The sequence below is a fragment of the Microtus oregoni genome, unplaced genomic scaffold (assembly GCF_018167655.1).
Source record: "Microtus oregoni isolate MIOR12 unplaced genomic scaffold, Mior012 000043F_ref0000047, whole genome shotgun sequence".
NCBI classification, from domain to species: domain Eukaryota; kingdom Metazoa; phylum Chordata; class Mammalia; order Rodentia; family Cricetidae; genus Microtus; species Microtus oregoni.
The window spans coordinates 5,527,012-5,599,100 of NW_024543210.1; positions in this window are offsets into that span (position 1 = coordinate 5,527,012).

Genomic DNA, 72,089 nt, shown 5'->3' on the forward strand with positions numbered 1-72,089 from the left:
TGGAGAAAGGAAGGATGGGGAGAAAGAGAGAGCAACTCAGACTGGAGTGGGAAACCCTCCCTCGGGCTGAGCTACCGTTAGGGCAGGGCTCAGCTGATTAGAGATGCTCATACTCTAACCTGACTCTAATGGTGAATCCCAATTCTAGTTTTTTGTTTTTAACTGGCTTGAGATTTAGATGCACTGGGGGCTTTATAGTTACTAATCAGTTTTTCTGACTGTAAAATTCTGATGACTCTTCCTGTGCCAGACTGTGTGTGGTGTGTGTGTGTGTGTGTGTGTGTGTGTGTGTGTGTGTGTGTGTGTATGTCTTTGTCTGTTGCTGGAGTCAGTCATAGTCATGTATCTGATATGTTAGCTAAGTTGCCCAGCAATGGCCATAGATACTTGGACTGAAGGATGAACTGATGAGTGTAAGTACAGAAATTTGACCTTGCTTGACCTTGAATTATAGAACATAAGGACTAAGAGACCCTCCTGTTGGAGGGTATGGCTACAATACGGAGTTTCAGAGCACTTGAGTTCGTGTGGGTATTTGTGCATGCATGTGTGTGTGCCTGCACACATGAGGCTTTATGCACATGTATGTACATGTGACTGTGTTCATACATGTGCACATATGTGTATGCACAGGAATGTGTGCCCATGCACATATACATATGAGGGTGTATAACTTCATGCATTTATGCATATACCTGAATGCATGCATTCACCCATGTGAGACCTGTTGGACACTGGGAGCACCTGGGCACAGCTGGTGAGGCTAGGCTGTGTTGAAAATGTGATTTCCCTTTGAGTGCAGGGTGACATGGGCCTGGGAATCTCCAGCCTTCAGATTCAGAATCTTGCCTCGCTGTGGTCAGGTTGGCCAGCTGCAGGGGATAGGCTGCCTGCTGCTGTCCAGCTTTCTCTGCTGCTACCCTTTCTCTCTGCACAGAAATGCTTTATGAGCAAGAGGGACTAGACTTGTGTCTCACAGGCTTGACTTCCAATTTCACTCCTGTTTCCCCATAATCCCGGGCTGGCTACTACAGTGTTCCCAGTATGGCTGTGCTGTTTTGAAACTAGAAATACATGAATGGGGGCTGGGGCTCTCTTAGGGAGAGTGAGAGACGGGGGCTTTCTTGGCTTTGGAGTCCTGGCTTCACAAGCCTTGCACTGGCTGCATAGTGGGCCCTAGCTTCTCGTACTCTCAACCTCTAGGGACCTATAATCCAGGTGTCCTCCAGCAGGGCCCCCATCTGCCTTTGCCCTCTTCACAGAGAGAGCATTTATTGGATGGATCTTTGTGTCCCTGGCACCTACCAAAGGGCCAGGAGCTGAGAATAGCTCAAATTGGAGCCTTCTGCAAGGGAAGGAAGCCATCAGAGACAAGGCAGAAGACGAGGCTTCTGTTCCAAGCATTGCCATTTACAGAGGGAAAAAATGCATTCACCAGTTAGCCTCATTTCATATTGCAAAAGCAGAGCCCGTGTGACCCCAGGGTAACTTGTAGGTGGGCTGGGGACCTAACTGCGAGGAGGCTCACACATGGCTACTGTTTGGGCACATTGCAGTGGGATTTTCTGTTTTAAAGATGCTGCCGGGAAAGAAGCTGGGACACTGCAAACAGAGAGGAGGAACATGCAGGTTCTGTGGCAGTTGAAAGGTGTGTATCCAGAAGAGATGAAGAGCCATGGCTTCCTACCTCAGCCTAATGTCCCTCTATTTATGGCTGAGACACGTGGGTTGTCCAGATGTGGACATGTTGGTGACACATTCTCAGTATTACACCCTCCTGTGCTGGCATTGGTTTCACCAGAGATCTTTGAAATGCCAGGGGTGGCATAAACTCCTGATGGCCAAGATAGATTTTCTAAAAATCCTAAATTTTATTGCAATCTCATACACTGCAAGTAATATTTTCTGTCTTATTTTGTTGCTTAAAGAAATATTTGGTCTGCACATTTTTTCTCTTTTTTAACTTTTATTGATTTTTTTCCACGTCATGTGGCTCCCTGTCCCTTCACATCCACCCTCTGACTTTGCAACCTTCCCCCCAAGAAAAAAACAAAACAAAGCCAAACAAAAGAAATTTCTTATCATGGAAGCCTTAGTGTGACCCGATGAGTCACAAAGACCACCCTTTAATCAGTACATCTTTCCTTTCTGCCCATTTTCTTAAGTGCATCTAAATATCTCCATTTGAACAGACATAGGTCACTTAGCAATGGTTCTTTCCAGTAAGAACAGTGGTGGATGATGAGGTACCTAGTTCACAGTCTCGAGGATCAGCCATTTTATTTTAGGATGGGGTGACCGTGCTTGGTGGCTATGTCCATCACATCACACAGAACATCCGGCAACCCCTGGTCCAGGGAGAAGATTAAATATAAATCAATTCTCCTGTCCTGTTTCACTGAGGAGAGTCAAGTGAAACAGCCTCCTTCAAGTTCTTCCATGCAAGTTTGCATGACTAGCAAAGAGGCTTCTTTCCATGGCTGGGATTCGAACTCAGGCACCAGCAGAGTGAGTTTTGCAGTTAGCCAAAATGTCAACAGAGGAAAAGAGCCATATAACACCTTACAGGGCCTATACAAAAAGTTTTGCTCCCAGATGCTCCAAATTTTCATAACTTCTTACAAGATTTTCTTATTTTGTTAAAAATTATCATTATTGTAACACTTGTGTGCATGTGTATATGTGTGTGCATGCATATATGTGTGTGTGTGCACATGTGTGCAACATGGCACATATGTGAAGGCAGAGGACAACTTTGTGGAGTTATTTCTCTTAGTCCTCCTTTAAATGGGTTCTGGGATTCGAACTCAGGTCTCCATCCTTGCACAACAAACACCTTTACATGCTGAACCTTCTTACTGGCCTCTGATTTTCTTTCTTCTTTTTTTCAAATCTTAGATTGTCTGCAGGGCTTGGGGTATTTTTCTTACCCTTGGTTCTTGACCTAGCTGTTTTATGATTTCCATGCTCTGTGTGCCTTTGCTGTGGTCTGTGTGGCATCAGTCAACATCACTGTTTACATCCGGCATTCATACGTGCTGACCCTCATGCCCGCCCTCAGTCTACTTGAGTGCCTTGGCACATTGTTTCCAAGCACATCCCTGGTGGGCATCCTCCTGCTCCATCTCCTCAACAGTGGACTTGCCACCGGGAAGCCTCCCAGGCCGAAATGTCTTCACTCCACCTTCTGGGTTGCAGGGTATTCTTTGCTGAGGACTTCAGGTTGGCAAATTTTCCTTAAGTGCCTTTAGCTCATATATCCTATTGTCCTGCCTTTGAGAAGTCAGATGTCAGCGTTATTCTTGCTCTGTTGAAGACTGTCTGTTTTTTTTTTCTTTTCTCTCAGAATTTAATGCTTTTTTTTTGTCTCTGGTTTCAGTTGTTTCAGTTTAATGTGTCTGGAGGCTTTTTGTATTCATGAACTATTTCTTAAAACTTCCTTGATATAGGTATTCATTTTTGAACACTCTCAGCCATTGTCTCCTTAGGCCTCATCTCTTTCTCACTGCTTATCCTGTTTCCCAAGACTCCAGTTTCATAGACATCAGACTTTTTCACAGTCCCTAGGTATTTCTTACAATTACCCCCTCTCCTCATCCTCAGGACTCTGCCCATAACACCTGAGCCATGTCTTCTGCTATATCTCTCACTTTAACGATTATTTCTCCAGCTACATGTACATAGTAAACCTACCCACTGGAATTTTAATTTCAGTTACTCAGTTTTACAGTCCGGATCTGCTGGCCTCCATCCGGAAGTGGGGGAGTTTCCAGTATGTTTTCGTGCCTTTGTTTTCTATCATCTTATTTTATTTTCTTGTTTGCTTGGTTTTGATTAAAAGCTGGAAAAACCCTGGAGATCATGCAAGGGCCAGGATGGTTACAACTCGTTCAGACAGATTTAATGTTTTTCTCCTGACAATAGCAATAACAACAAAAACTAATTTTAATCCACCCAGACATGGCAATGTCTTGAATTGGGGTTCAGTCATTTTGAAGGATGGTGTACTTCCATTTTGCCTTTATTTCTAGGCTGTATCCCCTCAAGTCAGTTAAGCCAATAGCTTAGAGGAAGAGTGAGTCTTGGAAGAAAACAAGAGAAGGCCATACCATTTCACAGGGTACGTGATGGCCAGCTAGCATCAACCAGAAAGCAACAAAACAAATGCTTCAATGGTTCTCTTCTTACCATTTGCCTGGTGGGGAGAGAGAAGCATCTATGTACACTGGAAATCCATGATGTAAAAGTCTTCTGTGTACCAGGGCAAAGAGACAAAGCTCCCATGCTAATGAAGCTCACACAGCAGTGGGGGAGACAGGCAGTAGACCACAAGTAGGGGTTTGTGTGTATACAAGCACTTGTGCATCGCGTACACATTTGTATGCATCTGTGCATGGCTCACACGTGTGCATGTGTGTTAGGTACTCCTGGGGAGAGTGGGGCTAAGGATCCTGGGTCCTCTAACTTTCTTAGAGCTCTCTGTACAGAAGGAAGTACACTGCTTCCTAGCTGTTGCTCATCTAGAATCTTCTATTACTCTACATTGTGCTAGCTCTTCTAGAGGTCTTTCGGGTGCTGTGACGCTACCCACCCATCCCCGGGCCCTGAGCCTGAGCATATTACTCCACTGGACCTTTATTCTCTTTAGGTCCCTAGGTCTGGGAAGAAAACACCTACGTCTGGTGCTGTTTTAGTATGTTGGGGAGGTCTGCTTTGTGTGGTGTGGGCTCTTCAGCTTGGAAGACCACTTCTACTCTGGCTTCCCATTGAGAACCATGAACGTTCTCAGACAGGATTAGCCTCGTCTCATGCATTCATTGAAGAAGATGGGTCAGGGGAGAGGGAAGAGGCGGGGGAGGATGAGAGTGAACATCATTTTATCCTCTTTACTCAGCAAGCCCGAGTTACTTGAGCACAGACTTTTTACAGTTGCTCAGAGTCCGGGAGAGGATTCAGACCTGGGCCTGTCTCTATGCTGTGGCCCATGTGGTCGCCACCTGAGCTAATGCCCACCTAGGGGAATTAGGAAGAGGCCAGACATACCACGCAGTGGGACCAAGTGGGCGCCTGGCATTTAAGAACTCAGTGTGGTCTGGTGATGTCTTTCTATGAACAAAAAGAAATCTTAAAAGGAAGTGAAAAATCTGTTGCCTTGGAGAAGTTTGAGAAAAATCAGATAGTATGTGGGCAGGAGTTCACTTATCTTGGGTTGCCACACAGTTCCTGGTGGACTCCGGGTCCCTTGTTCCCCAATTATGGGGCATTGGCCCATGCCATGCAGGCCCATTTCCCACCCTTCCCCTGAGTGAATGGGCAGTTGTGCTGGGCAGACGGCAGTGGGTTGGTGTCCTTTCCTGGCGAATGCTGTGGCCCTGAGCCTTATCTCCTACTTACTGTGACTTCGCTCCCAGGAAGGACTGAATACCCAACAGATTGCACACCAGCCTGGAGGCTGTGCTCACCCTGTGCTTGTGGTTTGGATTAGTTTGGGAGAGAAGAGAAGGGAGGGGGATCCTTTGTGAAGAGAACATGTTTCTCTGCCTCGTCATTTACAGAACACCATCACGTTGTATTCAGCCCACCACACCACACAGAATCCAAGCTAGCAGCATCCTTAGCAACATCTCCCTCACTTCTGCTGGCTATGGCAGCCCTCTTGGTGAACTCCCTGGAGGACACACGTGCCACAGAACAGAGAAGGGTGGGGAGGCAACTTCCATCTCTTCCCCCATTGCAGGAGCATCCTGTGGTCAAGTCTGTCTCCCCAAAAATGTGATAAGTCCCTTTGCAGCTCTGAACACCCCTAATGGGAGCCTCTAAACTAGTAGTCCCTAACCTTTCTATTTCTGCCACCCCATAACACAGTTCCTCATGTTGTGGTGACCCCCAACCATAAAATTATTTTGTTGCTACTTCATGACTATAATTTTGCTACTCTGATGGATTGTAATGTAAATATCTGATCTGTAGGATATATGATATAAGACCCCAGAGGGATGATGACCCACGGGTTGAGAAAACGCTCTGCTACGCTCCCCTGTATGCCTAAGCTGGGCTCAGACAAGCCCTTCTGTGTGGTGGTGGGCAGCCGGGCTGGCCCAAAGCCCTCTCGGTGTTTCTTCTCTTGTGTGAATTACTCGCAGAGGTTGCTGGCTATTGGCTGGGGTTCCAGGATGGCTGGTCCATCAGCATGTGGCTTCCTCACATGTCCTGGGTGCACTTGCAGTGGTCTCATGACAAAGACTCAGAAGTCACATGGCTGGGCACCTGCTGTTCCCGACTGTTCGCCTTCCTGGGTTGTAGGTGCTGCTTCTGCTATGGCACAGTGAGTCAGCCACCCCTAGGATAGTGAAAGTCTCTGTCGGGGCCCCTGTGAGAATTAATGAAGTGATCTTGATAGGGAGTGGGCTCTTGGGGAGAATCCAAAGTCTTTGCTTCTCTTTCTGATTTTAGAGCCTTCCACCTTTAAGGTAAGCAGGACAGGTTCTGGTGGGTTCCGTATCCCAAGGCCTGATTGACGAGAGTGTTGGAGCCCTCTGAGGTTTGGGAACGTGCACAGAAAGCTGCGTTGGTGGGCACCTGTCAAAGACGGCATTCTGTCAGCAAGCTTGGCCTTCTACACGGATGCTCAGGTTAGGTGAAGGGCTGTGTATACTAGACCAGAGATGGCAGGTGAGCCTTCATAGTCCCTTGCTTCCTGTAGACTGGAGGGTTTGCTCATGTATGGTTCTCATTAGCCTAGGCAAGAGAAATAATGCATGTGAGAATGTAGATCACATGAAACATGGGATTGCATGGACTCGGGGCTCAGAAGATGTGGTCCTAGGTGGTGCCTTTGCCATTCATTAACTGGGAACCCAAGGAAAGTCAGGGCCTGACTGCGAGCATCATTTTCTTATTTGTAGGGGGATGGTGTTGGATGTTCTATGACGATGGAGACTTCTCCCTGCCAGGCCATACAGACAGTGAGCTGGAGGTATGCCTGACCCAGTCCGCATGGCCTTGATGGCCCTTACTTGACAAAACTGTTCCGAGAAAGGGGCTAGAGAAAGGGGGGTCAATATGTGGCTGGAATGGGGAGATCTTCGGCAAAATGTGTGTTTCTTCCCAACTTCTGGGAGCTTTCTGGAGTGCCGTGAGGGTTCCCTACCCACTTAACCACTTCTTAGAGAAGGTCCCATTTCACATGCTAGAGGGTCCCCACCAGAGCCACTGGGATCATCCTGGGAGTACAGGGTGGGTTTCTCCTACCAAACATGGCAGCCCTAGCAGTCAAAGTCCATTCGCTGCTGGCCAGGCAGTGTGGGCCTGTCCTGAGGCAGGGTAGGTGGCTGATGCGGCTTCCTCAGTTCTAGTCAGTTATTGGTCCCTCAGCATCCTTTCCCTGCACGTGGCCTTGCAGGCCATGGGGCCTCAGGTCCAGCTGAAGCTGCCATCCCTGTCACTTGGGCTGGCTGGGAGACTTTGATTGGCAGTCCATTTTCTCTCAGCCTCATTTTGTTTATCTGTGAGATGGGAACCCTGACCCCTGCCTCTCAGCCCGACGATGTGGAAGGAGTGAGCTGGAACCCGTGTCGTTGAGTACTGGCTTACATAGTACTGGCTGAGTACTGTGTCCTTAGGAGCAGTTCCTGGTGCCAGGATGGGCTGAATCAGAACAAGGGCTGGGGAGGGTGCTGATCGCTACGTGGAGAAGCCAGTAGCATTCTGACGGGTACTCGCGGACTATGAAGGCTCTCACTGGGAGTGAGGGCATGCTCTGGGGCGGAGCTCATGCTATGGGTTGGGGCATGATGAGACTGTTTGCTGTACACGGTTAGGGGAAGGAGTGAGCAATCTTGGGACTGCCGGTGGAAGCATGCTAGGCATTGGGGGAGCCAGGGGAAACTCCCACATGAAATGTATTTCAGTTCCAAGAAGACGAAGCAGACAAGAAGGGACTGGAGGGGCCACAGAGTTAAGTGGAAGAATGGGAGGGACCAGGCAGAGGGGACTTGCAGACTGTCACAGGTAAGTTAACTTGAAATATCTGAGGGTCAGGGCGCCAAGAGTGTGGGGGAGTCAGGATATGCCTTGCAATCACCTTCCCTTAGGATCTCCCCACTTTTCAAGAACCATAAAGGAAAGAATTCATTGAAATAAACTGCTTTTCAGTTTTCCACTTACTTCCTCTTGTCTCAAGAACAAAATGTAATGACTTTGTTCTTATCCAGTGTGTTTCGAAGCAGCCCAGGCTTCTAGCTTCCTTCTTGACCATCGCTTCGGGGACCTTCACGATAGCCCATGGTCCAGCGCTCACTGCGCATGGCTTCACGCGGTTTGCAACAAAGGTAGGAAGGATTCAAACCTGGGCTGGCCTGAGTCCAGGCATTCTCTCGATGCCAGCTGGGGAGGTCCAGTCCTGGAATCTTGTCACCTGAGAGTCACCCTCTCCTTTTCTGTCCCCTCTGGCATCAGCTGCGTGGGGGAGGGTGGATGGGGTGAGAGACACGAGCGTTTCCATCACCTGCCAGCCTTGACGGGGCTAAGTGAATTTCTTTTAGCAATGATGGACATAATTAATTTAGGAGAGAAGTTGCCTTATTGCTGCTGGTGTCAAGTGAAACTGAGAAGGGAAGACTGGCTGCACACCTGGCAAGGGATGCTTGGAAGAATGCTGACGAGCACGGGGAGCCCGCTGCCTTTAGCAATGTCTCAAGTGGGTATCATCCACATCAGTACGCCAAGTGCCAGCAATGAGGGTAACAGATATGAAGCGCTGGACTATGGAGGCTGAATGCTCAATGCCAGGCAGCTGTGGAAATTTCCAGAACTCGGCATTAGGTGCTTTGTCCTTAGGGGGTACCCAGACTTCAGAGGTCATGCACACCACTGAGAAGTTTCGCCGCAGAAGTCCAGATTCCTCAGCCACGCTTCCACAGGCTGTTTCCCTCCAAGGTAACTAGTATTGTTCAAAAAGAAATGCCCCCCCCCCCTTAGGCTCATGCATTTGAATACTTGGGTCCCAGTTGGTGATGCTCTTGGGGAAGGCTGTGGGACCTTGAAGAGGTAGATCCTGGCTGGGGAAAGTATGTCCCTGAGGGGTGTGCTTTGAAGACTTATAGCCACATGTCACGTCTGGCTCCCTCACTCTGATTCCTCTATGGATGAAAGGAAATATGATCAGCCAGCTTCTTTCTCCTGCCTGCTGCCTTGTCTTCACTGCCACGAGGATTCTGTTCCCCTGGAACCACACACCAAAATCAAGTCTTTCTTCCTGATGTTGCTTTTGTTTGTGGTGTCTTATCACAGCCTCAGAAAAGAGACTTATATGGTAGTTTTTTTTTCTCACAATCATTCCAGATGTTTCTGGTCCAGGAAGATTGAGGGATGTGAGCATAGGACTTCTGAGCATAGCTTTTAGGAATTATGGGTTTGACCTTGAGACAACCATACCCAAGCTAGAACCTCTTTGGCGTTTGCTCACTCAGTGTGATATGGGCCTTACCAGCATCTCAGAGGAGGAGGATGGCGGAGGAACACTCAGGATGTTGCACCTAAAACTGTCTGGATTCTGCATGTACAGTTGCATCATAGGCTCGACCCCTTGGGGGAGGGCCAGCTGGCGAAATGAAAAGACTCCACCCATTTACCAGTTCAGCAAAGAAATCTAATTGTTCTTCTAGGAGCTGCTGAGATCCCCTCTGTGAGAACATCGCTTGCTGCACCGAAGCAGTCTGTCTGTTGTCCTCTCTTTCAGGGAAGGGGTAGTCTTGCTCATTCTTGATGCTCCAGGGCCCAGGACCAATACGTTTTACATGGTGAGAACATTAGAACAATTTCACACACCATTCCTTTGGCTTCCCATCACACAATAGAAATTGCTCCAAAGTGCAAAGTCTCTGTTGTCATCATCTTATGACCGTCTAACATTCTACAGAGCTGCGGCACTACGAAGTTTATTGTGCCACCTTTTCGTCTTTGTAAAGATTGCTGGGGTGAACATCTTCACGTTCCTGGGTGGTGTAATGAGTTGCTGTAGGGGAACAGGAAAGCTAGGAGACTCTGATATTTGAATTGACTCATTTCAGTGAGACGACACACACTGTAAGTCCACAGCCATGGAATGCAGACTAAAATAACTCCTTAGCTTTACCTGTTAACTTTGCAAGACAACATAAAAATAGTGCTCATTTTGGGCACCAGTGCCGACATAAGGAATCAGATGTACTTGTTCAGTCATTTACTTTGGCAGTGGAAATGTGAACAATTGGACAGTGAGTTAAAAAGAGTAGCCCTCCCTTTTGGAGGATTGCTGTTGTTAGCTTGTTATTTTGAGACGGCATCTCACTATGTAGCTCAGGCTGGTCTCAAACTCATAATCTTACTGCTTTGACCTCCAGAGCGTAGGTGTGTGCCTCCACAGACAGCTGTGGACACGGTTCCGAAGCCAGGATTTCTCACAGATGTTGGAAGAATTCACAGTCTGTCCACGGCTACCCCTTAAGGAAACAAAGTTCGCCTACGTGCAGAAGTTGGCTTCTACAGGATTCTAGTGCAGCGTGGTGCCTGCTCCAGACTGGAGGGCTGGAAGTGGGGCTGTCAATCTTGGACTTGTAGAGCCAGTAGCTGCTTGTTTAGTAGGAGAGCAGGGAGTAGTAGGGACAGGTTTCCTACCTTGCGCACGTGTGTCTGTCTGCTTGATTTTTGTATGCTTATGACTGAAGGGTAGGTAGGCACCTGGAATGTCAAAGCAAGAGCTGGAAAGACTTCAGATCGTGATGGGCTTTCTTGGCTGGCCATGTCTTCCCCTGTAGATGCTGGAGTAACTGGAGAAGTAGTCAGAGGCTTTGGACTTTAGAAGCTCCTCGCCAGCTTCTGGGTGGAGGCGAGAGGCAGAGAAGCCAGCCAGCTATGAGGCTATGACAGAACTCTCCTGGGGAGAAACATAGATGTGGGCCTTTGGGAAGCGAATGGAATGGAGAGGAGGTGAACTCCATCATTTTAGAACTTCTTCTTAACTTTTCTCCACAGCCTTCCACTAGGCCCCTTCCTCGGGGCAGTAAGCAGCCTTCTGTGCCCCCTAATGGTACTCAGAGTCTCCTAGAAGCCCGAGGTGCCTCCATCAGCTTGACACATTACAAAGCTCACTAATTGCACGCTGGCTAATTGCATAATGCGGTTATCTGCCTAGTGGATTGCGGCCCAAACGTGGCTCCACGCGGGATAATTATTCTGGATAAGTGAATGACTGGAATGGGTACAAGATTCTGTCCCTTGGTTGCTCTCCTTTCTCAGAAGACAGCCGCTGTGTGGGGTAAAACATAAGACTGAAAAATATCTCTGGGGCCTGTGCACCACGGCGACAGGCAAGCGTGTGGTGTTTCAAAGAGGAACATGCAAAATATTAAGTTTGGATCAAAAAGAGCATACAACTGTTCCATCCTTGACATGCATATGTTCCGCCTGATGATTGGCAGGACTCAGTTTGCTCTTGCCCGCTTCCAGCCGAGCAGCGCTTCTCATTCTCAGCTCAGGCCTGTGCATGCTGTGCACCCCCCTGTGAGCCCGGGCCGTGGTCCACACATGGCTCCAGGGGGTGTGACTGGGTCTCGGCATCTACTGTCCTACTATGGGATGTTTCAGAGGTAGAACAGGTGAAGTAAGGGCCTGAGATGGTGCCCCCTTCCCATTCTCTCTGACAGGCCCAGTGGAAGCTCAGGGCCCAGTGTAGAAAGCTTCTCAGGGAATGGAAGACACCCCTCTTTGGCATTGATTTTCTGTCCTAGCCAGCATCATCTGTCGGCTGGACACAACCTCGCGCCACCTGGAAAGAGTCTCAGTTGAGTAATGTCTTTATCTAGTGGGTTTGTGCCCATGTCTGTGAGGGATCATCTTGATTATTAGTGCAGGAGTGTCCATCCCACCATGGTGGCACCCTCCCCTTAGTCTGTTAGCGAGTAGCTGACATGGGCCTGCGTGAAGCAGGCAGCTGCGTTCCTGCATGGCTTTTGCGTTAAGTTCCTGCCTTGAGTTCCTGCCCTGACTTCTCTCAACTATGGATGGCAACCTGAAAGCACAAACAGAAACAAATCATTCCCTCCCTAAGTTGCTTTCGGTCATAGAGTTCCACCACAGCAACGGAATGAAACCAGGACACCTGGAGAGATCCGGTGACCGGGACCTGGGCCCCCGAAGGCAGAGCTGACAGGTGCCGAGAGACAAGGGTTTTTAGGCGGCACATCAGTTTTAATGATGCTTTCATTTCCATGCTTCTTAGAAGGTATTTGAGGCTCAGGGAGGCAATACATGTTCTGTGGGGCCCACAGCTCACTCCCCTGGGGCACAGGGGGTATATTTGGTGAGGTGGGAGGTGTAAACTGCAGCTGTGTGGGGGGGGAGTCACAAGCAAACCACTGGCTGTCTCTTTTGGACAGGCTCTGGGCTCTGCCCCTTGCTGGAATTTTCCTGCCATGGGTCTGGTTTCTCGCTAGGGTATCAGCACCGCCAGCTGCCTTCACCTGGCTCCCCACAATGGACACTTCCCATCCCAATACCTGTCTTGCCTTGGGGGGGGGGGTCCCTGTTCTCTCATGGGTGAGTCTATTATTATGATGCTCACCAGGCTTTGGCAGGGCAGAACTTTCTGGATTCTATAGCACTGATATGAATGATTGCTGAGAGGTCTGCAGACCAAGCCAGAGTCTTGGGCAGGGATCCTGGCCTGCTTTGACTTCCTTTTGCCATTGTGTATGTAGTTAAGTTCTGGCTCCTTGGTCCTCAGTGTTCCCACCTGTCCAACGAGCACACAGTGTATCCTTGCTCTGGTAGTTGGTAAGGCTGAAACAGGGTAACAAACACATCCTGTGTGGCCCGTGCCTGTTTTCTAGGATGTGGTCTGTCTCAGGCATGGTTTGTCTTCTTGTCAGGGTCCCTGCCATCATCATGTCGCATGGCAGGGAACTTGGTGCTATGAGAGTCCAGTGGAGTTAGAAGCATGGTCTCCATTCATCTTACGTGTGTGTGTGTGTGTGTGTGTGTGTGTGTGTGTGTATCTGGCAACTGCTCAATCTCCTAGGGGACCATGAGTGGAGGAAAAAGAAGTCCCCAAATCTCAGGGCAAGTCTGAGTGCCCGCTCCACTGCAGCAGCATGCCCAGGGCTCTCTGAAGGTCGAGTTCACCTCGTGTGCTTGACCTAATGTCTTCGAGCTCCCTTGAGGCTGTGCCAGCTGGTGTGGAGGGCCCAGTGGGTACAGGTACAGACCACAGCTACCTGTCCTCCGCTCAGTCCTTGCTCAGGCAGGGCACACAGTGAACTTGGGGCATTTTTACTGAGCCACATCCTTGTCTTGGGGTCCTGTTGTACTTGTTCTCAGCCCTGGACACAGAGGGCAAGGCTGTAATCAACACCTCTGCAGGGACCAATCAAGCCTGCTTTCTGATACTGGCAGGTGTCTTCCTCTGTGCCCAGGGGCTGGCTTCATGCCTGCCCTTATAGTCTTTGCCTTGGGCATCTGGAGCCTCAGAGAGGCCAAGGTCTCTGCTTGGGGGGCTGATCTTGGGGAGGAGAAAAGAGACAAGATAGCTGACAGATGTTGAAGAATTTTGGGGAACGTTCTCTGTGTTCTGAAAAACTCTGGGGACACAACAGGCTGAAGGAGGCTGAGGCAGCTGGGGCTAGTGGGCTGGGTGTTACTGTAGGTCCATTGTCAGTTCCATCCAGCTGAGTCTGCTTCTACAAAGGCATGCAGCAAGGGGTGGCTTGAGACAGGGCTTGGGAGGGGGTCCATGTAGGGGATGACATCAGCCTTTGAGGCACACGCTGGGGCAAGCCACTGTGCTGCTCAGAGCCTGGCTAACTGTGAAGGGTGTGTGGCTGTGCGCTGTGGGCTTCGGGAAGGGAAGGGCTATAGAGGAAGTATTCAGAGGGTGATAGTTCTGGCTTCCTTTGTGTTGCTGTACGGTAATGATTCAGTGGAACACAATAAGCTCCCAGTAAGTGATGATCTTCATCCTCTCCTGGGGAATAAGAAGGGGGAGTACTCAGCAGGTGATGGTTTTGACCCCTTTCATGCCTCTCTCTGTAAACAGCGACTGCCCTGTGACATTCATTCTGGGTGCTCTGGTAGCCCCAGGGAGAGGTGCTGGCAGGAGCCCTTGGCCAGCTCCTCCTGGGAAGACTGAGTGTGTTCCCAGCTGAGGATGGAACTGCCTCCCCAGCAAGCCTGAAAGCCTTGCCATGAACGTGGGCCGTGGCCTTGGCTGCCTAGGGCTCTGCAGACTCTGGCTCCCAGCAGCCAGGACAAAGCCCCAGTGTGCAGGAGCTCAACTCCCTGTCTGCTGTGTGAACCTGCCGACCCGGCCCGCCCCAGCCCACGGAGGGCTGGAGTCACTGTTCTGCCTGCCATTGTTCCCACAGTGCCAAGGAGGTCACCTAGGGTGATGCTACCCAGAGGTGGCCTTTGTGGGTGGAGGTGGCGAGTGAGTGCTGGTTGTGGGCACTGGCTGATCTTTAACACAGGCAGGGTTCTGGTGGGCTCTTTGAGGGTCGTGGGGTGGGGGAGGAGGATTTCAGACTAGCAGGAGGCCACCAGGGCTGTGGGGAGCTGCAGGCTGGGAACCAGGTCCCAGGATTTATTCCAAAGTTGGTGGTAGGTGTGTCACCTCGTCAGGCAGCAAGGGTGGACAACGTTCATGTGCCCTGAGTAAATATTTGTTGAGAGCCCACGATGGGCTCCAGCAAGGCAATCCCAGGCTTGGGTGGTGCTTGTCTCCCAAGGCCTTTTCCAAGACCGTGCTGCTTTTTGCTGGCTTCCCAGCTCTACAGACGATTCAGCCTCCTGTCTGAGAGCCAACACAGACTGGGCCCCGGGGTCTCTCTTGCTCACCCTCCCCTCTCCTTATCTTTCCCTCCCTTCTTTCCTCCCACTTTCCCGCTGTCCCTTTTTTTATTCACCCCCACCTCCTTCTGTCCCTCCTCCTTTCCTCCCTCCCTCTGTTCTTCCTCCCTTCCCCCCATCATTCCCATTCACCAAACAAGACCTATAGTGAATCATCCCGGTCTACAGCCATCAGAGCAGCTAATATAGTTACCAGCCCACAGCCGACCTGAAGGCTAGGGCTCAGGCATCTGCTGGTGTGTTGAGGAGGCACCACCAGGCACCGTGAGGCAAAGTGGTTGCTGGTGGGCATTATAGTTTCAAAGAAGCACCGCAGCCTCCACTGGGTCCCCAGAGGCCTTCAGAGTCCACTCAGTTCTTCCTAGTTCTTTATGGCTTTGAGTAAGGAAGGTTCTCCCAGAAACACAATTCGGAGGGGCCCCAAAGTGGCTACTACTGCCCTCATATTCAGGATGTGCCACAAGCTGGAATTTGAATCCAGCCCCGCTGATTTTCAAACCCATTTCTCCCCCCGCCCCCATTACCACTTTACCACCCAAGGTCAAAATCCTCTTCCATGCAGAACTCCTGTAGGGAGGAAGGAATTTTGGCGGTCACTGCAGGCAGCTCTTTTACTTCCGTGCACAGAAGAGTGAGCAGAGGCTCAGAAAGAAACAGTGGCTTCTGGGTTGTTGCACAGTTTCTTGCTAACCATAGAACGATGGCATTTATTGTGGCCTCAGAGGTCCAGCTGTACTCTTGTTGAAGCTCAATGCCTACAACTTGAATCAGTGGAACTGGGGGTTTCATGGGCTTGCAGCCTGGCCCGTGTCCTCCCTGCCAAGGGCTCCGTAGTTCCTTGGACTTTAGGGTGTATGGAAGGGTGGCGGGCTAGAGTGACATTGCCTGTCTGTTTCCTGTTGGGGGATACACCAAGGTGGAGACAGGTCATCTCATTTGGGGAACCTGCCAAGTGTACCTTGTCAGTTTCATTGGTAAAATGGTTTGATGGTGACAGCTTGTGCAGCTTGTCTGCCAGACCCAAACACCTGCCTACAAGGCGAGGACATCCTCTCCTGCACCTAAGTTCACAGGGTTGGGGAGGAAAGGTCCCTGGGAAGCAGCCATGGGTAGAGCCTCAGTCTGTGCCTAGCCTTGGAGCATTTATCTTCAACAGAACTTTCACAGTCCACCTTTGTATCCATTGCATCAACAAGTTGGGGAAAGCTAAGCTCTCTTAAAGGAGAAGTCTCCACTTCCTGTAGTGCGTTGGGCAGGATGCACCTAAACTGAGGACCCGAGCAAGCTTTTCAAGCATCACTCACTGTCCATCTCACCCTCTGGGCCACCTATGAACAATTAAACCGAGACTGTGTCCCCTCATCTAGACCAAGCCTCAAAGGCTTCAAAGGAAACATGGCTTTGGGGTCGTATGGAAAGGCAAGATGCAACCTTCTGTTGAGAAAACAGTCTACGGCATACATGGCTTTGGTGACGACTGCTGGTCAGCCACCTTGGGACAGGTGGTCACAGAGTGGGCTGAGCACGTTTGCTGGTAGGATCCTTAGCTAGGTCGTTATAGGTCGAGGCGCTGGTGTGTCCCCAACCTCATGATACGTGCAGTTTTACAGATGTCTCTCTTTGCCCCTTATGAGATAGGTGGGATATTTTCTGACTCTCTGAGCTAATAGAGACGGTCCCCTTAATCAAGGGTGGATGAGCCTTGAAGCTTGTACTTCGAGGGATGTCCTTGACACCGTCTTAACGGACTCATTATCTTAACGGACTCATTAGTGACAGCTGGACATTCGTTTCTCTATCTCTGGGCTTATATATAGAAAACAAAGGCTCAGGGAAGTGAAACAGTTGTCTTGAGGCCACAGGACTGGTTACTCTGTGATGGAGTGGGGAGATGAACAAGACTCTAAGTCCCCTGCCACACCCAGAAGGTCCATCACAAACGGCGATCCTTTCTCCAACCCACTTCTTGTCCCCATGTCCTTCTGCAACAGTCTGAGTAAGTCTTAACAACAACAAATGGCCTTGCTCTTCTCTCTTGTCTGAAGACGTCTGGAGCCGTGAATCAGAGACAGCAGCGTAGTGAGGTAAGTGTTTTCTTTTTCTTTTTTCTTTTTTTGAAGGGGGAGAAGGTGTTGGGGGACATGGAAACTTTGAAACTTCTGGTTTGCTCCCTGGAAGGCAATAAACAGTCTCTCCCCAGACTAGGGCTGAACGCTTCTTTAGTGCCTTGCATTTTTGGTGACAGTTTTGCAAATTGCGGGTAAAGAACCTAAATGTCTAATTAAACCCTGAAGATGTACAGGAGTTTGAAGCGGATGATTGATGTTCACGGAGGTGCGGCTGTGTGACGGAGGCCGCCTGACAGGGACTGCGAAACCCGCGCGGTGGTAATGTCTTGTTGTGATCCGTGTTGTCATTTTTTCATTACTGATTAAAATTAAAAATCTGCTTGGCAAATCCATTGTAAAAATTCCCTTCATGAGCATCGACGGGTACAAATTATTTTGTCAATCGTCTGGCAATCAAAACGGGGCTGTAGACGATTTCTAGCCCACACTTTCTATCCCCCTCTTCCCTCACGCCGTTGACTTTTCATAACAAAGTTTTAAAAGGCGTAGGTAGCAGTCTTGGCAGCACTTGAAAAAAAAATCAAAAGATTCATCTGTATCTTTTTTAATGAAATGTTCTGTTTGTGTGTGCCCCCTTCTGCCCCCCGCCGAGAGCGGAGGGGAAGGTTCTCGGAGGGAGAGCCCGTCTGTGCTCTGTAATTGTCTAATGCTGTGTAATGACAGGTCTATAACAGTAATAAAGCCTTTATTAGGATAAAAATCTGTTTTGAGAATGGAAGCATAAATTGTCTAAAACTGCAAGGCAGAAAGGAAGCCTTGCTAGCCCACAAACCGAGGGGAAGCTCTTTGCAACCTCTTTGCTGAGATGGTTTTCAGTTTAGTACCCACACATCATGAGAAAGATGGGGGAGCAAGGTGAAGGAGACCTTGTGTGTGACTGGGGACTCCGCGTGAGGCCCTGGGAGCTAGAGGTCATAGGCTCTAATCTTAACTCCCTGCTGTGTGGCTGTGAACCAGTCACATGCCCTCTCTGGTGCTAATCTCCTCTTTAACAAGTGAAGTGATTGATGGCTCAGCCAGTCTGTTCCACCTTCCCAATACCCTTGGCACCGTGTCCATTTCCCAAAGCTTGAGAGTGAGCTAGGGGGCCCCTAAATCATATTCTAATGTATGACGCGGCATAGACAAGAGACCAACCCTGGGATCGAAGCTCAAGGCACTTGGGTAGGTCCTGGGCAGGCTGAATGAGCCAAGTATTTTAAGAAATATGGCCACATCTCTGAGCCTCTGTCCCCTGAATCTATGCCCAAGGTTCCGTGAGCTATCCTTTTAAGATCGCATGACAAAGTACCTTCCCAATGATCCTGCACTGTGTACAGGAAAAAAAAAATAAGTCCCAGCCAGGGGTCCAAGAAATCTTTGCTGGCCTTTGAGTGAAAAGATTCCTAGTTAGGCTGGGTGGTGCTGTCTATAACCCTGGTTCCCAGGAGCCTGAGGCAGGAGGGTCTCAAATCGAAGGCCCAGCTGAGCTACAGAGCAGGATCCCATCTCAAACAGCACAAACAAACCCAGAACCAAAGATGAGTATTTTTAAATGGAAGAAAGGAAGAAGGTTCCTTGTCCACATGTTGCTGCCCAGACCCCTGAACCGCAAAGTACTTCAGAGGATCAGCATGCTCCCAGGCCCCTCGTCACCAACAATGCGTTGTCCTAAAGAAGCAGACCTGAGACAGTGCAGTGGTACTCAGATCTGATGTTACAAGCTCCACACTGAGCATTCAGGAAGACCCCTGTCTCCTAGGAGGTCCTCATGGTTCTGGATCACAGGGGCAGAGGAAGCTGCAAAAGTAACTTCCCATTACTTCTTTGAACTCTAATGTAGACCTGAACGATATTTCTCTCTGTTTTTAGATGTTTGTCTATAATGTGTATACTTTATTTCTGTCCCACCCCTTCCCTCTGAAGAAGCATAAAGGCTTCCAGTATTCTGAAGGACAAATGTGAGGTATAATGTTTAGGGACAGAGTGGCAGGGTCAACCTACTGAGAGGGAGTCCATCCTTTCCGTCCAGAGATTTACCTACTTGTTCAATCTTGAGCAGCACAGAGAAAAATCCATGAAACCTCTGTAATCAGAAGGGTGATGGTCCTGCCTACTTCCCTTTCTGACCAAGCTGAAATCTCTCTCTTCATACACAGTTGGCATGGGAGCCTCGGATCAAGACTAGGGCTGTCAAATACATCTGCATTCCCCTTTGTCTGTCCCTGCTTCAGCAGGAGCAGGGCTTCTGAGGATCAGGACCATGAAAATGTGAATGTCAAAAAAAGAACCTTTCTGTGATTGGGCAATTTTCTTTTGGAAAGGGGTCCAGTCAATCCTATTTTGCAGGGTGGTTTTCCCAAACCTATGTTTTGTGGCTGTTCTGTTAATGTGCCAATCCATAGCTGGAAAAGATGGGCATGGCGCTCTCCCCACCCATCAGTGTGAGCCCCGCCCACAGTGCTGAAGGAGTCTCCATCTTGCCTGGCTCTCTCACTGTCACTTGGGGACAGGTGGAAGAGTGCTTTCTGAGACTTGTGTCCGTTTGCATGCCCGCCCACTCACCTTATGGACCCATTGCTGCACCACGCTTAGTTAAATCAGTTTCCCCCACAAGCACTCCCAAGGACCTTAGGTTGTGAGCTGGTGGGAGTCTGGGAAGAACCCTGAAGTCATCCTTTCCCGAGAGGCACCTCTCACCTAGCTGGAGGGGAAACAAAGATGGCCAAGAAGGGCTGGGCAGGGAGAAGTATTGACAGCAGCATGTGGAATAGGTCACCTTTGAATCCCATCTTTGTAGAATTTTTCAGTTAAGAACTCAGCAGCTCCAGCAGACGTGGATGTAGAATGACCTAAGGCCAGGGCAAGTTGACAATTGCCTTTCCTTGTCACAGGTCAGTGGCAGACAAGGTCAATCAGTCATAGTTAGTATTCTTTCTGCTTGAGCCAGGGGCCACGATCACCATCAGCCGGAGCTGGCAAAGGGCACCAAACCCAGAGGTTAGTTGCAGCATGGTCCTGAGGGAGTGCCCCAGTATGGAAGCAGGAGATAAACTTGCTGGGAACTCTCTGGGTAAGGCTAATCACTGGGGAAGGTTGACATGTAGGTCACATGTGGCTTCAAGTCAACACACACTGGCTGAGGCCCTACTTCATGCTGGGCCAGCAAGGGTGTCTGTGTGGCTGGTTCTCAGAGCAGCTGGAGTGTGGGAGAAACAGTATGGTTCTAGTGAAGGGCTCCGAGAGACAAGGGGAGGAAAAGATCAGCCATGACAAGGACTCAGAAGGCTTCCCTAAGGGACTAGCCTGCAATCTGGGTCTCCATGGAGAAAAAGGGAATGTGAAGAAGGCTGGCTGACTGTGAAGGTCACCTGAGTGCTGAGTTTTTCTCTCTTCCAGCCTCCACTTCTTCAACTGCAAGGCGGGGATTGTGCCAAGGACCCTTCACAAGATCAGTCAAGACAGATGTTGGAATCCTGCCTGGAAACGAGAGTTTTATACAAACGCCCATTATCGTTATTCTTTCATTCATTAGCTCATTCAAGGAATTTTCGTCAAGTGCCCGGTGTATAGCAAGCTCCAGTGAAACCCTGGAGCTAAGGAAGCCGATGGAGATGTAACCTTGTTCCTTCCGAGAAGACTGCATTGTGAGGTTTGTTGACATCCTAGGTCGGAAGCGTGCGAGCACAGGTCACTTCAGACTGTATTTGGATGCCAAATAAAGGACACAACGCAGTGATTCTGTCTTTGGGGAGGCTACCCTGCTTTCCTGGAGCCCCCAGTTCCCACTACCGCGAACCAGTTTGTTCTTTGTGAATGAGGCTACAAGAATGATAAATCAGCAGGGAGCGTCCCAGACCCCTGCGTAGAACGGACTTGGTGCAGGAGGCTGAAGTCCCAGGGTCCCCACTGGCTGCACAGTTTCCCAGCACAGGAGTCCATTGGAGCCTCTCCAGAGAGTTGGTGAGAGTCTAGAGTGCGGGTTGCCAGTATGTCTGCTCTAGGGTCCCATAGCGGACTTGCGACAAGACTGCCCCAGCTCCAGAGAATCGGATGGAAAAGATCCCACCAAATCCTACCACACTGAAACCATTCCCTGCGGATTGCAGGGTACTTAGTACTTGATACATGTGAAGGGGGAGGGCATGGGCTTCGAATTGGAAAGAGCTCACTAGTATTTTTGATTCACCACATAGGAAAGGTGTGGCTACTGTCATGGAAACCTACTAGCCCTCAGGTTGTCATCTTCAGGGTGCTTTTAGATCAGCCACAACAGCTGGAAAGAGCAGGTGAAGAGGCTGGGTGTGAGCACGGGGTGGCAGGAGGCCATCATTGATATGACCACGTTATAAGCAACCTTCCAGTGGGTGCCTCAGCCTACAGGGAGCGGCCCTGGACCATTTTGTAATCCACCCCCGAGCTGCCACACCAGACCCTGATCACACATTGTCCTGAAACGCTCTCTGCCTCTGTTGACGCCGATGCATACTTGTCGTGGGCGATGTTCCCACTATCAGGCATTTGGCGGAATCATAAAAACCCATTCCCACCCTGCCTAATACATTTTCATGCCTCTTCCTTGACAGGCCTGGCTGTGCTTGATCTGGGAATGGGGAGGGGGGGTCTCACAGTCTCTGAGTCCATAATTCCCGGTTACTTGAGAATGGAGGGGGTTTAAAGACTGCCCAGGCAGGAAGCTGGGGCCTCTGAGGTGATCTTTGCTGCAATAAACAAATCTCAAGGGAAGGGCAGGGAAGGGGCTGCCGCCCAGGCTATACCCACTCTTCTTCCTGCAGCCTTTGGAACCCCTGAGGCTCTTGCACAGGTGAGTGCTCAGGCTTGTCATGATTGTAACCATGTGCTTATGGCGAATATCTCTGAGCCTTGTTTTATAGAAAGCAGAAATAATAAAAACACTCACCCATGCAGTTATATGATTGAATGGTACTGTGCAGGCAAACAGCTGTGCCCAAAGCCTGCTCATGGTGAGAAGCTGACTGGGGATGCCCAGGTGCCAGCAGACACATGTTGAGCCCTCCTATGGTCAGAGACTCGCTTTCTTGTGCCGTACCATCTAAGAAGATCATGGTACCTCCTGGCTGGGGTATCATTACCTTATGTTTTGCATAGAGAAACCAAGGCTTTGGGAGATGATGCGCAGCCAGGGGAAGCTGAGGAAGTCTGCTCAATTCACCTACTTGAGTCAGGTTCAAGGCTTCTGGGAGCATCCCAGGGCAGGTAGATGTTAAAATTGGGTGGGAGGAAGAAAGGGCTCTCCCCGAGAGGTTGGACCTGTGACAACAGTTCAGCTGGGGAGTCTGAACCTGTGTGTCAGTCATCGGTATCGTGGGTTTGCTAGAGGCACCTCCCTCCCTTTGATGGTGCAAGCATCTTGGTTCTCAGTGACTGGACACATCAAACACACGTGGTGTGGAAACCGCCATTTGGGCATGTCAGCTGTGGCTTTTCTGGCAGGGAAAAGTATTAATTTTTTTTCCAAGTCGAGTGGCGGGTTGAGTATACCAACTACAACCTGCCATTAGCCACTTCTGCTATTGGGAGCTGTGGTCTGTGAGGAGGTTCTGGAGGCAGGGTTCAGTGGAGGCTAGCATCATGTGATCTGTTTTCTTTTAGCTCTGAGCTCTTGCCTTCCTTTGGATGCTGCCCCCACCTCTTCCGCACACGACAGGGCAGAGAATGTCCCAGAAGTTTGGGGATGCAACTCTCTCACTCAGTGAACCATGTAGAACCATGCAGGTTCCCTGGAAACCCATCCAAGGCTTCCATAGTGGACCACACTGGACACTTACTTAGAGATTCATCTTCTCCTTAGGGAGGGTGGCCAGGTCTCCTCATTCTCTAGCTGGTACTAGTTCAAGTGTTTCTAAGCACTGTCTTGGAAACACAAGCCCATCTACTTTCTGCAGTGATAGTTGTGCCTGCGTATGGAGGTGGGAGCAGAGCTCTTCCATGAGTCTCACTGGCTGTCTCCAAGAATGCTTCAGTCCATCTCTAGAATTGATGCTCTGGACAGGACCATAGAGGGCACTTCTGTGTCTAGTGAACAGATGAATGGATGAATGGTTGGGTGGGTGTATAGGTGAACGAATGGATAGATGGTTTGATGGGTTAGTGGCTAATGGAGGAATGGAAGGGCGGTGTCTTAGGGGTTGCTATTTGCTGTGATGAAACACCATGACCAAAAGCATCTTGTGGAGGAAAGGCTTCATCTGGCTTACACTTCTACATTGTTGCTAATGACTGAAGGAAGTTAGTTACAGGAACACAAACATGGCAGGAACCTGGAGGCAGAGGTCATGGAGGAGTGCTACTCACTGGCTTGCTTTTTATGGCTTGCTAAGCCTGATTCCTAATGAACCAAGGGCCGCTAGCCCAGGGATGGTACCAGTCACAATGGGGGCTGGGCCTGTTCCCATAAATCAAAAATTAAGAAAATGCCTTATAGTCTTGCCTACAGTCTGATCTTATGGAGGAATTTTCTTAAGTGAGGCTCCCTCCTCTCAGATGACCCAGCTGGTGTCAAGTTGACACAAACCGAGCCAGCACAGGTAGATAAGGAGATGGGTAGAGGGATGATGGGTGGATGCATGGATACATGGACTCATGAGTAGATGGATGGGGAGGTGAATGGCTGAGAGGATGGGTGGGTTGGAAAATAGAGGAATAGTGAGTGGGTGAGTGAAGTGGGTGGAAGGATGAGTGAGTGGATGAATGGATGGATGGTGATGGAAAGGTGGGCGGATGAATGGATGTGTGCATGGGTGGAGGAATGGATCGGTAAATGAATGAATGGGTGGGTAGGTGAACGGGTGGATGAGGGTGATTGATGTCTGAGTAGATGGATACATGGATGGGTAGACGGGTAGTTGGGTAAGTGGACTGGTGGGTTACTGGGTGGGAGATGGATGGGTAAGTGCACAGGTTGATATGGGTCTATTAATGCTTGGCAGATTTAGCCCCAGTTGGGATATATTTTTAGAGAAACACTACCCATTATCTGAGTCCTGGTGAAGGATATACCTTCCTGTGCTAAGTACCTGCCTTATCAAGGGTTTGGACCTGCTTAGACTCCATATATAGATTCTACATGGCAGTGTCCTGTTTTTCCACACTTGCTGCTTGACATAAGGTCTAGAATAGCAGGCGTGTGTTCACATTCATTGAAAGGAGTAACTGGTGTAGATTCTGCCATTAAGTGAGGGATTCTGCCATTCTCATTTCAGCCCGTTACCCATCTCAGAAGGCCCTGGGTTTAATGACCATAGAATCCTTGTGTGAAGGAACGATGCCCTAGATGTTTGCTATCCAAAGTATTTGATTTGATACACGTTCCAATAAATATCAGCGTATGGCTGATCAAATAAACACAGAGATAAGCCTTCCTGCTCCTGTTCGAGGCTGCAGGCAAAGCCAGAGCGCGTGGATAGGTGCAGGCATGTGAATCAGTTAGGGCAGGGCAGTAACAGAGTACAAACTTCCCCTGCCTAGACACGACACGGCTTTGTCTCCTACTCAAACAACATATTCAAAAGGTAGCTCGGCTCTCTGTTGTGGCTCAGACCCACAGAGCAGCCACCCGCTGAAATGCTACATAGATTCACAGGACAAATGCCACACTGACTCTTCACGTTTCTACCATCAAGTGACCCATGTTGTTTTTCCTACTTTACTGGCCAAGGTTGTTACCTGGCAACACCCAACTGCACAGACCCCCAGGGTGAATCCTACTCTGTTGTCAGGAGAATTTAGAATATGGGCACACTCCTAAGTGACAGCTACACCATCTTTCGGAAATCTAGTTTGCAACCTCAGGGGGAGTTGCTTCTCCCCTCTATGTCTTAAGTATTCCCAAGAGCTGATGAAGGAGCATAATGACCATCTATTCATCAGGTGATGATTAAATGGGACAACAGACTTAAAATACTTAGGCACTGCTCGCTTCTTTGTGGGTCCTTTGTAGATTCATGAATGGATGAATTCTGGGGAGAGGGTGATAAAAATAAGCCAGAACCTTGTTTCCGCCTTCCTAGGGTTACTGTAGAGTGGGTGAGATGACAGTCACATGAAACACAGAGAGGTGATGGTTGTGATATGCACATCAAAGGAGAGTGTGGTCCATCGATTGTATAGATGGTTCCTGGTGTCTGCTCTTTCCTGTCCCCGAGTATTTCATAATGTGCCCCTGCGTTCCTCCCACACAGAGCTGATGATGTTCCTCCCTTTTCTGCTTGGAGGATGGCTCATGCTTTGGTTGACAGTGTACAGAGTCTGAAGTCTAGGCTGCTGCTGTGAATGGTCACATGTGAATGGTCCCATGTGCCTACTGTGTCATACAGAGCACAGCAGAGCCACACTGACTGACCCACCAAACACCAGTCAGTCCCCAGGCAGCCTCGCTGGTGCGATTGAACTGAGTCTGGTTCTAATTGGCAGAGCAAATATGATCATACATGACTTCATGTTACCTTTGGGGATGCATTATGTACTTTTGCTTGATGAAACATCATGGCCAAGGCAACTTAAAGAAGAATGGTTTTGTTTGTTTTTTTTAGATTAGAGATCCAGAAGGATAGGTTCATCATGGAAGGGTATTAGCAGGCATGGCAGCAGTAACAGATGAGAGCTCACACCTTGAACAGCAAGCAGGAGGCAGAGATAAAGAACTCAAAATGACAAGAGCCTTTTAAATCTGAAGCCTGGCTCCAGCGACATGCCTCTTCCAACAAGGTCACATCTTCCAAGCCTCCCCAAACAGCACCACCAAGTAGAAATCAAGTATTCAAATGCCTAAGACAATGGGGGCGTCTCTTTCAAACTAGCACTGGGGCTGTTTGTTATGTAGCATTATCACGGCATTCTGTGACTGATACAGGAGATGTGTACTCTCAGGACAAGTTAGAAATAGAGAAACTGATGTGGCAGCCAGACAGGTTTTTGGGAAAATGAAGAATGACTGTGACCCAGTAGAGGAGTGGAGCAGTTAACTGGATGAAGGGTGACAGAAGAGGGACAGTGTGTGTACAACTGAACCGTAGTGGTAGGAACACAGTCCTTTAGAAACAGTGGGAATTCAGGGCGCTGGGTGACTGTAGGGTTTCTTCTTGGTTCTATAGAGAAATCTTCTTAACCCTTGAGAACTCTACATCGTATTTCACACGAGGCATAAAAAGTGATGCTATGGCCAGGTGGTGGTGGCACACGCCTTTAATCCCAGCACTCGGGAGGCAGAGACAGGTAGATCTTTGTGAGTTTGAGGCCAGCCTGGTCTACAAGAGCTAGTTCCAGGACAGGCTCCAAAGCTACAGAGAAACCTTGTCTCAAAAAACCAAAAAAAAAAGTGTTCTGTAACACGTTTGTGTTAGAAGGGCCTCAAGGAAGCCTGCTTTTATGGAGGTCCCATGGGGGAAATAAGTTGGTGATCCTGGGAAGAAGAACTGGAAGACCTCTTGAGGGTTGTCTGGTTCAGTCTGTCCCTTCATGATTGGAAAGAGAGGACTGGAGAAGAGCTGTGGCTGACTGGCCCAAGGGGCTCGAGGAGGCTGTGTATGTGCAATGCCTCGTGATGCTTTCTTCTGACGCGCTCCCTGAAAGGATCCAGGGAATTCCTGAGGCCTCTTCGACTAGACGAGCAGTTTCAAAGATGTAGCCCCCCACAGCCCCAGACAATACTGGCATAGATGGAGGGATGAAGCCATTTAGACACCCAGGTGTGCTGGAGGCCGTGGGAGGAGTTTGGCACTCATCCGTCTCCTTAATCGTCTCAGCAACTCTGTGAAGGGAATGGTTTTTATTTTTATTTAATGTATTCATATGGTACACAAGGAAATGAGTTCAGAGAGATGGGCAGCAAAGTCAGTACAAATGACAAGTTCCAAGGCTGCTAATAGCTTCAAAGTTCAAGTTGGTTCCACCCCACATGGTGCATCTCCAAACCTGATCCTTCTGGAGGAACTGTCTGAGGTTTTGCTGATGGCAAGAGGTGAAACATGACAGATCTTCATTGTCGTTACCGAGCAACCTTCACCTTCTCTTTGCGGGAGCTTGCTAGTATGAACAGACTGTCCCCTTCTTCCCTTCTGAGGCTCTATTTATTACACACACACACACACACACACACACACACACACACACACACACACGAGCACACAGTTGAGACTTGACAACAATGTGGTTCCATCCCACTAAGCTGGTCCTCTGTTGTTAGGACCTGACTAGCTCAGCTCAGCTCAGCTCAACCGAGTCCAGCTCAACCCCGCCCCAGGTCAGCTCAACATACTTTAGTTCTGCCCAGACTGGCCCAATTCAGCACAACTCAGCTATCGCTCCCTCAGTCTGGCTGAGCTCAACAGACACGAAGCCTTTCTGCAGTTACAGAGGCATTTGCTGAGCCCCCTAGGGTAGGGTCTCTATAGTTGGCTTCCTTTAGGAAGTCACAGCTAGTTCCTAAATTGCACTGTTTGCTGGAAAGTCAGACTTAGATACCAGTGGGTGATACACCATGGATGTGAACCCCCTTGAAAGCAGGCACCTCTCACTCCCCATTGGGGATTTTCAGGTAAATTTTAATTAGTATTAGTAATAGTGGGTTGAGGCAAGAAGATCACCTGGGAAGAGGGTGATGCCTTGCAGACTGGAGTAAGTGGGACAATCAGGATGGGTGTATATGGTGGGGCAGAAGGGACCCGGGGTAGAGCTAGAAGGCAGGAAGTTTGAGACAGCTGACTTTAAGGCAGCTCAGGAGTTTAGATTTTTTTTCCTCTGGAAGAGCAGGAACCTGCCAGGAACCTTGTGATTTTATTTTATCCTGGGAAACACCGAGAGTAGGCTTGGCAATTCCCATTTTACAGGTGAGGAAGCAGAGATGGGCAGCATCACAGTTAACCTGTGTTAGGACAGTTAAATGAGACCTAGGAGATGTCAGAACTTTCTCTTACTTGTGGCTCTGTCCTGAGCCATCCATCTGCTCCGGTGTGATTGAGAATGTCTTTCCACTCCCTGAACATCCCGAGACAGAGGCTGGAGGGGGTAAGAATAGGGCAAGTGCTTAGAAGGAAAAAAGAGCCTCACAGTTTAAAGAGTGAAAAGATGCTAGCTGAGGTCTTTAAGTTTGCAGGGGTGCCATGCCACACAGAAGGTGCATTTCACTGAACTGGAAACTGAGGGTCCCTTAAAAGTTCATTCATTCATTCATTTATTCGTTCATATGTTCATGTGTGTGCATAAGTGTGTGTAGGTCAGAAGACCCTCTACCGAATGTATTCTGAGCTCAGTCCAATGGTACATGGCATAATTTTTACAGGTCTCTCACTTAGGACCTCAAGGTCCTTATCTTGGGTAACAGAGTTCTTAAAATTCGTTCCTCTAATGAGAAATAAAATTCAAATAAGAGATAAGTGCTTAAGAGAAATTAGCTGGGAAAGTTGGAAAAATATGGGAGACTATGGTAACATTCATGGACCCATAACCTGGAATGAATGAATGAATAAATAAATAAATAACGTTTGATCAAAGTGACTTTAGTAGTTTACTTTGAAAACAAACTCTTTGATAGTTATATCAGTGTCCCACTGAAACCCTCTCCGACTTGTTCCTCTCACTCCCTGCCTGAAGCTCTGTGCCTGGAATTGTATTGTTCCCTTCGACACTTTTACTAAGTATGAACAATGTCTATGAACATATTCTAAACTCAAATATAGTTATAATACCTTGATGCATATTATTTAGCAACATAGATAGCCTAATGAGCTTAATCCATTTATGTTTATTGTCATTCGTAGGATTTAATTTTATTTTTTCTTTTTGAAAATTACATTTAACTTATTTTATTTGTGTGTGTGTGTGTGTGTGTGTGTGTGGTGTGTGTTTTGGGCACTTACATGCTACAATGTGTGTGGTGGTCAAAAGACAACTTTAGGGAGTCAGTTCTCCCCTTCCACCCTCTGGCTCGAGTCATCAGTTTTTATAACAAGCTATCTTGTAGTCCCTTTTGTTTTGTTTTTGATATGAAGTCATCATTTGGTAGCTATAGGAGAGAGATTATGTGAATTCCTAGATGTCAAAATCCAAGGATGTGCATGTTCCTCATACAAATTGACACCATGTTTGGTGGAGATGGTTTATTTTCTCCAATGTCCTTTGCTCATGCTGTTTAACTCTGTGGATGCAGAGCCTTTGCATGTGGAGGTAACCATATGTGTTTTGTGAAAATGTCTATACTGAATTTTGGTCATTTCTACACCTCATTACTCGTGTCGTCTCCCTCTCCTGACGACCCCTTCATCCTGCCAGCAAGTCAAGACTGCCTATTGTTTGCAGGACTTAAAAAATTGTTCATTTACTTTTTAAATGCAAATAATTCTAATTAAACATTGCATTAGGAAAGAAGAAAAAGAATCCACCCTTCTTTTTATACTTTCATATGTGTCTTGTTGCAAAGGGTGACCTGGGTGCCAAATCCAGACAGTTGCCTGATCCTGGGAGCCTCGTGTCACAAGAATGGGTCACCGAGTTATTTACACATTCCTCTGGTGACATCCACACCAGGGAGGTCACAGCAAGTAGTTTTGAAAGAGATGGTGGCTTCCCAAACTGAAAATACTGGCTCTTTGTCTTACATGGAAAACATTTGTCAATCTTTATTTATAGGATTGATTTTATATCTGATAACAACTGGTTCAGTGTTAATGTTCTCTGTATTTTTAAAAGCAATTGCCCTCAAATTGTTGACTGACTATGAAAACCTAAAGTAATTTCTAGTCCTTTCCTGATCAATTTATCCCAGAATTATTTATTTATAAATTATTCTCTTTAAAGAATAGTGTTTAATATCTTAAGATGTACCTCAGCTAACCTTTGCATTGACCATTTTTATTTTTGTATCAATACTTTGTCTGTTTTTTATATTCACATTGCATCTCCAGTTTCACCTCTTGTCTGACCCTTTCTTCTTTAAATTAAGTCTCAAATTGATTAATGGAGATCATGTCTTATAGGTACAGGGTGGGATGATTTGATACACATATGCACTGTTTAACGATCGCTGTTCTCATACAGATTATCATAGCCCTCTCCACACGCCCAAACATCAGCTCTTCAGAACTTGTGCTTGTACCCTTGACGGGCACCTCCCTGCTGACTTCCAGACCTGTGCCATGGCGCTCTGCTCCACTGAGTGTGGCTGTTTCACAGTGAAGTCACATAGATTTGTCATCTCTCTACCTTGCATCCATCACATAAATGGCAGGATCCCCCATTTTCATGGCTGAGTAGCATTCTCTTGCATGTATTGTATTTCTTTCTTTGCCTGTTCATTTGTCAGCGAGTACTTGGTGGGTTCTTGATGATTGTGAACAATTCTGTAAGACATGGGGGTGCTTATATCACTTTGAGATATCAGCTTCATTCTCTTTAAGTATTTAGCCAGTAGAGGTATTGGTGATGTCAGTTCTATTTTAAATCTGTTCTAAGAATCCCCATGCTGTTTTCCACAGTGTCTCTACCCATTTTTGTTTCAACCAAAAGTTCTTTGCTTTCTACCTCTTCTCCTACACTTTTTCCCCCAGAATCCATGTTAGCAGTGTTACTTTTCCTAGGGAGATATCATACACCCCTCCCCACATACACACGGACACACACACCTCAGATAGGGAACCAATAAAAGACAAAGGTAATGATTATACCAAAGTCCAATGTAGTGAACCAGTGATTTCTCTGCAGTTAGTTATAGGTGTATGAGTGAGGGGCTCCTCAGATCACTCATAGCAGCAGGTGTGACTCAAAGGCAGCCGTAACACCAAAAGTTGATGCTTCCAGAGGTCTCAGCTCATGGTAACCATCTCACTTGTTCCTTGATTGTGGTAAAGAAGACCATTGTGGGAGTATATGACCCCACGACACAGGTGGCTGCTCACCTTATGGTAGCCATGATGCCCATGCTTATGGGAATCCCTCTGCTTCCCCCTTTTATTCTTTCTGCATTCTCTTTACCCTGAATTGTCTCCAGGGCTTTTACAGCTCCACTCTGCTTACCCATTTTGTGGCTAATACTGCAGGAAAACCTGAACCCTGATATTCCTTGCAAGACTTGTAGGCAGCTGGAAAAAAAGTCCTCTGCTTAGCAGCCCATACCATTTATGTAGAGTGTGAGTCTTGTTGGCTTTATGGACTTCCTGAGACTTCTGAGTAGCTGATGCTGCAGGTATTTGATGCCCAGCAGCACCAAGCACTTCTTTCTGGCATTTTGTACCTTCCTGATATCATGTCTTTATCTAGTAAGAATTCCTGTTGACGCAATAGATTCTTTCTATGTCTGAAAATATCTGTTTCTTCAAGTTTTTTTTTCTTTCCCGGCAACAGTGAGTTGGTAGGACCTTCAGGGAGACTGTGTCTTTCTCTTAGACTTGAAGCATGTCAGTCAGAGCTTATCACTGCCAGTGCTTCCTGTCTTCCTTGTCTTCCTGGTGAATTTTAAGCTTCGCTCTTCACTGTGAAGATTTGATCATCTCACTATACGTTATTTTGAGTTGCTAGGACATTTTGTTTTCAATTTGGAAAAGTTGTCAACTCTTACCTCTCCAAATATCTCTCATTCACTCTTTCTTGTTTTCTCGTCGTCACTTAGATACCTTGAGTCAAACTGGAGGGAACGGCTGAGCGCCGACTGTGTTTGATCTACAGTAACGCCACCTAGCACACTGGAGTGGAGTTTTCATCTCGCACATCTCAAATTACCCTCTCATTTTCTCCTTCTTTCCAGCGTTCCTTGCCATTTGCCATGTCTCTTCCAGCGTTTGTTTGCTGGGCTTCAGTGTGAGCCCTTCTGTTCCAATCACCTAGCAACATCCTCTGCTCTGATTATCATGGTGTCTCTTTCTGGAGTCTCTCTGGCACATTTTAGATGTGCTTTCCTTCGAATCCTCCCTGCGTCCATACATTTCCTGTCTTTCTTCAAAGATCTGAAGTATGTGAATCCCAAAGTTTCTCTCATCTCTTCCTTTAACTTCATTTCCTATACTTAAGGTGATTGTATCACGTTTTTCTGCGTCATTGGTTTTTGATCTACAAGCTACCTCTGCCTTGGGTTTTCTTCCCACTCATGTGAACTGTCATTTTTCACTCTCATTATCTGCCCCAGAGCCTGGTTTTCCTGACTCAGGCAGTGGCCAGTCTAAGAGGGTTCATATTTTGCCTCTATTGGGATGCCACATGGTTCTGTTAGATAGGCATCAATTTCCTTTCTTTTAATAACCATTGTTATTATTATTATCATTGTTGTTACTGTTGTTGTTGATGCTGCTGCTGTCATTGTTGTTGTTTTGTGTGTGTGCCCACACATGCACATATGATGTGTGCCTGTATGGAGTTCAGGGGACAACTTCTAAGAGTGGAATCTTTCCTTCCACCTTCTTGATGCAGAATTTCTTCTCTCTCCAAACTGCCTTACTCAAGGCTGGCTAGCAAGTGAGATGTTGGGTAAATGTCCTGTCTCAATCTCCCATCTAATCATAGGCATCTGGGATTGCAGACATGGACCCTGCATGTAGCTTTATGTGAGTCCTGGGGGTTGAATGCAGATGGTCAGGGTTGTGTGGCAAGTGCTGTTTACTGGCTTAGCCATCTTACCACCACTGTCTGCACCAGACTCATTGTGTATTCTTGCAAGTTGGTGAACAGGCCGGTGACTCTGGTTCATTGCTGGGCTCAGAGGCATGTCCTGGCCTAAGGTAAGCCTGGCTCTCATTCCTGTCCTGTTCTCCAGCTTCTAGAATCTACCACAACATTCTGGAAGCTTTTTTAAAAAATTTTGATTGAGTTTCATCTCCGTTTTGACTTTGGATGATGTTCTCTTTGTTTTGAGTGCAGTTTTAATCGTTAGCTGTTGGTTGCTGCCTTTCATTTCCTGCTATTGTGATAAAACACCCTGACAAAAGCAACCTAAGGGAGGAAGGGTTTACTCAGCTCACAGGTCCAGGTCATTGTAGAAATTCAAGATGGCGGCAACTTGCAACAGTGTTGTGCCCACAGTCAAGAGTGAAGAACAATGAATGAATGCATGCCCACCTCAATTTCCCCATTCTTATGCAGTCCAGGATCTCCTGCCTAGGGAAGGGTGCTGCCCATGCTCAAGGTGCATCTTCCCACAACAATGAACTCAATTAACAGAATCACTCCAAGGAATGACCACAGTCCAATCAAATCTCGAAAAGACTCTTTTGAGGCTCCGGTCTCAGGAAATTTCATGTTGTGTCATACTGACAAAATGAACCACCACAATAATAATCATCACCATCAAAATAATAATATTTGTACATGTTGGGATTCAGGTACAGAAGGTGGCCAGTTTTGGGGGGTCAGATCAGTCATTCCTCATATTGATCAGATGTCCGAGAATCTTAATTATCATTCTGAATAGTGTTATTATTGGCATGGTAGAAGATACCCAATCACAGAAGGAAGACCATGGGTGTATACTTAGACTTTCTTTTTTAACTGAAGGCATGAGCCTTCATTTCTAACAGAGGAATTTTCAAAGTACCTTCAATGTATTGAAAGTAGTGGGAGAGCTGCCTACACTCGCGATTTCTCCTTTCTCATCCCCAGCACAGACATGTCATATGTCATGTGTCTGTGTCCTCGATGTGACTTCTATATAGCCATAGAGTAAGTCCTTCTCTTCTCCCACTCACTTGGTTCATCTGACCTATGCTTCCAGGTCAGGCACCCCTGACTTCTTCCTGCCTTAGTGACCCTGTTGAAATGTGCCTGTATCCAGCCTTTAAAGGCAGGTATCCTTGGTTCTCTTTATCTAGTTCATTGGTCCACCTCCAAGTCATGTTCCCAAATTAATGTCCCTCTCCCTGACTCTGGTGACACCATATTATATCATCATTTTTTGTTTGTCTAGATGAAGAGACAATTCTAGCTGATTGCCTTATGTTCCTGGAAAGCTTGTTATTATTCTTCCCCCACTGAGAAAGAGGGGGTCAGTTCCCAAATCAGAACCTAGAATTAATTCCACAGCTTAGAATCCTTCTGTGGCTTCTGGTTGAAACAGATCCATCTCTTTCATACTATTAAATCTCAGTTCAAACATCACCTTCTCAGGGAAGGATCATCTCTGCTAAATTGGTACAATCCCCACTCCTTCCCTGATATTATTATGTTTTGCTCTTCAAGATCCTGTCTTGACTTGATTCATTTCTTGATCTGCTTGTGGTGTGCTTTTCCAGCATAAATGTGACCTCTTCCATGGTAGGGACTGGGTCTCCTTTGCTCACTGTGAATTTCCTAGGGCTGAGTGTAGAAGTAACCACTACTGTGGGTTTTTCTACATTGTTTCTCCAAGGAGCAGCCTATGCTTTATGCATTAGTTGCTTTTCTTGTTGCTGTAAGAAAACATCCAACCAAAGCAACTTAAAGGAGGATGATTTATTTTGGCTCACAGTTAGAAGGCACACAGTCCGTCATGGTGGGGATGTCACAGAGGGAGGAGAGTGAGGCTGCTGGCCATGTGGCAACACAGTTAAAGTGGGGGGATGAATGCTGGTGATCGGCACATTTTTGTCTTTTCACTCAGCCCAGGACCTCAGCCCACACGGGGAATAGTGCTGCCTACAGTTAGGGCGTATCTCCCCTTCTTGATTTACCAAATCTAATCACTCCCTCACAAGTGTGCCCACAGGATTTCCAGCGTGATTCTCGATTTTGTCAAGTTCACAGTCACATAAACCCTCACACCGTATGCGTGTTACTTCTTTCATTTTCAACCATCCCGTCAAGGAGAACTCCCTGTGCCCATCACAGAGACGAGGCATGTGAAATCCCCCCAAAGCAAGATTGCCACAGGACGCTAGGCCAGGGAGAGGCAGAGCCCAGGGGGAGTTTCTCTCTGTTCCGGTCACTGTCTATGCCTATGCTCATTTTCTCATATCAGGTTACTTTCTGTGCACAGATTTAGAGGTGGGGTGCAGAGGTCAAGGCTGGAATAGTTGTTGAGTCACAGTGTCAATGAAACCTTTGCTTCAAGCCAGCGAAAGCCCCCCCCGCCCCGACTCGTGGAGCTGCAGCACCGGATGGCAAGCTTCCTTGCAAATGCCCACACAATGGTTGGCATTACTCAGAGGCATTTTTAAAAATCGACTCTGTTTTGGACTCTTTTGAACCATAAAAAAGCCAGTGTGAAACCACAGACCTTCTATGTTTCTCGTTCCCCTAAAACTAACGAAGAAGAATTTAAAAAAAAAAAGTGGAAGGGGAAGGGCTAGATTATTTGAGCCGTGTTTTGCAAACGCCAGCTCCTCTTGCTGGCTGCAGCAGCTGGTGCCAAGTGGCAACTCACCACACATTTTCACAGGCCCAGCTATTAACCCTTTGCAAACAGCTCTCTGCAGTGGCATTACTGCCCGGGCTCAGAGCCTGGGCAAGACAGGCTTTGCTATGACACCTGCCGAACTCACAGATTTCCGCCCAACTCTGGCGACCCAATCTGTCCTCTGATGGAGCATGCTCATTGCCCCTTAAAGAATTTTCTCATCCTAAGATCCTATTGGAGCTGAGAGCTGGGACCACGAGTCGGTAGAGCTGGCCTTATGGGCCCAGAGCTCAGCACCAGATCAGGAGATTCTCCAGGTCGGTCTGGACTTTGAATCTTGGTTTTGGCCACCAGTCCTTGCTCAGCACGACTTTGGACTAGCCTCATTTTCTCATCTACATAGCAGGGTTTTGATTCCTACTTTGGGGCGCCAGGAGAGAATGTCAGGATGATGGAGTTTGTGGATACATTAGTTGCTGAAATCCACCTTTGATTTCTGACTCTGGTGGTCTGACTCCGGGACCAGCCCCACTGAGTGATGTAGAAGTTTAGGCGAGACACTGAGGATCAAGGTCTTGGCACAGAGCCGGGAGCATGGTTCTCAATAAATATGCATCATTTTTGTATTGCTCCTAATAACCAGTCCCCAGGATAGCTTGCCATCCTAAGCATACCCTAAATGAGAACCATCAATTTCATGAATATGTTCTTAGGCCATCTGGCTAACTTGAAAAGTTTTCTAGTTGGTAATCACAACGAGGTGTGTGTGTGTGTGTGTGTGTGTGTGTGTGTGTGTTGCTGTGCTCCAGTGAAACCTAGAGGAGCAGAGAAGGTGGAGAGAATAATCCTTTGTTGTGGGAACAAGTTTCAAAGGCACAGCTCTGGACTAGAGATCTTCAGGCCCCCGTGTTGTGCGTGGAAGAGACGATTACTTTTCAAGGCTGAAGAGCACTTCAACTCTGTCCAGAAATTCCTTTGGTAAATAATAATAATAGGAAATATCCTTTGGAAATAATAGAGGGGATTTGGCAAATGCCTCTCTCTCGGAGATCTCAAAGCCTTTTGCGTTATTTTAGGGCTTTAGTGCTTTTCTTAAAAGGTGTGGATTTTCTCTCCTGCTTCAGTGGAGGGGCATTCACAGGAACTATGTGGCTCCAGGATTAGCACAGATTCTGGGGGGTGACTCTGTTCCACCTACCTGCTATGCCAGTGAGGGAAACTGAGGCAGGAACAGGAGACACACTGCAGTGGTTGTGACGGATAGGCAGGGCTGTAGGGTAGCACCCTTGAGAGCCAGCCCATCCTTCTCCGCTCCTGGGAGCCCTGCTGTCTGGAAGCCAGCTGCAGACAGATGTGACTGAAGGCCACTCCTGCTCAACACTGATGGAGCGTTCTCCTGCCTCAGTTTGATGGGGCAGGGGGGCAGGTGACCTATGAAAGATATATGTGTGTTGGGGGATATTTTCCCCGGAGAAGCCAGGGTCAAGGCAGACAGGGAGTGTGGGCTCTAGAGCTGGGCGCTTACCTTCTGGCTGTGAGACCTTAGGCAATGTACCCTAACATGGGGTTGGGGGGTCTTTCTGCCTCACCTTTCAAAGGCAGTAATGACTGGGTGGGGTTTTGTGGTAGAATTAGAAGGCGCAGGCTATGTCCATCCATCTTCCACACAGACTGATAAAATCTGTCCTTGTCATCTTATCCTTCCACTTGGCTCCATCTTCTAGTCATTCATTCATTCAACAAACATCCGAGCCCCACTGTGTGCTAGGTGCTTGCCACACACATAGTAGCCAAAACAACATGTGGATCTTGACATCCTAGACCTCCCTAATTAAAAACAGAATAACGGACCACCACTGCCACCTCTGGAAAAAAAGGCATCCCTGCTGGTGACAAGGGCTAGGCTGCAGGAACAAACAACCCTGTTCGGTGGCCGACGTCCAGCTGAACCGCAAGGCTTGGTTTGCTACATGTCTAGTGCTGGGCAGCAGGGTGTCTCAGTGTTACAGGCTCTCAGAAACTCAAGCCGACTCAGAGTGGCCTCAGTGTGGCCCTTCGTGGTCACTGCAGCCATGGAAAGGGAGTGTTGTGAGCGAGGCCTGGCCCTTAGTGCTTCCTCTACACATAGACGTCTTCTCTACATGTTCTTTTGGACCAAGAAAGTTGTACGTTATGTGGTGATGGTTGATCGCTAAGAAGCTGGTAAATGCCTTTTGTGCAAGCGCGAGGACCTGAGTTCAAGTCCCCGCAGGCTTGTGCAAGCCGTACTTGGTGGCATGTGCCTGCAATAGCAGTGCTAAGGAAGGGGAAGTGGGGACACGTGGATTCCCTGAGGTTGATTGGTCTGTTCCTCCAGCCAAATTCATGAGCACCAGGCTCCGTAAGAGAGACAAACACCTGCCCTCAAAAAATAAGGTGAAGATAAGCACGGTCCTGAGTGACAGTGGACAGACAAAGGAGCCTCAGTTTCCTCGTCTACAAGAATGGGGTGAAGGTCTCCCACTCTGCTCCTCTGGTGGAATACACAAGGCTCTGTGTGTCTGAGGCAGTACCTGCCCTGCCTCCCCTGTGTGAGGCACCTCCTCCTTCGTGCTCCTCCAGGGCATGGGCAGAGGTGGGGGCAGCCATCGGGCTAAGCACCAGCTTTGATGTCTGATTTCGAGAGAGAAAGCCTTCCTGTGGGGCCTGTGTTCCTCTCTGCTCTGAAATCCTGGCAGGAGTGTTTTCAAGGTTATGGTCATTACAGCAATTATTTTTCTAATTTCTCTTCCGAGTGAAACCCATTTTTGCAAAGCGGAGAAGGAGTGGTGTGAGGGGCTTTAGCGAGTGGAAGGAAGCCGTCATTTTGGCGGGAGAATCGTGGCACTTCCAAAATGAGTAATTACTGATGGGGTGGGCTGGGGGGACGCATACCGTGAATTCCCCTGCTGTTTGCAGTCAGCCTGGTCGGTTGGTTTGAAAGCTAGCCTTGGCTTTCTCCTCGGCTGCTGGGAATCTTTCTCCCATGGCTGTCAGTCTCCCAAAAGGGGAACTCACAGGGTAGTTTTGATGCATGCACTAGGAGAGCTGTGCCTTGTGCAAATTCAACTCTGGTTCCTGGAGATGAGCTGCAGACCTCCTCCAAGGTCTAGATGACAGCAACCCAACCATTGATCGATTGTCACTAGGAGTGGAGACGAGGGGACTCATGTCTGCCTTAGGGAACAGAAGGGATGAGAAGAAAAGCGAAGTGAAGGGTGACTGATGGGTGACACCATTTCTACCCTACCCTGGTTTTGAGTATCCCAGCATGCTCTGCGTGGGGTCAGGTGACTAAGGAATCTAGTCAGGAGTGGCAATTCGTGGCCAGCCTTCTATGGACCTGTCCCCTGGGTGAGCACGTGTGTGTGTGTGTGTGTGTGTGTGTGTGTGTGTGCTCATGTGCATGAGCAAAAGTGATGTAAATGTGTGTGTGGCTTGAGAAGGGGCAAGACACAATTACCTCCTTCCCAGGTGCCTCTCCCACGGGGCCTGACTGAGGGGTGGAGGGCCTCCTTTACCTTTTGTGACTGGCTTATCATGTAGCATGATTTTGTGTTATAGCATATACCACAATTCCCTTTTTGGGATGGCGGAATAGTATTCCATTGTATAATAGGCCACGTTTTGATTGCCTGTTCCGTCTACTGGTGAACACCGGGTTTCTTCCAGCCCTGGGCTGTTGAGATTTACACCGGCATGCACACGGATGCATAGACACCAGATGAGGCCTGTATTTTCAATCCTTTAGGAGTTGAATTGCTTCATCAGATGGAAGTCTTTAAAAAACAAGGACCCAGTGCCCTTCAGAACAATTTTTTTTTCCAGCTATGAACAAGGACTTACACATCTAGGGACAGAGATAAAGGAAAAAGAAAGGACTCTGTTTCTGGGGCTGGAGTGGCAGTCCTGACAGGAGGAAGGATGTATTTTGACTAGCAAGCCAAGTAAGCACAATCCAGATGCTGGGTAGGAGTCAGAGGGAGGGGCCCGGGGAACAAGGACCTTACACCGCCTGGATTCCAGGCTGGCTAGCAGCTCTGGCTGGCTGCTGGCTTGATGATGGCAAATTGTCACTTTGGCGGAATTCAGGAACACCACTTATGTCATTAGGCAACAATCTATAATTAACTCACTCAAGGCTGGGTGAAGGGCAGGAGTCTTCCAGGGTGAGAAGGGTCCCAACAGCACTTTCCTGGAGGGAACAGGACGAAGGACCTCTTGTCAGTCAGCAGCTGACACCTAATTAGTGGCCATTATATATTTTCTGTGCCTTTTCCACCAGGAAGCCTGAGACTGGTGGATGCTGTAACAGAGGTGACCAGCTTGGGCAAGAACAAGGAAGGCTGCCCAGGGGTACCCAGGAAGATGGGAATTCCTGGACTGCAGGGTTACTTTGATTTTTGGTCACAAAGGCATCCACTGTCAAGATGAGGGATTGTCCAGTTTAGTGGGTCCCTAAAGAACTACTCGAGCTCCCAGAGGGGTTAAGTGACTTTGAGAGCAACCTAGGGAGGGACACAGTGTGGAGGCCTCTGACCAAGGCTGTCGGCAGGCTGGCTTCCCAAGCCCTGGGCGGGTTGGCGTCTGACGGTCCCCTCTGGAATGTCTGGGCTGCAGCCGGGGCTTGCTCTAAATGAGAAACAGGCGGGAAGGGCTTAGGGGGCCTGGCAGGCTGTGGCCAGCTCCTCGTGCGGTCTGGGCAGGGCCATTTGGCACAGCAGGGCCGGGAGGGCACACTGGCTGTGCAGGCAGCCCTCCTACTAGCATGGGAGGCTTGGGTGCCTTGCCAGCCTGGTCAGGCCAGTGCCTGTAGAGAAGAGGGTAGTGTGAGCACCGCCCTGGAGGCAGATGAGCTGGCCTCTTCCCAGGAATGGAATCATAGATCTTCTGCTCGCTTGTGCTGAGGATGGAGACATGCCACCTCTCAGGGTCACATCTCATTGCACTGAGGCCATGTCACCAGTCACATGTCCAGACTTTCAACACCTGCAGAGATTTGTGTGTTTGTGTGTGAGCATGTGTGCACGCACATGTGTGCATGTGCCCGTGGAGGTCGTTCTGTGTCTTCTTCAGATTTTTCTACCTTCCTATTTTTAATCTTTTTAGAATCACATTTTGTTTGTTTTGAGTATGTGTGTGCATATATGCAGGGGTGGGACACATGCATGTGGAGGTCAGAGGTCACCTCGAGGAAGTTGTTTACTCCCTTCCTGGGAACTGATCTCAGTTATTCAGATTTGGCAGAAAGAGCCTCTACCCACTGAGCCATCCATTGTCTTAAGGTTTCTATTGCTGTGAAGAGACACCATGACCACGGCAACTCTTCCAAAGCTTGCTTACAGTTCAGAGGTTCAGTCCATTATCAGCATGGTGGGACATAGTGGCTGCAGGCAGACAGGTGCTGGAGAAGGAGCTGAGTGACCTACATTTTGGCTTGCAGGCAACAGGAAGTGACACTGGGCAGTATACTGAGCACATATGAGAGCTCAAAGCTCACCTTCACAGTGACACAGTGACACACTTCCTCCAACAAGACCACACCCACTCCAACAAAGTCACACCTCCTAATAGTGTCACTCCCTCTGGGGGCAATTTTTATTTCAAATCACCATAGCCATCTTGCTGGCCCTTCTCTATCTCATCTATCTATCTATCTATCTATCTATCTATCTATCTATCTATCATCTATCATGAGATCATGGCTCATTACACACCTGTGTTCGGCCCAGAGGAGGGAGAAGCTGGGGTGGTGACAACACAGACGCCTGTGGGAGGCACACCAAGCCCTCCTCATTTCCTGTTCTTGTCCTCTAGGGGTGGGGGGTAGGCTGGTGTTTACTGGATTCAGGGCCTCACCAGCAGAAGTATCTCAGAGGTCACCCAAGGTCAAGGCCATTGAGGTCAGTGGTCTTGTCTCTTAAGAGACCCTCACTATGGCACAGTTGTCCTCATAAAACTGATGACTTTGCTATGTCTGGGGACCATGGGGGCCAACCCCTTCTATGGTCTTCTGTGAACCCCAAATCTACACATATTCCAAGGCCAAACAGCCCCAATGATGCTGCATCCCAGGGATAGCTGGGATAGGAGTATGTCACACTGTGGGGACCTGAATCCTGGGCCTCATACTTATGTGGCAAACACTTTATCCACCAGGATATCTTCCCAACCTCATAATTATTAGGTTTATTAATAGTTATTGCTGTTAATTTCTTATGGTGTCTCGTGTATGAATTAACTTCAGTGTCCATCTAATGCAAATGCATACACACGCATATGCACATAGGAAAACCACAGTTCCCCAGCTATTTTGTCCGTTTCTGTGACAAATAATCTTGAAAAAGCAAATTTGGAAAGAAAGGGTTTATTCTGGCTCATGGTTCAAGATCAAGTGGGTCGTGGTGAGGCAGGCAAGACAGCCAATCTTGAAACAGCTGATCCCATGGGATCCACAACCAGGAAGCAAAGAGTGGTGAGTGCCCCCTGCTCCTCAGCTCTGTTTACACAAGCCAGTATCCCAGTCAGGGAATGGTCTTCCTACCGCAAAGGCCCATCGCACAATAGAGTCTAGATTCTATTAGGAATTAACACTAACCATTACCCTTTAATGCATAGTTCGAAAGGGAAATGTCCCACACAGGCTGTGACAAATGTGACCAGCAGGTGGAGCTGTTTGGGGGAGGTTTAGGAGGTGCAGCCTTGCTGAAGGAAATGCATCAATGGGGGTGAGGTTGGGCTTCACCCCACTTCCAGGTGGCTTTCTCTGCTTTGTGTTTGCGTTTGAAGATGTGAGCTCTCAGTTTCCTGCCCTGTCCCCATGCTTGCTGCTGTGCCTCCCCAGCGCAATGAACTCTTATCCCTCTGGAACCAGCAGTCAAATTAAACTTTTCTTCCTTAAGTGACTTTTGGTCAGGGTGTTTTGTCAGAGCAACAGAAAGAGGAAGTAGTTGCCCGTGTAAACAGGCTCGTTCTGCACTGTTCAGGAAACAATGATGAGAAAGAAGTCCAAAGACATTTAGTACAGATAGATATAGCTTTCTCTCCTCAAATAGTTTTTGATTTGTAGAGTTGGTGAATTTGGAGCAGTGAATTTCCCGGGTTTACCGTGATCTAAAGTTTTACATATCCACCTTGCAGGGATGGAAGAAACGGGACACAGGAGAAACATGAGATGGAAGAGACACACATGTTGGAGACACTGGCTGCCCTCTGTCTTTGAAGTATAGAATAGTTTTCATACCTGCTTCCAGCTATGAACTCTGTGCTACATTCATGTTTAATCTTAGGACATGTTTTACATAGGTCTGCGTGTGTGCTTACATGTCCATGTGTGCATGTGCTTGTGTGTGCAGCTGCTTGTGTGTGTTTGTGTATTTATGTGGGGGGTGCATTATTCCCTCACTCCCAAGATGCCCTGGAGGCATGCTTTGTGGATTTGGGACAGCTGGGCTTAGGGCTCTGGGAGGAGACTGTCAACCATGACAGTTAACAAACTCATGGTTCTGCAGTTATTAAGGACATCAGAGAGCGGAAAGGGTTTGCTGGTACTCTTTGGTGTACAGGAGAGGGTGATAAGGCCTTTAAAGCGACTTAGAAACTCTGGCAAGCAAGATCAGCATCCTCCGTGAGCGGCTGATCATTAATGACATACATTAGCCCAGGTAGCTCATAAAATTAATCTTCCTCTCTCATCAGATCCGAGGACATCATCCCAGCTTCCCCAGAGAGAGGCAATGTCATGAGGCAGTTTGTTGGGGGAGAGTGATTTTTATTCAGTATGATGAGACTGTTTGCTTAAAAGCTATTGAGGATGACCAAGCATGGGGGTGGGTGGGGGGAGAGCTGGGGGATCCTGGTCAGAGATGCACCTGCAGAGACGCTGGGCTGGGGGGCTTTTTGCAGAAGCCTTCCATCCCAGGCTGGGTCTCGAGTTCACCAACCTGGCAGATTGCTGAGTTCTAGGTCAAGAAGATCCTATGCGAGCACCCAGCAGTAACTCATTCCCTCTGAGTTCTCCTGGTTCCCTGATGCTCACTCATGGAGGTAGTTAGGACTTTCCTTCTGTAGTCTTAGGGAGAGCCTGAGCTGCAAGGGCCCCGTCGGTGGGCTCATGTTTACATGTTGGCTCTGACTCTTCCTTCTAACCTTGCTTTCCTTATGTATGAAACCAAGCCTGGAAACGCCACCAGCTGGGTTAGTTTAACCGTAATGGGCCCATTTATTGATTATGTTTGTTTGTGTTTTGTTGGCATTGTTGTAGGTGTTGGAGGGGTCATGAGTGCTGGTTCCACAGCCCACATGTTGAGACCAGAGGATATTTGCAGGAGTTTTCTTCCAGTGTGTGGATCCTGGGGATTGAACTTAGGCAGCCAAGCTTGATGCAGGCATCTTTACTCACTGAGCTATCTTGCTAGTCCAAGATGTCATGAACTGTCACAATGCTTTTTTGTCCCTATCTCTGACTCTACTCACTTTGCTCTAACATTTCCATTTAATTTATGTTTCCCACATACATTTGTTTAAAATGTAAATAGCTTACTATTTATTGTAAGTGGAAATTTAAGTACTATTCATTATTTCATTAGTAAAAATACAATATAGAAATACTAAGATATGAATCTAATAAAACTTGTCCAGAAGCTATGTTTGCAAGACTATAACATGGATAAAAGAAATCAAAGGGGGAGACAAGCTGTGGCCATGTGTTGGGATCCTGTAAAGATACAAAATCTCAGGACTGGAGAGATGGCTTAGCAGTTAAGAGCATATATTACTCTTGTGAATGAGCAGTTTGGTTCCTAGCACCAACTTCTGACTGCTCACAGCTGCCTGTACCTCCAGCTCCAGGGGAATCTCGTGCCCTCTTCTGGTCTTCTTGGACACCTACACTCATGTGCACATAACCACACACAAGACATACATAAAATAACAAATAATAAAATACATTAAGAAGAAATAAAGACCTATATTCTCCCTGTGTAGATAAAGGGATTTGGCCTGGTTAGTTTTTTGTTAACTTGACATTAGCTAGGGTCATCTGGGAAGAGGAAGCCCAATTGAGAAAATGCCTCCATTAGATCACCTGTGTAGCATTTTCTTGAATAATGTCCCAATAAGGGCCTTGGTCCTTCAATGTCTAGGACCAATAAAGTGCTGTAGCCTGAGTGGCACATTTGCAAAGGCCTGAATGTTAAAGGTGTGATCCCCAGAGTGGTATTATCGGAAACTGGTGGTGGTTTTCAGAGTTGGGGCCTTGAGGGAGGTCTGAGCTGGGGACCCTTTTCTGGTTTCCATGAGCCAAGAGGTTCTTCTCACCCACTCTTGCCCTGGTGTGTTGTTCACCACAGTTCCTAACCACCAGGACCAACTGATCGTGGAGTGACACCTCCGAATCTGTGAACCTACACAGACCTTTCCTTTTTCTAGCTGCTTGCTGCAGGGATCTGTTACAGTCACAGAAAGCTGGCTGAGTCAGATGGAGTTCTTTCTCCCTCACTCCATTACCAAGTGCGGCTAAGTACTCTGGCAGCGCATCCAGAGCTCAGTGGGAGCATATTCTGTAGACACCTGTGGGAGTCAGGTCAGAAAGCAGGACAGGAAGACGAAGACATCCGGCTAAGTCCGCGTGAATTGACTCCTTCAGCGTTGTCCCGCTGGGGACAGAATGCCTGGGTCTCACATCCCTATTTCTGTTGGCCACTGGCTGGGACTGTTCAGTGAAGATCGTGTGTTCATGCGTGAAGCAGGTCTTAGCATGGAGGAGCTGACGGCTGGAGGCTATCTGCAAGAAGCTTGGGCATATCCTCTATGTAATGGGAACCTAAGAGGTACTGCTCCCCATCTCCTCTCCTGCTGCGCCCACCTCTCTATGGACACTTGGGGGGCAGTTCTTTCAGGGGTTCAATCAGTGTCTTCTTGTGGAACTAGAGGGTCACGATTGCAAGGATGAGTGCCCATCACACCCTCATCTGGACCCTTTGCTGGCCTCCTGGTGACAGGTGAAGATTGAGAGCCTCAGGCCATGTGGCTTTCTCAGGTTGAGTTTGTTGGACTTCCTTGTTGACCATAGCAACTACATAACTCCAAAGAGGATCCCAGCCAACCCCATGGGCAGCCTCTGTCTCTCCCCCGGCTGTGGGCAAGTGGTATATTATGGTGAAGATCAGCATTTGTAGAAGAAGAAAAATTCCAAAAACAAGATGGAGTCACTTGTGTCAATCCCAACAAAGAAAGTAGAGACAGCTGTGAGATTCTAAAAGGAAGGGTTGTGCCACACGTCTGTCTGACCACAACTGTCACTAGAGTCATCCCGAGCCACCAGCTTGCACGGAGGCCACCACAACCTTACAAAGAAAAAGGACTTTTGCTGGGACATCTGCCTAGCAACTGTCTGTTCAAATTGGACTCATGCCACCCCTGTCATTAAATCACAGAGGCCAAGGAGGGTTGTTCCAAAATGTGTGATGTCATCTTCGTTTCTGCCATTGCAACCTTCCACATGTCTCATCCTTCAAGAACATGCACAGAACTTCCTGGGGTACACATGTTCTCACTGCAATGCTCCGGCTTCCCCTGTGAATGCCACAGTCTTTGGAGAGCGCCACACCTCAACACATCACTCCCCAGCTTCCTCCTCTCATACAGTCTCACCTGCACGACTCTACCCTGAAGCTTTCTCCTGGGTTTTCTTTGCAAGCCCTGAGTATCCAGGCAGGCTCTTCTTTGCTGCCCAAGAGTCCATGTGTATTCTCACCTGATTTCACACACAATTTTCCATGTCTTCCACATGCAACGTGGACAACCAGCTGTTGTCTTACCTGAAGTATGCCCTGAGGCAGGTTTGCCATGGGCTCCCCATGCAGTCTCATGGTGGCCACAGGGATGTGCTAGCAAAGCCACAATGACAGGATGGTCTGGGCTTCCTATTAGTGTTGTTGCTTGTACCCTTTTGCTTATGACCTACCTGGAGGCACCTCTTTTATCTTACAGTAGGTGCTACTGTGCCTGCCTAGCCAACCATCTTGGTGGGCCCAATAGGACCTAGCTTGGAGTAGACAGATTGGAGTCTGTGAACACTCACTAGTCTGTGCCTGAGGAAGTTCACCCCCATCATGGTCCTGTGGAGAAGACAGCCATTATTTTTCAAGGCACCGAGTCTCTGTTGCAGATGACATGAGGTCTCTGGCATCAGAATTCTCTCACTGGGCTTGTTACAAGCTCTGCATGTATTCCCACTGCCCACAACCCTTCTAGGCTACATGGCCCAAGTAGCAGATTGCTTGCCCTGATGCCTGGTTGCCTCGGAGATGGGCCTTATACGGCTACATCAGGAGACAAGAATCTGGGAGCTACCAGGAAAAACCCCAGTGACGTGGGAGTCCTTCTGTATATGTGTTGCTTTTATTGGCTACTAAATAAAGCTGTTCTGGCCAATGGCTTAGCAGAGAAGCCAGGCAGGAACTCCAAACAGAGATAGAGAGAGAGTAGGCAGAGTCAGGGAGATGCCATGTAGTTGCCGAAGGAGAAAGACCCCAGCCAGAAACTTACCCATAGGCCACAGCCTCCTGATGATACACACATCAACAGAAATGGATTAATTTTAGAAGTAAGAGTTAGCCAGGAATATATTTGAGCCATTGATTAAACAGTGTTCTAATTAATATAGTTTCTATGTGATTATTCAGGTTTGAGCAGCCAGGAAAGGAAAGATCAGTTTCTGACTACACCCCAGTTTCACCTTTGGTTCTCAATAACAAGTTAATCATTCACAGATTTTCAATCATGGCTTGCTTGACCAATGCCAAGCCAAGTTGCTCGGCCCCTTACCGGTGGTTCTTGCTATGAAACACAGCAATAGCCAGGCAGTCCCTTCATAGGACAGGTTGACCTCAAGCCAATGCATTACCAAGGAAGATCTTAGCAATCCAACCATGTTCTAGAAGCTGTCTGGACCCCACTTGCTGCTTGTGGCAGACCCTTAACTGCTAATCAGGGGATGCAGCCAGTTTGTTTACCCTTTATCACCACCTGACATGAAACAGGAGCCAGCTGTGACCTACTCACTTTCTAGGACAGATGAAGCTTGGAGTTCAGGATATAGAGGGTCCACAAGGAATCCACAGCTGGGTGTGGGATGGTCTGGAGGCAGAACTGGATTGAAGGACAAGCCACTGTCAAAGTAGGCTGACCTATGTGCAGCCAATCCTTTGGTACGTGCCCCAATGGTTCATGGGAGTGGTTCGTCTTAGCGGTTCCATGTTGGTCAATAGTAGCTAGACCTTCATGCTGCCACTGGCTGGAGGCTGGCCAGGGAGATGATGCCGTAGAGAAACTCAGAGATTCAACACATCTTCCCTTGCTGGAATGGTTAGCATTGGCTTTAGATTCACCCTGGAGACAAACCTCCTGGCATGTGTGTGAGGGAATGTCTGGATTAATTAAGAGAGGGAAGACCCACCCTGCATGTGGGTGACACCATTCTATGGGCTGGGATCCTGAATAAAAAAGAGAAAGCGATCTGGGCTGGGCATGGACACTCAAGTCTCTTCCTCCTTCCTGACTGGAGATGTCTTGTGACCAATTGCCTTCACTTCCACAGCTGTACGCTCCCTGCTGTTGATGGGCTGTTGTACCTTCACACGCTGAGTGCAAATAAATGCTTTCTCTCCTATGTTGTTTCCGCCAGTAGCAGCAACAACCAAAGTAACCAGTACCCTTGGGCCATGTCTCTGTGAACTCCAACTTTACAGTCTAACCACGTGGTCCTCTTGAGGTTCAGCCGAGGGTCCTTGGCAGTTCCCGGAGTGCAGTTTGGAAAGTTCTTGGAATGGAGGCTGAAGGAGACCACAGGCTCCAGGTCTCAGGTAAGAATGCTTTTAGAGCCTGGTTCTGCCATGGTCAGATTGCTAGCCTGGGGAAGACAGTGTGCCCTTTGTGTTTTGTTTCTTCATTGGTACTGTGGTTTTCGGGAGAGCTCTTTGTCCACGAACAGAATCCCATGTGTCTAGGACACTTGCCTCGGTGCCCAACTAGAGTAAATTCCCCGCATATCACAACCATCCTTGTTGGGTGCACAGGACTGCAGAGACGGCTTGGGTTCAAGTCCTCCCTTTAACATTCTCAGCTCTGCGAGGCCGAAGAGCAGCTCAGCAGTCTCTCTGAACTCCAGAACGCTGGCTTCAGTTGCAACAGTAGCGCCTATCTTACCGGGAGAAAGCTGAATAGGCACGGCGAGGATGCAGGTATATGCCTGAGGGAAAGAAGGCTGCTCCCAACTCTTTCCTGTGGCCCATAGATATACTGACTAGCAACCCACTTGGCTCCCTTATCCATCCGCCTCGCAACATTAGATCAATGTGATATTCGTTCCAAAGCAAACCAGGAGTGAAAAACTAATGATAACCATGTGGAGATTTCCAGAAGGTTAGCCAGAACAACCTGTGGAACGTGCTGGGAACCTGGAGGGATCTCGGTTTAATTGAAACCACGTTCTTAAGAGGACAGCTCATTTGTATGCATCCCCTCAGATGTCAGAGGCTGGTGCGAGTGGCTAGCTAGTGGTGTCTCCCTAGGAAGCTCCCCGGCTCAGGGTTCGAAGGAATACGATAGAACTTGAGCCCAATCACCCTCGCACCAGTGGGTTGCTATCCCAGGATCCCTGGCAAGGTTAGAAGCCTCCAACCCCAGCTTCTCATTTCCTTGCTGCCGGCCGAGACAACCTTCATTTACGCCTCTGGTGGAGTAGCCCTGGCCTGTCTGTTTCTGGATATGGCCCGATGCCTCAGTTCTCACTCAAGGGGAGTTTTTGCCTGTGCTAACTCACCTTGCTCTGAGTTGGAGATGGCCATGTGATCATAAGACTCTCCGGAACTCCTGTGGTGGTTCTGGGTCTTTGACACAGTGTTTTAGTCTGTGCTTTACAGGATCAGCGCTGTTTGCCCACGGTAAAGGTCATGAGAGCGTTCCATTCCATTTGGTTACAGAGACCCTCCGGTACAGCCTAGAAATGTGTCTTCCAGTGCGAATTGCTGGGGTGTTTCTTGTGCAACCACATCAGGGGTACCCAGAAATGAGGGCACATGGATGCTCTTGCTTAAACTTTTCATGCCTTCTGTGTCATCAATCCCAGGCATAACTTAGCTGAGCAGTCATATTCCGGTTAGTGTTTGATACTCTGTAATTCATTATTTAAAAGGCTCACACAGTTGTGGCCAGCTTCTCAACATGGGGCTCCTGCTACAAACTGCAGAGGGATGCAGTCTCTTTGGAGGCAATTGAGACCGTCACTTCATTATCCAGAGGTTGAGAGGGGACAAGCTACACTCAAGGGCCACATGTTTTTGAAGCTAACAGCATTTGAGGACAGCAGGGTGGGGGACCACAGTAGCCTCAGTTCTCATGGAGTATAAGAGACCATAAATATTTGGAACCCCTCAGTGAACTCAGGGGATCATGGGAGGGCAGTTGGGACTTTTTAGTTTTCAAAGCAATTTGCCTTTTTTTTTTTTTGACAGTTGGTCTAAAGCGTGTTTCTTAAGCAGCACAGACTGCTAGAATCATCTAGATAAAATCTCTAATACACAAATATCCGCTGTTACACACAGAGATCTCATTCAGTGTGCCTAGATCTGGGTGGCTATGGATTGACCTGTGTGGTCAGGATCCATCACTCTGCAACCCTGTGAGGTTTGCAGGACATGGTTGATGATCAACGTAAGGAGAGAAAGGAGATCAAAGCCCATGACTGGATTCGGCCAGTGCTGATGGTCCCTCTATTTTTCTCATTAGACTCAGCTCGCTGTAGAGGATGCAGCATGCCATAGGGGAACGGGAAAGTATCTTAGCAGAGAGATCGCCTGGAACTGTGTTTTCTTTGGCGCCTGGCCCTATCAAGAACAGCTGATCCTTTGCCATGGGGCCCAGTCTTAGGAGGAACAAAGAAAGTCACTCTCATCTGAGCAAGATCAGGGGTTCTTGGGGACCTGCCATTAGATGGAAGAACTTTGTGAGACTGTAGGTGAACTTTGCTGACCCGCCAGCCAGTTCCCAAATGACCACACAGAGACTTACTATTAATTAGGAATGCTCAACTCATAGCTTAGGTTTGTTTTTAGTTAGCTCTTATAACTTAAATGGCCCCATTTCTGTTCATTTTGTTCACCTCATTTGTATACTTCTCATCCTGCTCACTCTGCATCCCATGGCATCTCCTCCAATTCTGTCCTTCTTTTCCCCAGCATTTTCTCTGCCCAGAAAATCCTGCCTAGCCATTAACCAGTCAGCTTCTTATTAACAATGAGAACAACATGTCTTCAGAGTATATAGAGGATTATTCCACAGCGTTTCCTCATCTTTGTCTAATTAAAAAGGAAGGTTTTAACTTTAGCATAGTAAAATTATATACAACAAAACAGTTATCAAGTAAGAATTGCAGTTACAATATCTACTACATTTGTATTTGACAAATTAGAGAAAATATGGTATTATTTGTATTATCTTTGTGAGTCTAAAGTTTTATATATGGTTTACCTTTTATCCAAGCTAAGAAAATCTTTAAGTCTAATTATTTAGTTTTTAACTCCATCAAAGACTCCACATTATGCCAAAGGGTGTAATGTTACCTAATGACAGGGACATCTGGCTACCTGGACAGTGTCCACCTCTGGTCTACAGGCCTAGTATATCTGACAGACATTTTTGAGAAACAGGAAATTTTGAAAGACTGTTAGGAGTAGGCATGTCTCACTGTCATGAAAAGCTTTAGGTTATTAAGACTGACTATCTATCTACCCATTTATCTATTTATCTAAATATATCTGTTTAACCTTGAAAACATACCTAATAAGACTATAATCTGACTATTATAGATGACTAACTATTAACCTCTATTTTAAAATTATACATTACATTTTTAAATGAGTTGCATAAGCACAATACCCCAAGCAAGAGTAGAAACATACAAATACTATAGCAAAAATAACTTTAAATTTGTATCAATAAACCAAAATCTATACCAATGTAAAATATTGTGAGATTAATGGTTAATTTTTGATTAAAATGGATTCAATAATCTACCCCTTTCCCTAGCATTCCTATATCATATTCCCTTTTTTGCTTAAGAAAGATATCTTTGAATTTAACTCTTTTGTTTAGCCTTTTTTTCCTGACTATGATCAATAACAAGTTGTAACTAATCACCCTAAACAATGACAAATAACTTTAATTCATTGAATAATCAAAACCCTCCCATGCTCCATCTGTTGAGAACGTGGGTGTTGTTCTCTAGACTACTTCCTATTGTCTGTGGGTGTTGATATCTTTGGAGCAAACTTGAGAAAATCAAGATAACGGTAAAGTCTTGGCTGGAGTAGTTTGTGAGGCTGGACCATATTATCCAGCACTTTGAAGCTGTTCTAGATACAGAGTTTTGAGGAGACTCTAACAGAGGCATTTTGAGCATTTCGAGGCCATCTTTTTTTCACTGGTGTCTGGTCCCCTTGTTCTGTAAATACATAACTTTTAAAGGTAAGATACATGTCTATATTAAAATAAGTATAAACTGTGTGTTGTACACAAGTTAGCCAACTTTTTTTTGTTTTATGTTTGAGTAGGTAAAATATACATTTTGTGTTGGTAATTTTTCTAGGTTTATTTCTTTATGGTCATAGCCAGAATTTCCACGGAGTCTTCCCTGGTCAGTCCTGATCCATATCAATCTGGAATGAATCAACAACCACTCATTTCCTTTGGAAATAAAAGCATAACCTCTTCCCCAAAGTAACATATCTTTAGACTTCCATTTTGGAGTGAAGGCATTTTTTAAATAGACAGGTTACTTTAATCTATCAGTTTTCATAATCAAATCTTTCTTATCTCTCACTCATTAGCATCAAAAATTTAGAGATAACACAATAACATATAGGACCTAGACTCCCAGAGCATTTCCCATCTCTACATGGCATATATATATATATATATATATATATATATATATAATATGTATATAATGATATATACATATACATATATATTACCTTATTCCTTTTTAAGGACTTTTATTTTTAGACAAACTATTCTGCAATTTTATGACTATATATATTATTTCTCTTTTCTCTCCCAGGGCTATGTACATTTTTAAACACACTGAAACTCACTTAGATTTTTTTTTCCTGTACTTTCTGCACATCTGTAATCTTTCTTGTCTGCATGAGAAAAACTTAACCAGACCATGCAGCTTAGTCTGTTGCATGTTGGTGGGGCTCACTCTGGTGGTGCTTGTGTTAGTGGCTCAATCTCCCAGGCAGTGGCTGGGAAACACATCTCTGCATGGTGGCTGACATAAGAGACAGGAGACTAGGAAGTCATGTTTGGCTCTGCTTTTTAAAGCTCTCTTAGGTTTTATGTGGATCTATGTTGCCCATTGGTGGGCACCAATATAGACAGACTTTTTGTTCCACCAGCTAGTTACCAAATAATGGCACAGAGACTTATTAATTATAAATGACTGACCCATGGCTTAGGCTTGTTACTGACTGGCTCTTACATTTTAAATTAATCCATTTCTATTCCTTTACTTGCTGCCATGAGGCTCATGACTTATTCCTTCACTTTGTACATGTCTGCTTTCTCTGCATCTGGTTGGTGATTCCTTTGACTTCATACCTCTTCTCCCCAGCATTCTCTCTGTACTGAAAATCCTGCCCAGCCGTCAGCCAGTCAGCTTTTTGTTAACAATGAGAGCAACATGTCTTCCTAGTGTACAGAACATGTTCTTGGGGAACTGTCATTAGATGGAAGAACTTTGTGGGGCCCTTGCCTTGCCAGGGAAGATATGTTTGATTTATTAATTTATTATTATTATTAATTTTTTGAGATAGAGTCTTGCTCTGTATCTCTGGTTTGGCTGGAGCTTGCTGCATAGGTCAGACTGCCCTTGAATTTGTAGTAATCCTCCTGTCTCTGCCTCCACACTCCTGAAATTGTAGGCATGCACCACCATGACTGATGGAGCTACTGGATTTAAACATTAATTTCATAAGAAGAGATGAAGAATTTCTTCAAGTGGACTCAAGCTCTTCCCAGAAATATGAGGAAAGAATTCACTAAGTACAAATGTTTGGCTAGTGCAGACCATTAGCCCAGATGTTCTGTAGCATGCTGGCACTGTCACCCCCATTGCCCTCCCAGGCAGTGATGGAGTCTACTATCCTTTTCCTGTTTGCAGGTCTTTACAGTTTAGTGAGTGATCCTGGGCCTGAAGGACCTAGGGTGACGGGGGACCCAGTTCTCTGTTGCACAGCTGTATTGCTTGGGATTCTAGGTTAAAAGATGAGAGAGCTAGTGACCCCTTCTAGGATGGTTTATGTCTTTCATGGGAATGACCCAGCCAGAGGCACTGCTCCTTTCCGACATGGACCATTTATCTATGGAGGTTTCTTTTAGTCTCACACATCACCCTGCAAGGGTGGGAGGGGAGGCTGATTTGAACATGTTTCAACCCTGGTCTGGGTCTTTTTCACCAAAGCTTCAATATTCATCTGATCTCAGGATATTGGATTTTTCTTTGAGGAAAGAAATAAATGACTTACCTGGGGAATAAGCTCAGAGTTCTTCTATACTTTGCACACTCTCTGTATGAGGCAAACATAAAGTTGGCTGATTCTCATGTAAATCTCTAAAGCCTGATTGTCATCATGAAGTATTTCATGTGCCGGGGAAGTAGGTTGCATCCCTAGGAAAGGGAAGAAAGGAAGAAAAGAAGGAAGATTAGTGGTTGTATCCAAGGAGAAAGAGAATAGATTCAAATACTTTAAGGGCCCATAGCTTCCGGATACAGTGGCCGAGAAGGACAATTCTCCCTGAATGCAGTCATTCTGGCTTCTGCTTAGAATTGGTATTGAAGTCTGGTACACATCGCTTTCATGGCTCTTGCCACTGCTTCCATTTCTGCCTTCCCAGTTCCTGACAAAAGATGGCTTCACAGAACCCTGATGGGTTGTGATTCCGTCCCACATGGCTGGTGCAAGGCTGGTGGCAGAGTGAGTTGTCCTGCCCACTGCAAATGTTTTGCTATATCTGCTTTTGGCCAGAGATGGCCAAGGAGAGTTCTGTCCCTGTCTCAGTAGCTTTGATGAATGCGACCTCTGAGAAGTGGAGGTTTTATTAGCGTTGCCAGGCTGGTGGGATGAAAAAGAGACATGTTTTCTGCTTCTAAAATGCAGAGAAAACTTTCGGGGTTCAGCAAGAATTGAAAGCAAGACTGTAGGTTAGCTCTGAGGTGATTTTAGCTATGCCAAGTGTGCAGACTGTGTGTAAAGCTGTCTGTGTTTCTAAGCTTCATCTTGTGCCCACAACTTCAGAACCTGGGATTTTTTTTTTTTTTATTTCTGATCCAACTTAACCGATTCCTTTGTTGTCATGATGAGAAAATAGCTGTGGCAAATGAGGAGGCAGATCAGGTGACCTAACTACCACCACAGGGTGTGCTGAGGCTCAGAAAGTCTGTGCTTTCTCCAGAATGTGACTGTGCCAACAATGGATGTGATAGGACACCGCTGTGTTAGCTTTTCTCCATGTGACTCACATCCTTCCCTTCAGAGGGAAAACTAATTCCACAGCCCCTTGGCACGGCATCATGACAGCTCTGACCAGTGGGCTACGGCAGAAATGACATCACATCAATTCCAGGTACGGCCTGTCAAGGCCATGACACTTTTGCTTATGGCCCCTTGGAACATTTAGTCTTCCCATTAGCTCTGTACATAATCGCCATATGTGGAAGACCCGAGCTGCACGGAGAAGCAACACATACAGAGTTCACAGGCCAGCTGACCACCTGTGTTGACTTCCAGCTGTCTGTGCACGCCATCATGGATGTCTGGCTGGCTCCGCTTTCAGATGGTCGTGGCCCCACTGGGAACTCAGTTCGCTCCACTCCTGTGAGAGTTGATGTTGGTTTGAGCCTCTAAGTTTTAGGGTTGCTCATTAGGCAGTAACATTCAGCTGGAACATTACTCATAATGCGAATATAAAACTCATGCTTGACTGTTGTAAGCTCTTAACCAACTCTCTCCCACTTATTCTAAAATTTAATCTTTTTCTAATGGAAGGCCATGACACATTATTGGATCATAAGATCATTTTAGTGGGTTGCAGAAAGTTCAGTCAAAGAGAGCTTAATGTGTCGGAGTGAGAGCAATAATTGTCATGTAAAATTTTTGTTCAATCTCCTCTCTCTCTCTCTCTCTCTCTCTCTCTCTGTGTGTGTGTGTGTGTGTGTATTTGTGCATGCATGTGTGTGTTTCTATATTTCTATACCACATGTTCTTTATTGTATGTTATAGTAAGGGACGTTATGAATGTGTTGACCTAACTTGTCTCTTACTATAGTTTTGAAGAGCAAATGGGGGAGGCATCTTAGTCTGTTCCAGGTGCTGTAAAAATACCACGGATGAGGTGGCTTATAAACCACAGAAATTTATTTTTCAAAATTTTGGAGCCTGAGAAGTTCAAGCTCAAGGGGCCATATCAGCAATGTGTTTTAAGATGAGGTCTTTGAATTGCACAGTATCAACTTGACCTGATTTGACTTCTAGAGGAGCTGGGACTCAGGCTAGCCCTGAATTGTCATCTAAGCTTATTCTAGCCCCAGCAGAGACTCTGGAAACCAAGGCAAGGAGCAGCTTTATTGGATGGCCCTATTGACAGATATATTGTCACACAAAGGCAGCACGAAAGATTTGCTGTCTGTACCTAACTCCCTAAGAGAGGGAAAATGGGAGATTTTATCTCTGGGAATTTCTTAGATTCTGGCCCTTCCTTGAACCTCTCACCTTGGTTTATTTTTAATGTGTTCTTCAGCTGTAACAAACTGTCACCATGAACATAATGGTTTTCACTCAGGGCCAAAGGGTTTTCCAGTATGATATTTGGTGCAGCGGCAAGCGTGGCCTCATGGGCTCTTAATTTTTACCTCAATATCATGATTCTCTTTAATGTAGCCTCCCTCCTGGAATGTTGATACAGGGTTGCAGGCCACAGGCAGCCATGATGGAGCACTGAAGAGCCTGCAGACCCAGAGAAGAGCTTTGTCAGACATCATGAGAAATGGGGCGTCCACCTTCTTCTTCTTCCTCTTCTTCTTCTTCTTCTTCTTCTTCTTCTTCTTCTTCTTCTTCTTCTTCTTCTTCTTCTTCTCCTTCCTCTTCCTCCTCCTCCTCCTCCTCCTCCTCCTCTTCTTCTTCTTCTTCTTCTTCCTCTTTTTCTTCTTCTTCCTCTTCTTCTTCTTCTTCCTCCTCCTCTTCCTTCTTCTTCCTTCTCTTCTTCTCCCCCCTCTAAAAGCATTATTTCAGACTTGTGTATGTGTGAGTGTTAGTCTGCATGTATGTCTACACACATGTGATGTACATGGGCCCTGTGAAGTGTCAGTAGATAGAGACATGGGATGGATTAGGCACTGACCCAAGGGGACAAAGAGGATTAGACTCTGGGGAAATGAAAATAGGACACTGGGCTCCTAGGGCTTCCACTACTAATAAAGGCAGAGTTGAGATTCTAAGCCAGGAGAGACAGGGGATGCTGCAGCCCTTCAGCTGGGGCAGAGGGAACACGGTATGTAGACGGTGTGGTCTTCATACTGACTGTCATCTCTTCATAGTCCTTGGGGTTGGGAGAATGGAGTAAGATTTGATGATAGGGTAGGAGGGGATCCCTTTAGAAAGATATGACAACCCAGGACCTCAGACTGTAATATTGCTTGAAATAAAGGTATTTAAGATGTTACTAACCCAAGGTCTTGAAAAACCATCATCCTGATTTAGGGTGGACCCTAAAGCCAATGACAGGTGTTCTGATACTTGTGTTAAGGCAAGTCCCTTAGACCATGGTACTGATGGAAGATGGGGGAGCCTTTAAGAGATGGGCCTAGTGGATGGAGGTGCACCTTTAAAAGGGAGGTCAGTATCTGCCTCCTTCTCTCTCTTTTTGTTTGTCAGTTGCTGAAAAGTGAATCCAGCTCTTTCATCACAGGGTCCCGCCATGACTCTCTGATACTGTGACGCTGTGACACCCTGACATCATGATCTCTGTTCTGCCACAGACCCAGAGAGAGGGGCCCAGCAAGTATGGGCAGAAATCTCTGGAATGTTAAACCACCCAACTTTTCCTTGATTTTAAATTAATTTAGTTTATGCAATTCCCCCCCCCCCCCTTTAAAAAAAGGGTAGAATGCTCTCTGGTGAAGAATAAAGTGTGTTAAGCTTTGTGATTGATCTTGCTTAACGAAGGCCCCATTTTCAGGGCTAGTCTCTTAGTACCATTATCCCACCATAGTCCAGTATGGTGAAAACCGCATCTTTAGGTGGGGAAACAGAGGCTAGGGAAGATGAAGTTATGTGGTCAGTAGAGAGTAGGAGAATGAGAATGTGACCTGCCCATGACCAGGAACAATGTGCTGGGTCACAATAGCCCTGTTTTAGCAAGGGGTGGGGATGAGAGGCAAGAGTTGGATCACAGAATCCTTTAGTTTGAAAGTGAGGTTGGTAGAAGCGGTGGTTTATTGGAGCTGTCAGGCCCTGGGGCAGAGTTTTTAGGAAGTAATGTTCCCCTGCTAATCTGAAGGTAGAAGCAGGGATCCACAGAGGTACCCTGGCCTTGCTGGGGTGGGAGGTGCTGCTGCATCAAAGATGGAGCCATTCTCCCCACCCCTGCTGCTCCCTTCTGAGGACCCAGTCAGAGTCAAGGAGCTTTGGAGCCCTGCTACTTAGAGGAGGACATGGAGAGGGGACCAGAGGGACAATGAGACCTCCAGCAGGGACATGGTGCTTTAAAGCGAAATCATCCTTCCCATCAGGCCATGGGGGACACCAGGTTCTAGGGCTTGATCATATGGGGCTGAGGTACTTGTGGTGAAGCCTATTTTAAACTCTCACTGGGGCCACTTCCCTTCCAGATGCCCTTGGCTCATAAAGCCTTTGTCGAGCAAGGAGGTCTCAGAAATCACCAAGACATGTAGCCAGTCAGACACCCAGGGGGGAGGGGTGGGAAGAAGCCGCTCTTCCAGGCCCCTGGTTAACCCTAAGGCTGGTGATGAACACTCTCTGAGTCTCCCCAGCCAAGAGGCTTGGCTAATCATCAGAAAAGAGAGATTTGCAGGATCTCTCGGCTGTCTCCTAGAGCCAGAAGGCAGGCACCACGGTGCGTGTTTGATTCCGCGAGCTCAGTAACACATCATAAGCCTTGGCCCACCCCTACTGGTGCCTAGGTCAGGGTTCTGGTGCAAACCCAGATGACTTGGGTCACACCCTTGTGGGAACAAACCGCTCCATCCCTCTGGAGGATGTGGAGGTGTGGTTGGAGGGCCACGGAGCAGAACAGGAAGCCCTGTGTCCTTGCTTGAGGAGGAGTTATGCTTTATGAGAGGGGATATGGAGAGACAGGGACCCTGGAACTTTTGGCGTGAGGACCCCATAGATCACCAGGCGTAGAGGTACTCTGTTGATCTTAGGGTGCAGGATGGACCTGGGTTATCAAGAATATGGAGTGGAAGGGATGAGGGGTGTGGCTCAGAGGCAGATTGCTTGCCCAGATGCTTAAAGCCCTTGGTTTGAGTCCCAGCTCCAAATAAAACTGGTCATAGTTGTACACGCCTGTAAGTCAATCACTTAGGAGATAGAGGCAAGAAGACTAGAAAAGTTCAGGGTCATCCTGGGCTAGATGGCAGTTCAGAACTCATCTGGGTTTATATGGTATCCTCTTACAAAAGGAGAACAACAGAGTGTGGCCAAAGAGGCAGAGGGGTGAGGGGATCCGAAGTGGGTGGAACCGACTGAATTCGAGTGCTCTCCAGGTACGAGAAAGATCCAGGCTTCAGAACCAAGAGCCCTTCCACATCCCAGGGATAGAAATGAATAGATAGGTTCCTGGCCTTCAATCCCGTGACCCCCAGGTACTTTTCTACATGGAGGGCTGTTTTAGCTAGGGTTTCTCTTGCTGTGAAGAGACACCACGACCACAGAAACTCTTATAAAGGGAGGCATTTCATGGGGACAGACTCACATTTTCAGAGGTTCAGTCCATTATCATCATGGCGGGGAGGGAGCATGGCCATGTGCCCTGCGTGCAGGCAGACATGGTGCTGGAGAAGTACTGTCAGAGGCCGACAACTTGCAGGCAACAGGAAACGGTCTCTATGTCTCACTGAGGGAAGCTTGAGCAAGAGAGATCCCAAAGCCCACCCCTACAGTGACACACTTCCTCCAACCAACAAGGTCACACAAACACGGACAAAGCCACACTTACTAATAGTACCACTCCCTTTGGGAGACATTTTCTTTCAAACCACCACAAGGGCCATGACTGGTGCACTCCTTGTGGTTAGTGTACAGGGAACAGAATTCTTGGCTATTCCTTCCAATCATTGTCTCCTAATTGCGCAGGTTGTGGTCTGTTCTGCCCCTCCCCTCAACCCCAGCTGCAAGTGACTCTAAACAGAGAGGCCCCCAAAGCCGTGGCCATTTGATGTATCATTAAATACACCTTCTCACACTTGGCATGCGAGCCCTGATAAAGTTTCACCTTTTAACGAAATAAATGACTCAATTAACAAGATGAAAAACAGCAGTGTGGTGGCAGGCCCACTTGGTGGCCTGAAAAAAAAAGGCTGGAGAAGAATTATCCCAGCAGGGAGCTAATGTGGGCAGAGACCTGGCACTCTGTGGGCGTTGCTGCCTGCCAACCTGCCAGCCTGCCAGCCGGGGTGGACAGGGCCTGCTGACCGCTGCTAGGGGGGCTCCCACGTTCTGGGCTAGGGGCCAGCAGGGGCGGTGGGATCCAGCAGAGCTGATCCAGCCTACTGCTTAACTACTGAGTCAGGTGGGAAGGGGGGCAGAGAGAGGGAAGGAGAGAGAGAATGAGGGAGGGAAAGGGAGTAAAGAAGAGAGGGAGAGGGAGAGAGGAGTAGAGAGAGAGAAAGAGAAAGAGAGAGAAGAGGAGAGAGGGGGAGAGAAAGGAAGAAAGAGAGAGAGGAAGAGAGAGAAAAAGTGTACAGCAGCCTGTATGCTCCTGTCTGTCCTAGCATACAAAATTATAAAAAAAATATGTCTGGTGTGTGTGTGTGTGCGCGCGTGTGTGTGTGTGTGTGTGTGTGTATGCTCTCGCACACCTGCAGTTCATGTGGAGGTCAAAGTGGACACGTGAACGGACACCTGCCTCCCTCAGTTGCTCTTCACTTTGTCTTTTGAGACATTTGAACCTGCATCTCTCCCATTTGGCTGTATTGGCTGGCCAGGAAGATCACAGAGCCTCTCATTTTTCTCTCTCTGCCTCCACAGCATGTGATAGGAATGCGTGCTTGTGTGTGTATGTGCACGTGTGTGTGTGTGTGTGTGTGTGTGTGTGTAGATCAGAGGTCCACTTTTGGTGTCTTCCTCTAACTGAGTTCACCTTGTTTTTACTGAGACAGATTTTTCTCCCTGAACCTGGAGTTTTGGTCAGACTGCCAGGGAGTTGTCAGGGTCTACCTGACACCTCCACCCCTTCAGTGCTGGGATTTGATGCAGGTCACTATCCCTGGTTTTACATGGATACTGGGATTTGAACTCAGGTCCTGATGCTTGCACATTCAGCAAGCACTTTACCCACTGGGCCAATCTCATTAGCCCTACCCATGTTCATAAAGAAACACATGTATGCCCAACTCTGTGCTGTATACCTAATGTATCTTTTCTGTGGTGGACCCAGGCTGGTCCAGGGAACAAGTTCCTTTCTCAAAATTTAAGACGTGCACAGTGTGGGAATAGCATCCCCATCATGGTCCCCATTTTCTCTTCAGCAGAATCAGCAGCTTTGCCCAGGCCAGGAGCTCTCAACCTGAGGGCGTTAACAAGCTTACTGACCTGTTGGTGTGAACGCAAGTCCAGCTGGCGTGGCGCCCGGGCTGTAGTGTGCAGCACCCTATGGGCAAGGGTCCCACACCCTCGTGACTTGATCTCTGTAGTCCACTCCCATCTTTTCCTCTCCCACCACAGCTGCGGCGGCAATCTCAACAGGCCCCCCTCATTACTACCGTCTTTGAAATGATGGCGGTTATTAGACCCTCTGGCAAGCCTTGTTATTTAATGTGTTAATAAAGAAACACACACATTTCTAGGTCACAAATCTGTTTTTAATATTGGATTACTGTCAGAATAATGGGGTTTCTTTGTCATCAAATGCATTTTATATTTTATGCAGGCAAATTTTTATTCTGACTTGGTCCTCAGCTTCGCCCACCTGTCAGAAGGGCCCATGGCAGGAAGATGGCTGAGAGCGCCCGGGCTGGGAACCTTAATAGGTCTCTGGAACTCTGAGGTCTTGTGAAGCCAAGGAGCTGGAGAATCGATCTTGGTGGCACTGGTGCCCTCTTGGAGTGCTTGCTGTATACTTGGGCCGCTGTTATTTTATGTAGAAGAATAGTTGCGCATGGAAGACCCTCACGGTCCGAGGTGCACACTCTACTGCGTCTCGGCAAGTGTGTCCACTCTCTCCAGTGGCGTGCTAATGTAGAGCCATGATACACCTCCAGTGCTCCTTTGTGTTCATTACTGCCCCGCCCTTCTTTGTGTAAGAGCAAGAGGTGGTCATTGCTGTTGTCACATCCTGAATCTGCTCTTGGCCTTGCTCACACACAGAGTTCCATTCTATGCACTTCTGCATGTGTCTGTTTGACACCAGCACAGTGCCCAGAGGTGCATTCGTGTTGTAGATTCAATGCCCTATCCTTTTTATGATTTCATGGTATTCTAGTGTAGCAATCATAAGGATAAGTAATGATTTTTCACATATATGCATTCACACACACATTTTGCCATTTTAAGCATGGGAGTATACCTTTTGGTCATGTGCATGGTGGTGGAGCTTTGGTTGGTTGACAATCTGTCTGAGAAGGATGGCCATATCCAAGCTCTGCTCCATCTGTGAACATGACACATGGACAGGCGTCCACAGATTCATCTGGGTCATTGGTTTTGTTTTGAGTGGTTTGGTTTGACCTTTGCCCTCAAAACCTGAGCACTGCTCACGAACAAAGAAGAGAAACTGGTACTCTTCATGATGACTGTTGTCCATGCTACAAGAAATGCGTGGTCATGGTTCTCATGAGATGGAGAACACCCCCACCTTGGTCTCAACATGTGAGACCACACATGAGAAGAAACTGGAGAGGAACACTGCATACTTGGGGTTCACAGGCCACAGTGATGATATACAATATCCTCAGATCCCAGAAGGAAAACCTCAGGGCTGGAGTGCTTAGGGAAGCTTCCAGAAGAAGGGGTCACTTGAGCAGGACACTGTTAGTGGAAAGAAGAGGTGGTTTGCTGGGAGTGTGCAGTGCAGGTGAGTCCATGGGGCAGGTGAGAGACAGAATGCACACCCTGATGATGTGCCAAGGATGGTCAGCTATGGGACAAGGGTGGGGAGGTCAGGGGCTGGATGCTGGCTATCCAGGCATACTTCAGATTTCAGTTACAGGTTGAGAGCTTGAACCCCCCTGAACCCTGTGGGGAAATGGAATGTGAGGAGTCAAGGCTGGTTCCAGTTTGGGTTAATTTTTATGTTCTAACTGCTGTGTAGTCACAATGACTAAGAACTAATCAATTGGTTCATGGTCTGGCATCTGGGAGGTCCATCATACAGATGCTGGCACCTGGAAAAGTCTCCTTGCTATGCTGTCCCAAGGTGAAGGACAAAGAGAGAGCAAGAGGGCAGGAAATTGAACCCATAGTCTTGTATAAATTTACAAGGGTTGATGATCCACATGTCTCTCCTCCCCTGGGTCCTGCCTCTCCCAGTTCCACCTCACAGCCACCATCTCCCCAGGCCGTACCTCCCCTAGGCACTGCCTCCCAATACTGCTGCCTGGGAGGTTCTCGTTGGTTCCATTTCAGGCTGTCTAGGGGACACAGTCCAATCACATTCAGTTCCTTGAAACAGGGCACAGGGCACAACTCCCAAGTTGGATCACAGGAAATACAACTTTTTTTTTTTCTAAGATAGAATTTCTCTGTGTAGTCCTGGCTGTCCTGGAACTTACTCTGTAGACCAGACTGGCCTCAAACTCAGAGATTCACCTGCCTGTGCCTCTTCCGAGTGCTGGGATTAAAGGTGTGTGCCACTATTGCCCAGATTTTTAACTAAAGCAAAACGTTTCAAAAGTCTCGTGTTTCTGGCTTGACAAGGGGATCTTCCTCCAACCACTGTTTATTTCTTGCTCCTTCTGCTGAATGGTCCATCAGAAACCCACTTCTGCATCAATGGTCTTCCACATCTGTTTGGGTAAGCTTTGTGTACAGTTTTCTATTTTCCAATTTTTTGATGTTTGGGAGGTGGTATTGGGAGGTGGTTATGGTGGTACTCTATGAAGGCATCGCTGGGTCTACAAGAGGGTGAAGCAGATCCTGAGCTGGCACTCAATGTCTGACCATGTGGTGTTCTCCACCTTGTCACTGATGCAGTCCAAGGCCCTCGCCACTTGCCAGCACCCTGTTCTTGGATTTTCCAGCTTCCAGAACCATAAGCCAAAGTCATCACTGTTCTCTGTAACTGCCAAGGTTTTTGTTACAGCAATAGAGTGGGCTAAAATAATGGGAAAGCTGCAGTCTTCTCTCGGTGTAGTTTTTCTCCTTTTCTTATGTATGCATATGTGGTGTGTGCATGCATGTTCATGTGTGTGTATGGGGAGCCACTAAGATGCCAGTGGTGGTCTGGCATCACCAAACTGTTGAAGGCAACCTTTGGAGAAGGGGGAGAGACAAGGAAGGCAAGGGGGAACAGAGGCGAAGAAAGGAAGTGTTTGTGTGTCATGTGTGGAGACACACATTGTCCCCTCCAATTCCAGGCTGCAGGTTTTCTAGCTCTGCTGATTTCTGGCTGTTCCCGGATCGCCAGATGTGCTCCCCAGATGTGCTTGCCCTATGGCATCTCCGCTGCTGCTCATCCCCTCAGCCCTTGGCCTGCGTGTTTGAATGAATAGAGAAAGGGCTTTGCTCCTGGTAGCTGTCAGGCTCTGGGCAACTAAGCCAGGGTCCCTGCTCTGTCTTTGTAAAAGCTGTGGCTCAGGACGGTCTGACACATGGCCAGGTGACTGTTTGAGTCATTCCAAATTACACTAAGTGACACTCTGGAGCTGTCAATGCTTACCTCTGGAGTACAGCAGCAGGAGATAGCGACTCAGGTGAGGGACAGCAGAGGAGCCTTAGGAAAGGCCCACAGACCCACCTGCCTATTGTATGGCTATTCATTAACCTCAGTTTTGTAACCACAAAGTAGAGCACCAGCTAGGCTTATCCAGGGACTTATGGCTGCCGGTAGCCGAGCCACACTCCTGTTACTCAAATACACGGGGGACAGGACAAACCTTCCTTGAAATTTGTCCTAGGTCCTATACGCGACAATGGACAAGTTCAGGGTTCCCTAGCCTAAGAGGGGCAGCTTACACTACAAACTCAGGTAAACCCCCAAAGAGAACTTGACTATTTTAGAAATGAACCATAGACTATCAGTGTTCTCAAGTGCTGCTGAGCAGGCTGGGCAGCAAGAAGGCTCCATGGATAAAGGCGTTTGCTGCCAGGCTTGATGACCAAGGCCGCTGGGTCCCTGAGACTTACACGGCGGTGAAAGAGACCAGAATCCTGCAGTAGTCCTCTGACCTCCACATGTGCTCTGTGGCATGCATATGCTACCCCTCAATAAATAAACAAATACAAAACAGTCAAACAGAGGAAGCAAAGCCAAGCTCCAGCAGCCTATGGTGAGTGGAATTTTACCTGAAGACTGTCTGTCATGATTAGGTCCTGTCTGTTCTCAGCTGAAACTAAAGTGCCTTAAGACACCATCTTTCTGATGGCGTCAGGGGAGAGCCCGATGCCAAAGCACTGATGGGCAGTCCCTCACGGGGAACCATTCCTCTACATTTTCCTGACTGATTGGGTTTTGATTAATCAGTTAAAACCCTGAGTTAGTAGAATTGGGCAAAAAAGAATTCAGCTCCAGCGTTTGAAGGGCTCAAACATCTGGAAGAAATATGACTATCAAACAGCAAGTTACTTGGCGGGCAGCGGCGGCCACGAGCCAGCAGCTTTCTCAGCTGCCGAGTGTTAGGTTTCTGGTACCCAGAGAGAGAGGCAGCTCTCAGGTTAGATGGCTTGGCTGTGAAAAATGGCTGAGACAGCGGCCCCCAGTCCAGGGCTGGCTTCACACCTCACAATCTGGGCCATCACCCAAGGTCTTGTGCCCCAAAGGGCCACCCCTGGCCTTCTGTTTGCTCTAAATGGCTAGTGGCTCCTCGTTTGTCTCTGGACCCCTGTTTCGTAAGTAGTGTCCAGGTGGACATGTGTGTGAGCAGCTGAAATGCTGCCACGGGCATGACCAGTCCTCCACACCAGCCACAGTGTGCAGGAGGTCATGAGAGTCAGAGCAGGTCCAAGGTGGCTGTCCTGGGGAAGTCCCGGCCCATGGGGAGCTGGCGGCTGCGTAGAGTCGGGAAGTGGGGTAAAGCAGTTTTGTTTACTGTGTCTTTCCCACTGTCTGGCAAGAAGGAAATACTCAGTCACACGCTACAGACCCACACTGTGGTCTAGGATGGGCCGTGTGGGTAACAGTGATCCTGTAAGACTGCAATGGACTGAAGGGGTCCCACCACCTCGAGCCATCAAGTGACCCAGAAGTTTGTGGTGATGCTTCTGTGAACATACCTACCACACACGCATTGTGTGATAGTATGTCAGCGATGTGGGGCATCATGTCTGATCCTGGTGCATAGTGCAGACTTCACATCGACTAGCACCCTTATGTCCTGCTTACATGAAAAAGCTGACTGTAGCTCAGCACACTGGCTTTGCCATCAGCCAACCCTCAAGCCTTGGTTTACTGACCTTTCAACAGGTCATTTCTTTTCTGTGGTCCACTGTGACACGTGTTGTTTCCTTGTCATGGCTGTGTATATGGTGTGTGTATGTCATGCATGTATGTATCTCTGTGACATGATGTGTGTGTATGTGTATTGTCTGTGAACATGTGTGTTGCCTGTGTACATGTGTGTTGACTGTATGTCAGTGTATGTGTACATGTGCGTGTGTATGTGAATTGCACATGTGCACACACAGTCTGAAGTGCCTGGCAGACCACTCATCTGGGTTCGTGTAAACACAGTGGTACGGCTTTATGTTCACGCAAACACAACACAAAATTGCCTGATGTTGCACTTCTCCCTGGTGCCCTGTAATTCAGCAGTGCAAGACTGTCCGTGTACACTCAAGCCACAGGTGCACATTGTAGACTTTCCCTGCTGCTCAGATGCTCACCTGTAATCTGGAATAAAGACTCAAGTGGGAAAACTTCAGCTAATAATTCAGTTTTAATTTCTTCTTAGAATGATAGTGCTTAGCAGACACAGAAAAGATACAGAACACACACAAACACATACTACACACACACTTGCAAACACACGTCACACACACATGCAAGCACATACCACATACATGCACACCACACACACACATCATACACGGACATACTATACACACAAACACACACATGCAAACACAGTACACCACATACACACATGCAAACACACATATCACACACATGCAAACACAGATCACATACACGCACACTACACACACCACACACATCACACACATGCATACTATACATATAAACACGTGTACACTACACACAAACATGCAAACACACACCACATACACATACATATCATACACAAACACACACAGCACACAATACATATGCACACACACATTCCACACACACACACACACTACACACACAAAACCACACAACACATACACGCACATGGAAATGCAAACAACACAGACATATACATCACATGCACACACCATACACCACACACACACACACACACGGGGTGGGGGAGGATCAGCAAGCTGTCCTTTACTATCTTGCAGAGCATGTTTTTCCTGCTGTTTGAACAAGTATGTCTGCTTTCACATTTTATCCTGGGCCCCACAGACGGCAGCCACCCTGACCAAGCCTCTTGTCAGGACCTGGAAACTTTAAACCATGTTCAAACAGGACAAGGGCCTGTGAAATCTCACTCCACACTGTGCTTGGAACCAGAGTTGTGCTCGCTTTGCTACAGTTGTGGTAAGATGGCACTGGGGAAAGGGAAGGCGTCTCCCCCGCTGGAAGCTGAGCCATCCTGACTTCATCTAACTCTGGGACACTTCTAGTGGACTCAGGCCCAGAGAAGTGCACTGGCCTGAATGAGGTCACACAGCTCAGCAGCAGAGGAATTAGAACCCCAACCCAGGTGCCCTATATCTTGGAATTCTCACCTTACTGATGTGTTCTACACTCTGGAGTTGGTACTTGAATGATCAGAGAGGCCAACCTCCTGCGGGGGTCTCATATGCAATGCTAGCTGGGCTGAGGAGGCATGCGGGCTGGCTCAGTCTCTGAAACTTCTGGAAACTTCCAGAAACTTCTGGAAGCAGACTGAGTAGGTGCGGTGGAATGGTTCACCGAATAATAATGATAGAGGGCTTGTATGCATGAAACCCCAGTGCCAGGTTGAATTACCCACTGCTCCAGTTCAGGTTCAAGCCTCTAGAGTTGGGAGTCGGTAAACAACTACGGCTATGTTCACGTTCCCAAATGACAAGTGCTATAAAGGAAATGTGCAGAGTTAGGGGGACCCAGCAGAGAATGTTCCTGGAGGTTCCAGGCCTTAGTTTCCCCATCTGTACAATGGTTACAATAAAACCTTCCTAAGAGGCTGGAGAGAGGAGTGATAGACATGTCTTGTATTACACCAGCACTGTGGTGAGCTGTTATTCGGGAAAGACCAAGACGAGACACTGAACGAGCGCCACCCTTCTCCTCTGTGGAAGGTCACCATGTCTGCATGTCGTCTATGACAGGGAAAGTCACTGACATTATTCCTAGTGGGCACAGTTCCCACGAGTGTGGCCAGTTCTGTCTACCTGTGTTTATTATAGGCAGATTTCTATTTTAACAGAATTTGGGAAAACTCCAAGAAAAACTTCATCCATTTCTCCCTGTCTATCGTGGCACGTACTTGGCTCATTCACTAATTAGACATTATCTTGACTTAATGTTGTCATCTAGATACCTATATGACAGGCTCAGTAACAATGTCACCTCTATTTGATCATGTTCAAGGCTTGAGACATGGCATCTACTAGATATATAATTTTTTTTTATTGCGAAAAGAAGAAAAAAACATAAACAAAAAAACAAGTTTCCACCTCCTCCCAGCCTCCCATTTCCCTTCCCCTTCTCCCACCCTTCTCCCCCTCCTCCCACCCTTCTTCCCCTCCCCCCACTCCTCTTCCCCACCCTCTCCAGTCCACAGAGCAGTCCGGGTTCCCTGCCCTGTGTTAAGTCCTAGGTCCTCTCCCCTCTGTCCATATCTAGGAAGGTGAACATCCAAACTGGCTAGGCTCCCACAAAGCCAGCACATTAAGTAGGATCAAAACCCCCTGCCATTGTCCTTGGTGTCTCATCAGCCCTCATTGTTCGCCATGTTCAGAGAGTCCGGTTTTATCCCATGCTTTTTCAGTCACAGTCCAGCTGGCCTTGGTGAGCTCCCCGTTTTATGACCAGGGAAAATATAATCATCTACAATAAATAAGCTGGCATGGAGCACTCATGCTTGCAGGGTTCCTACAAAGGTTTCGTTTGAGGTTTCAGTTAAGATTTTTCTTTTAAAAGTAAATAATCAAGAATTGGTTCTCACCAGGAGCTTTCCTTAGTGTCTTAGGGGTTAGAAGCTGGGAAAACAATAAGGAAAACTGAGTCATGACATAGGCAATAAAACCTGCAACAGGACTGCAGAGTAACTCAACAGTTAGAGTGCTTGCCCAGCATGCAGGAAGCTCAGGCTTCCATCCAGAACCCCAATAAAACTGGGCCCAGTGTTCCTGTCTATAATCCATCTCACAGGAAGGAGATGCAGGGGGATCAGTTGTTCAAGGTCTCCTTTGGCTACATAGTGAATTCAAGGCTAGCCTGGGCTATGTGAGACCTGTCTCTGAAACAAAGCAAAACAAAACAGTCAAAAGCATAGGGAATTTACCTGAAAACACATGAACAAAACTCACACCTCAAATGTGGAAATACAAACTGTCTAAACAACCACTTCAAAAGGTTCTACAGGAATATGTCCACTGCTTCCTGGAACCAGACATAATTTCATATCTGCAGGTGGCATTTGAAAATAATGCTGAGAACTATGTTTTATTACACTTATTTATTTATTATTTATTGTGTTTGCATATATTCATGCTGTAGTGTGCTTATTGAAGGTCAGGGGACACAGACGATTGATGACATCATGTATGAAACTGATCTTGAAGTGTGTGGGCTCCTGGGACTGAGGATCAGAAATGAGGGGCAGGCTTGGTGCTAAGTCTCCTGCTCACTGTAGGATTTTCCCTCCTGAGTTCCCAGAAGCTCTAGAGAGAGGCCTGTCTTCACATGTCATTGGTCAGAATTGAGTCACCTGTCCACTGAACATTGACTGCGCTGTCCCAGCTGGCTTGCAGCAGTCAGTATCTCCCTTAGACTGGGGGTTACCGGTGAGGAGACACCTTTTGTGAGCAAATCAAGATTCTGGCAGGAAGGAAAACCCGTGGGAGAAAGAACCAGGAAGCTGCCTCTGGTTCCCTGCTCTCCATTCTCGTGCAGAGGAGCCCCTGTTGTTTGTTTTGTTTATTTATCTGTACGTGCTGACCCCTTCCAGGATGCTGTAATGTCAAGGCCAGCCTCCGGTTTCTGGTTCTTCCTCACTGCCCTGTCTACCTGACTGTGGTTGTGGGAGTGAGGCAGTTACATTCCCTTTTCTGAAGGGAAGAAGCACAGCCCCCAACTCCTCATGCGCATCATGCATATGGAGACGCTGCCACCCTGCCACCACAGTTGTCTTTTTTATTTATTCCTTGGTGACACTTTTTTTTAAAAACCTTACCACTGACAGCATGTTCTCCAACCTGCAGTATCCACAGTGAGCAAACAATTCGATGTTGCAACAGTAACAGACAACTTCTGGTGCATGTTGGGGCTCACGGCTTCTTTGGGGGAATGCAGTGATCTCACTGGGTTCATCTCTTCTTGCTGATGTCGACTCCCGGATTCAATATCGTGAGGAGGGAGGTGGGGTTGTTCCTGTGTGTGTTTGTGTGGTGTGCAGGACATGGATGTGTTTACTGAGGCCAGAGGGCAAACTCAGGTTTCACTTCTCAGGTACCATTCCCCTTTTGGAAGCAGGGTTTCCCCTTGGCCTGGAACTTGTCGAATAGGCTAGGCTGGTTGGGTGGCAAGCCCTGAGGATGATTTCTCTTTCTTTATTGCTCCAGTACTAGGCTTAAGCAGATGCTGTCATGCCAAGCTTTTTTTTTCTTTCTTAAATCATGGGTCCTGGGCATTGAACTTAAGGTCTTCACACATATTACCAACCGAGTCATCTTCCCAGACCTAAAATTCCATTTTAATACACAGGGCACAAAGAAATGCATTAATATGTAAGCAAAACCTGCAAGAGACCCTTTACTATCTGTGCGGCTCATCCTCACAACTTCCAAAATTTGTTTCCAAGGCATCCTTGACTCCAAGTAGCTTCCTCTGGATCATGACTGATGGAATGTCACAGAATATGAGGCCTGCCACAGGGCCCAAGAAATGGATTTGGAACCGCAAGAGAGAGATGGGAAGGCAAAGGGAGGGATCCAGGCCACCCCTCCCCAAAGTCACACTTGGCGGTTCCTCCCCCCTTATCATCCATCACGACTGCTATACCCCCTAGATCAATGCTCTGACTTGTTTGTTTTTCACAATGAAGGGGAACTTCATAGCCTCATCACTCATTCCAGAGTGTTGGGGGAGAAGGGGGAAAAAAAAGCCCAGAAAAACAAAAGCCAGCCACCGAAATTTGCATGGTGCTCAATTATACATTAGTGAACATCACTTGGCAATCTGTTCATATCAATTTAATTGGATTTTAATACTGCCTCTGATCTTGTTTGCTAATTAACAGCAGTGCTTGGAAATAAAGCAGAACCATGCACCCAGCAACACCTTTGATCTCCACCATATGGAGCTGCACCAAGCTCTGGAAAAAAAAACCCTCCCGTGCCTCCACAGCAGGCCGAGGGAAGCAGGGCCCCCAGATGGCCGGGTACCATGGGCGCCTGCACCCCGTGGATTGTCTTGTGCTCCAATTGGTCCCTGTTGCAAAGGCAAAAGACTCGCTTCGCGTGCTGCAGGCAAATGTGTGTCCCCAGAGCTGGGGAGGTTTGTGGATTTCACAGCTCAGTTTTGGGGGACAAATATTTGAGTAAACAGAATTGACCCTGACGATTCTGCTTTGGAACAGGGTCTTGCTATCAGGACAGAGCGGGTGTGTCAAGAGCTGGTAGAGAAGACTGAAGCTGAGTTGTACCTCAGAATGTACCTTTCGACCCATGGGAATCTCTTCCACTTGTCTAGGTTCACCTGCAGCTTTGAGACAGGATCTTTACATTTGCTAAGAGGTAGATAATGACCTTGGATTCCTGACCTCTCTGCCTCCATCTCTCAAATAGTGGGATTACAGGCATGTGCCACCAGGGCCGTTTTGTATGGTGCTCGGGATCAAATCCAGGGCTCCATGCTTGCCATGCGAGCATCCATCCCCATTTTTTCTTTGTGTTTCCTAAGTCCTTGGGTTTCTCCCGGCA